The 72089-nt window shown below is 49.2% G+C and overlaps 1 protein-coding gene across 1 annotated transcript; it reads left to right on the top strand.

Moving 5' to 3' along the window:
- Positions 1 to 42978: 42978 nt before the first annotated feature.
- CCDC102A (coiled-coil domain containing 102A) lies at positions 42979 to 62977 on the top strand. The gene is made up of 9 exons (XM_082269588.1): positions 42979 to 43121; positions 54942 to 55819; positions 56503 to 56663; positions 58618 to 58726; positions 59250 to 59366; positions 59448 to 59657; positions 60789 to 60959; positions 61321 to 61424; positions 62301 to 62977. The coding sequence occupies exons 2-9, from the start codon at positions 55271 to 55273 to the stop codon at positions 62422 to 62424; spliced, it is 1545 nt and encodes a 514-aa protein (XP_082125714.1). The 5' UTR covers positions 42979 to 43121; positions 54942 to 55270; the 3' UTR covers positions 62425 to 62977.
- Positions 62978 to 72089: the final 9112 nt, after the last annotated feature.

The following is a 72089-nucleotide window of genomic DNA, read 5'->3' as shown; positions in this document are numbered from 1 at the left end:
CAGCGCTCTTAAAGGGCCAGTACATCTTTTTTGCACATTTGTTTTATAACGTGGGCAATGGAATCTCAGGACAGCAAATTCCCTCCAGCTCTGGTGGGGGACCCCAGTCCTGCTGTGGCCCCTGTTATAACTGATTTGGCCGCCATAGTGGCGTCTTTAGTGTCCAAGATGGAGGTGCTGATGGTTGAACGAGCTGCTAGGAAAAGGCCTAGACTGTCTTTCTCATCTGATTCAGATGGTGATGTGGCTGGCGTGCCCTTTTCAGGGTCTCGCTCATCTCTGGACCCACTGGGGTCTGAGGGGGAGGCGGAGGTGGAGGGGGTTGATGATTCTCCCCCGGGGTCGCGTGAAGAACGCGCGACTATGGATGAGTTGATTTCTTCTGTAAAAGAAACACTACACTTGGAGGATGAGCCCAGTCCTCCGGGCATTGTGTCCTCTTTTGGTACACACAGGACCCGCAAGTTGGCGCAGGTTTTTCCCTGCCCCGCTGAGTTTTATTACACTGTGAATGAACTGTGGCGCAATTTGAAACGTCCTTTCACGGTACCTAGTCGGTTTAAACTGCTTTATCCGTTTGCGCCGGCTGCGGAATCGCACTGATGTGTGCCTCCACAGGTGGATCACACTGTGGCCGTGCTAAACAAGGCTACCTTGATTCCTACTGAGGAGACCCCGGTGTTCCGGGATCCCACGGACAGGAGGTTGGAGTCCCTAGCCCACCATTCCTACACAGTGGCAGGTTCCTTGCTCAAACCTATTTTCGCGTCCATTCTGGTGGCTCAGGCGGTGGCTGACTGGACTAAGGTGCTTAGACGCAACCTCGCGTCTGATTCTGCCCCACCTGCCACGCTGGCTATGGTGGACCAAATTCACCAAGGAGTCATGTATTTGTGCGATGCGGCCTTAAATGAGGCCCCTTTGGTAGCACGCCTATCTAGTGTTGCTGTGCTTAACCGTCGACTGATCTGGCTGAAGAGCTGGTCGGCTGACCAGACATCACGGAAAACGGTTGCTGATTTTCCTTATGCAGGTTCTCGCCTTTTTGGCGAGGCGTTGGATACCTTGGTTAAAGGCGTCACGGGGGGCAAGAGCACGATGCTGCCCCAGAACCCAAAGAACAAGTCCTTTCGTAGCAAGCGGGGTTCCGCCTCTCGACCTAATCAAGGGTCCTTTCATGCCTTTTGGAATCAAACCAAGGGCAAGCCCTTCAAGGGCCAGGTTAGCCAGAAGAAGCCCTGGGCGGGCAAGCAGAAGTCCGGCAATGCCGGTGCGGCGGGTCAATACACCTCTGCCTGAAGGGGCGCCCTCACCCAATTCAGGGGTGGGGGGACGTTTGCCCGGTTTCCTCCAACCTTGGCTGCTCCGAATTCCAGACAGGTGGGTTTAGGAAATCATTCGATCAGGGTACAAGATCGAATTCCTTTCCCGGCCGGCGGACAGATTTTTTCCCTCAAATCTCCATTTGACCCCAGGGCTCCTGCAGGACCTGCGTCAAGAGGTGCAGGACCTCCTTGCCTAGGGGGTGATTGTCCTGGTGCCTCATCGGGACAGGTTTCGGGGGTTTTATTCCAATCTGTTCACTGTGCCCAGAAAGGAGGGCAAGGTGCGTTCTATTCTGGACCTGAAAGCGCTGAACCGCTTCGTGGGCGTTCGAAAGTTCCGTATGGAATCTCTCCGATTGGTGGTGACCTCCCTGAGTCCAGGGGAGTTCCTGGCCTCTATAGACCTGAAGGATGCGTACCTTCACATCCCCATTTTTGAGGGTCACCAGAGGTACCTTCGGTTTGCAATAGCGGAGGACCACTATCAGGCTCCAAGGGTCTTTACCAAAGTGCTGACGCCTGTTCTGGGCCTGCTGAGGGAACAGGGCGTCTTGGGATATCTGGACCATCTCCTCTTAAGATTGAGTGTCAGCCAGGACCTGCTGCGCGATCTGACCACCACGGTACAGACGCTCCAGGAGTTCGGATGGACCATAAACGTACAGAAGTCGACCTTGTCTCCTTCGGTTCGTCTTCCCTATCTGGGAATGGTTCTGGACTCTGCGCAAGCAAAGGTGTTCTTGCCGGAGGACAAGCTCCGGATCTTACAGGACGAGATCAGGTCCCTCAGGGACAAGCCATCCTCGTCAGTCAGGACCTGCATGCGGTCCCTAGGGTTAATGGTATCGGCATTCGAGGCGATACCCTTTGCTCAGTTTCACAAACGTTCTCTTCAAGCTGAGATTCTGGCCAGGTGGGACAGACTGCCTCAGTCCTTGGATCTGAGTGTCTCATTGAGTCGCCGGACCAGAATGGATCTTCTGTGGTGGCTCCAGTCCCCGGCTGTGTCAGAAGGAAAATCCTTCTGTCCATTATTGTGGATGGTGATCACCACGGATGCCAGCCTGTCGGGCTGGGGTGGCATCCTGGGCAACCTGTCTGCCCAGGGCACTTGGTCGGGGGAGGAATCCTCCCTCCCGATCAACATATTGGAATTAAGGGCGATCAAGCTCTGTCTCTTCCAGTGGTCGGATCGACTTCGGGGCCGTCCTGTTCGGGTACAGACGGACAATGCTACCGCGGTGGCTTACATCAACCACCAAGGGGGCACCAGGAGTGCCCGGGCGGCCCGAGAGGTGACCGACATTCTGTCTTGGGCCGAGACTCATGTCCCGGCAATTTCAGCAGTTCACATTCCGGGTGTGGAGAATTGGCAGGCCGACTATCTGAGCCGCCAGACCCTGGACCAGGGGGAATGGTCCCTACACCCGGAGGTCTTCCAAATGCTGTGCGCGAAGTGGGGATCCCCAGACGTGGATCTGTTCGCGTCTCGGCTAAATCACAAGGTGGAAAGGTTCGTGGTAAGAACGCGCGATCCGTGGGCGGACGCCTCGGATGCGTTGGTGGCCCCTTGGCATCAGTATCGTCTGATGTATGCCTTTCCTCCGAACCAGTTGTTGTCCAGGTTCCTTCGCAGGTTAGCCTCGGAACCGATCTTGGTGATTCTGGTGGCGCCGGACTGGCCACGCCGGTCCTGGTACGCCGACGTTGTTCACCTGGCAGTGGCGCCTCCTTAACGGCTGCCAATGAAGGAAGATCTGCTGTCTCAGGGACCGATCTTCCATCCTGCTTTACAGTCGCTGGCTTTAACGGCCTGGCTGTTGAAAGCCAGGTCCTGAGAGACAGGGGTCTCTCCCCTGAGGTCATTCCTACCCTGATCAAGGCTAGGAAAGCTTCATCTGGTAAAATCGGTTACCGTACCTGGAAAGCCTTTTTCGCCTGGTGTAAGTCCAGGGGGTTCTCCCCTCGCTTGTACTCGGTGTCGAGAGTGTTGGCTTTCCTCCAGACTGGTGTGGACCAGCGCCTGGCGCTGGCCACGATAAAGGGCCAGGGATCTGCACTGGCTGTTCTTTTTCAGCGCCCTGTGGCGTCTCATTCCTTGATTCGCACCTTCATTCAAGGTGTGCGACATTTGGCTCCTCCCCGGAGGGAGCCTTTGCCTCCATGTTGAACTTAGTTCTGTCCGTGTTACAGCGTTCTCCCTTTGAAAACATCCGGGAGATATCGTTACCTCTGCTGTCTAAAAAGGTTGCCTTTCTGGTGGCGATCACTTCGGCTCATAGGGTGTCAGAATTAGCGGCGTTGTCGTGCCGCTCTCCTTATTTTGTGGTTCACAAGGATAAGGTGGTCTTGCGACCTCATGCGTCTTTTCTCCCTAATGTGGTCTCTGATTTCCACCTTAATGAGGACATTGTTTTGCCTTCGCTCTGTGCGAAGCCTAAGCATCCGAAGGAGGTTGCATTGCATTCCTTGGATGTTGTCAGGGCGATCGGGGTTTACCTGTCGTCCACGGAATCATTTCGGAAAACGGATTCCCTCTTTGTCCTTCCTGAGGGACCTTGGATCAGACAGACCATTGAACAGGCCTATGCCTTGAAGGAACGGGTTCCACCCTTCCCTGTTAAGGTGCACTCTACTAGATCATTGAGTACGTCTTGGGCCTACCGGCATCAGGCCTCGGTGGCCCAGGTGTGCAAGGCTGCGACTTGGTCGTCCGTGCACACTTTTTCCAAATTCTACAAGGTAGATGTTCTGGCATCGGCTGATGCCTCCTTTGGCCGCAAAGTTCTCAGTGCGGCGGTGCCATAGGGGACTCTTGTTTTTTGTGGGTCCCTGGCTGTTGGGGTATTTTATCCCCTGGGTTATTTTTTTTCCTGGGTCGTTGCTCCTGTTGAGCCTTTTCTATTGCCCAGACGGTTCTCTTACTGTGCGTGTAAGGTTCCTTTCTCTGATGTGGGTACTGCGTTATCTTTTCTGTGGTTGCGTCTCCCACCCCTCATGTCTACACTGCTTTGGGACATCCCAATAGTGATGACTTAGAGGAGGCGGCGACTGTCGGAGGACGTAAGAGAAAACTGAATTTTTGTAAAATCTTACCGTAAAATTCCTTTCTCTGAGTCCTCCGACAGTCGCCGCCCCCGCCCCTCTTTTGGGGTTTTTTATTGTACACCTACTGCTATTCTACCAAACTGAGTTGGGAGGGATCACTGCAGGGGGGTATTGACCAGTGGGACAGCCCCCATGGGTGTGTCCATGCAAATGCTTTTGTTCTTTTGACTAAGTCTTATGCCTAGCTACTCCTGCGGAGCGGAAGTCAATACCCAATAGTGATGACTTAGAGGAGGCGGCGACTGTCGGAGGACTCAGAGAAAGGAATTTTACGGTAAGATTTTACAAAAATTCAGTTTTTTTTCTTTGCATTGCTAGCTGTTTATTTTGTCAGCGATAGTTAGTCGGATCTTCGGATGAAGACACGTTTGTGGAGCGGGGAATCGGACTGATCGTCCTGGTTCTCCAGGACAGAGGGTCAGATGGAATCCCAGCCTGCCATCGAGCGTTTAGCAGGCTATGTGTTCGCCCTGGCCTCACAAACGACCCATCCTTGTCCTCAGGGATGCAGCCTGTGAGGTGGCTACCTCACTGGACACATCCACGGTTTGTCCGTGCACTACTAGTGTCCTGCGTTTTTTGGCTGACGGCACTCCCCTGCCATCTGAGGGTGGGCGGTTTCCCGTTTGATATGAGGCACCCCACGCCATCGGGTACAGGTAAGTACATTCTGTGTGGGGCCTCTGTCTGGGGTCGGCAGTCCTGTGTGTCTGTGGTGTCCCCTATGTCTGTGCGTTTTGGGCTCCCTGGTCCCGGGTTTTTTCTCTCACAGCCAGCGCTGTGTGGGGTTTTGGGGGTCCCTCTTCTGTTGTCACTTTAGGGTGCTTGGAGGTACAGACAAGTGCGGCGAGCGCTGCGGGGTTAAAAACGGCCGGTCCGCCATTTTAGGTGTGGGCAGCATGTCTGGCTTCACTATGGGTGCTTATACAGCATGATATGTAGTGTATTTTGGCGCCTTGCGGCGCCATCTTGTCTGTGGCAAACGATTGTTCTGAGAACATGTCGGCGGCCATTTTACCGAAGCCTCCCATTACTTTCAATGGGCATCCATTTTTTCTTGGCCTGCAGCCTCAGTTCAGCCTCCGGCGGTGACATCACTTCCTTCTTTCTCTCAGGAGCGACCGAAGGAGATGGTAACACACTTGTGGGGCTCTGTTCTGCTGTCCTTCTTTTCCTCCCTTGTGCAATCTTCCTGGCTTCAGTTTGTCCCTGCGGGGGGTCTGTGGTTACAGTCATTGTAGCGGTGTGCTGCGGGGGTCCGCGGCGCTCTTAAAGGGCCAGTACCTTACATAAAAAAAAAAAAAAACTTTTTTGCAATGAAATCCCAGGACAGCAAATTCCCTCCAGCTTTGGTGGGGGATTCAGGTTCCTATGAATCCTCTACCCTGACTAATTTGGCTGCTGTAGTGGCGACTTTGGTGTCCAAAATGGATGTGCTGATGACTGAACATGCTGCTAGAAAAAGGCCTAGGATTTCTTTTTCTTCTGATTCTGAATGTGACATGGTTGCTGTAGGTAGCGTGCCCCTTTCAGGGTCTCGCTCTTCTCAGGACCCGCAAGAGTCTGAGGGGGAGGCGGAGGTTGCAGGGGTGGATGATTCCCCCCCTGGGACGCCAAAGGAACGCGCAGCTATGGATGCGTTGATTCTTGCCATCAAAGAAACACTACATTTAGAGGATGAGCCCAATCCTCCGGGCATTGTGTCCTCTTTTGGTACACACAGGACCCGCAAGACGGTGCAGGTTTTTCCTTGCCCCGCAGAGTTTCATCACACAGTGAATGAGCAATGGCGCAATTTGAAACACACCTTCGTGGTGCCTAAAAAGTTTCAACTTCTCTACCCTTTTGCGTCTACTACGGTTTCACGCTGGTGTGTGGCTCCTCAAGTGGATCACACTGTAGCCAGATTGAGCAAGGCTACTCTGGTTCCCACCGAAGATTCTCCGGTATTTAGGGATCCTATGGATAGGAGGCCTGGAATCTCTTGCCCGACATTCCTACATGGTGGCAGGTTCCATGCTAAAACCTATTTTTGCCTCTGTTATGGCGGCTCAGGCTGTGGTGGATTGGACCAAGGTGCTCAGACGCACACTCGTGGCTAATTCTGCCCCCCCCGCTACCGTGGAGATGGTGGACTAGATTTATCAAGGGGTCATGTATTTGTGCGATGCGGCCTTAAATGAGGCCCCTTTAGCTGCGCGCCTGTCCAGTGTCGCTGTGATTAACCGTCGTCTGATCTGGTTGAAAAGCTGGTCGGCTGACCAGAAATCCAGGAAGATGGTGGCTGATATTCCCTATGCGGGGTCTCGCCTTTTTGGAGACTCCCTGGGTGAATTGGTTAAAGGAGTCACTGGGGGCAAGAGCACTCTGCTGCCCCAGAATCCTAAGGGCAAGTTTTTCCACAGCAAGCGGGGCACCTCCTTTAAGCCTAATCAGGGGTCCTTTCGTGCCTTCAAGGCGCAGAACAAGGGAAAACCCTTCAAGGGCCAAGGTGGCCAGAAAAAGCCCTGGTTCGGCAAACAAAAATCTGGCCAAGCTGGGGCGGCGGCTCAGTCCGCCTCTGCCTGAAGGGGCGCCCTCACCCATTTCAGGGGTGGGGGGACGTTTGCGCGGTTTCCTCCAACCTTGGCTGCTCCGAATCTCGGACAGGTGGATTCAGGAAATCATTCGGTCAGGGTACAAGATCGAATTTCTTTCACGGCCGGCAGACAGATTCTTTCCCTTCAAATGCCTCATCGGGACAGGTTTCGGGGGTTTTATTCGAATCTGTTCACTGTGCCCAGAAAGGAGGGCAAAGTGCGTCCGATTCTAGACTTAAAAGCTCTGAACCGCTTTGTGCGCGTTCAAAAGTTCCGCACGGAATCGCTCCGCTCGGTGGTGGCCTCCCTGAATCCGGGAGAAATCCTAGCCTCTATCGACCTGAAGGATGCGTATCTACACATCCCCATTTTCGAGGGTCATCAGCGGTACCTCCGATTCGCTATTGCGGAGGATCACTACCAGTTTGTGGCGTTACCTTTCGGTCTAGCTTCGACTTCAAGGGTCTTTACCAAAGTGTTGGCGCCTGTTCTGGGCCTGTTACGGGCACAGGGCATTGCGATCTTGGGATATCTGGACGATCTCCTGCTAAGGTCGAGTGCCAGTCAGAGCCTGCTGCGCGATCTGTCCACTACGGTCCAGACGCTCCAGGAGTTCATGAAAATTTATAGGTGCGCTAAATGGTGTATATCGTAACAAATGTGAGAACAAATATAAATATACAAAATGATAATCTTACAATAGGGACCAATTATCAAATAAGTGATCTTTTCACAAACATGAATAAAACCACGTGATGAAGTGCACAAAGTGATGACAACAAAGTCCCAAATAAACAATTAAATCCAAATGGTGCTTTCAATGTAAAACTGTGAAGTCCATAAAAAAACTCAAAGTGCTGTGTTCTGTGCTCATTGACTGGAGATCCCGCCACCAAAGGGCTTGCCTCCTTACCAGAGATGCTTAATGAATAAACAAAACTCTCCACTAGCAAGGCAGCAAGAAGAAGATATCCTAAGAATAAATCACCCCCGTGGTAAGGTATGGTTGGCCTCTTACCAATATCTGGGATAAAATAGGCACAGACAATATCCACTGCTGGGGACTTCACACATGGATCAACTGTCAGATGTTGCAGACCAGCTCCTGCTATCGGTTCTTTAAATCCTTAGGCTTCCACAAAATGACATGTGTAGAGCAAAAAGAGGACCATAGCATATTACCCCAAATAACGGTTTATTGTAAAAGTAATGCACTTACATTCAACCAGGGGATGCGAGCGTTGTATGCAGTCTAGTTTACACAGATCCCGGCTGCAGACCGGGCTTGTGTGTGACGTCACGTGGCGGCGCGACACGCCTCCTCTCTAACGTCATTTCTTCGCAACGGGCTTCTTCTGAGATAGGAGGGAGGTGCGCGCCGCCACGTCCGTCCTTAAGAAGCGTCAGGCTGATTGCTAACTTCCGGTGTCCGCAGTGTATGCATAGACTGTGGATATGAATTATTCCCCAAATTATCTCAAAACAACTCCAGAATTATGCCATCCATGGGATTATACCTAATTAAGCTCGGCAACTCTTTTCAGTGTATTTTGCCAACGGTATATGTTGATAAAATTGGGGACTCCGGAAGTATTGCAATTTCCCAACTTCCTGTCCTGATATATCTCCAGGAGTTCGGTTGGACCATCAACGTTCAGAAGTCGACCTTGTCTCCTTCGGTTCGTCTCCCATATTTGGGGATGGTTCTGGGCTCTGCTCGAGCAAAGGTGTTCTTACCGGAGGACAAGCTCCGGACCCTACAGGACGAGGTCAGGTCCCTCAGGGACAACGAATCCTCGTCAATCAGGACCTGTATCCGGTCCCTGGGATTGATGTTGTCGGCCTTCGAGGCGATGCCATTTGCACAGTTTCACACACGATCTCTCCAAGCGGAGATCCTAGCCAGGTGGGACAGACTACCTCAGTCATTGGACCTGAGAGTGTCTCCGAGTCCCCAGACCAGAATGGATCTATTGTGGTGGCTTCAGTCCCCGGCGGTGTCGGAAGGAAAATCCTTCCGTCCAATTCTGTGGACGGTGATAACCACAGATGCCAGCCTGTCGGGCTGGGGTGGCGTCCTGGGCAACCTGTCTGCCCAGGGCACTTGGTCGGTGGAGGAATCCTCCCTTCCGATAAACATTTTGGAATTGAGAGCGATCAGGCTGTGCCTGCTCCACTGGTCGGATCGTCTTCAGGGCCGTCCTGTACGGGTGCAGACGAACAATGCTACTGCGGTGGCTTACATCAACCACCAAGGGGGCACCAGGAGTGCCCGGGTAGCCCAGGAAGTGACCAGTATTCTGTCTTGGGCTGAGACTCATGTCCCGGCGATATCGGCAGTTCATATTCCGGGTGTAGAGAATTGACAGGCCGATTATCTGAGCCGCCAGACCCTGGACCAGGGGGAATGGTCCCTGCACCCGGAGGTGTTTCAAATGTTGTGTGTGAAATGGGGATCCCCGGATGTGGATCTGTTCGCGTCTCGGCTGAACAACAAGGTGGAAAGGTTCGTGGCAATAACGCGCAATAACTGGCAGACGGCGCGGATGCGCTGGTGGGTTGCGCTGATATATGCCTTTCCTCCAATTCATCGTTCACCTGGCCGTTAAGCCTCCGTGGCGGCTGCCAATGCGAGAAGATCTACTGTCTCAAGGACCGATCTTCCATCCTGCTTTAAAGTCGCTGGCTTTAACGGCATGGCTGTTGAAAGCCAGGTCCTGAGAGACAGAGGTCTCTCCTCAGAGGTCATTCCTACTTTAATCAAGGCTAGAAAAGACTCGTCTGGTAAGATTTATTACCGTACATGGAAAGCTTATTTTGCCTGGTGTGAGTCCAGGGGCTTCTCTCCTCGTTCATACTCGGTGACGAGGGTGTTAGCTTTCCTCCAGTCTGGTGTGGACCAGCGCCTTGCATTGGCCACGATTAAGGGCCAGGTATCTGCTCTGGCTGTTCTTTTCCAGCGCCCTGTGGCATCTCATTCCTTGATTCGCACCTTTATTCAAGGTGTGCGTCACTTGGCCCCTCCTAGAAGGGAGCCCTTGCCTCCATGGGACTTGAACTTGGTTCTGTCCGTGTTACAACGTTCCCCGTTTGAAAACATCAGGGAAATTTTGTTACCTCTGCTGTCAAAAAAGGTTGCCTTTCTGGTGGCGATCACTTCTGCTCGCAGGGTGTCGGAGTTGGCGGCGTTGTCTTGTCGCTCCCCTTACCTGGTGGTTCATAGGGATAAGGTGGTCTTGCGACCTAAACCGTCCTTTCTTCCAAAGGTGGTTTCGGATTTTCACCCTAATGAGGACATTGTTTTACCTTCGCTCTGTGCGAATCCTAAGCATCCTAAGGAGGTTGCCCTGCATTCCTTGGATGTTGTCAGGGCGATCAGGGTTTACCTGTCGTCGACCAAATCCTTTTGGAAATCAGATTCTCTCTTTGTCCTTCCTGAGGGACCTCGGAAGGGTATGGCTACGTCTGTGGCGACCATTGCAAAATGGATCTGACAGACAATTGTACAGGCCTATTTGTTGAAGGAACGGGTACCACCCTTTCCTGTCAAGGCGCACTCTACCAGATCAGTGAGTGCGTCCTGGGCCTTCCAGCATCAGGCCTCGGTGGCCCAGGTGTGCAAGGCTGCGACTCCGTCGTCAGTGCACACCTTTTCCAAATTCTACAAAATTGATGTTCTGGCATCAGCTGATGCCTCCTTTGGCCGCAAAGTTCTCTGTGCGGCAGTACCATAGGGGACCCTGGTTGTGTGCGGGTCCCTGGCTGTTGGGGTTGTTTAACCCTTGGTTCTTTGCTTTCCTGGGTTGTTGCTCCTGTTGAGCTTTTTTGTTGCCCAGAAGGTTCCCTTGCTGTTATGGTAAGGTTCCTTTCTCTGATGTGGGTACTGCGTTGCTTTTCTGACCGTTGCGTTGCCCACCCCTCATGTCTACACTGCTTTGGGACATCCCCATTGGTGAAGACTGTATGAGTGGGCGGCGACTGTCGGAGGACGTAAGTGAAAACTGAATTTTTGTAAAATCTTACCATAAAATTCCTTTCTCTGAGTCCTTCGACAGTCGCCGCCCCGCCCCTCTTTTGGGGTTCTTATACACTTAACTGCTTGCTACCAAACTGAGTTGGGATGGCTATTGCAGGGGGGTATTGGACCAGTGGGACAGCCCCCATGGGTGTGACTATGTAGATGAATTGTTCTTAACAAGTCTTATGCCTAGATACTCTTGCGGAGAGGAAGTCAATACCCCATTGGTGAAGACTGTATGAGTGGGCGGCGACTGTCGGAGGACTCAGAGAAAGGAATTTTACGGTAAGATTTTACAAAAATTCAGTTTTTTGTATAATACATTTGATTTTATCATATTATGTGTGTCTACATATTTGTTAATTCTTTACAGCACCATTAAAGTCCTATTTAGTCCCCTGTCGTCCTCCATAGTGTGCTCCTGGGGTTCACCTCGACCTGGTCCTCTGACTTGTTGGACCTGGAGGGTGGAGTTGTCCTAGGAAGACACACTGTGGGGTGATGTTTTTTTTGTTTGTAGCATCAGCCATGGTGGACACCAACTAATTTTTCTTGGATTTGTTTTGGTTTATGTAGCACCTGCCATCTCTAAAAATGTGACGGCCAGTGGAGGAGGTAAGGCTTTCTCACCAGGTCACAAGTACCTTCAATGCGTTTGCCTACGTTGTGTCCCTTTTCAAAATTGCTGAATTCATTTTTTTTTGGGGGTTTGTAGTATCAGCCAATTGTTCCCCCGAGGAGAAGGGCAATGGTCAAGCCCTAAAGGAGGCAGCCTCCCCTCAGGCCCGTTGTAAGTACCTTCATTGGGATTCACACATGTAATGTGTGTTCTAGTGGGATGTGTATATGTGCAAATGTAAGTTTGGTGAAGATCCAGTGTATTTTAGCTAGAAAGTTGAAGTGTGGGACATTGAGGATTGGGAAGTTCAAGGACAGAGAATCTCCCGTCAGGGCAAATGTAAGGCTGTCCATCCAGGATATTTTTCATATCAGAGGCGCCTCCGATGATGTAATTTCCTATGACAACACGCGTAAGGCGACACCACTGATGGAACGGTCAGCACGCTTTTTACACCGTGGTTTATTTTATGATATGCTCTGATTCTTTCACAAGAATGTAAGTGCAACACTTTTATTCTAATAAACGCCTGTTTGTACAGTCTGCACTATTGTCTACCCTTACTTTTTGAGGTAATTTGGAGATGGTTACATAGTTACATAGTTAGTGAGGTTGAAAAAAGACATCAGTCCATCCAGTTCAACCTATGATGTGTGTGTGTGTTTGCTTTTAACCGTACATTGTATACCCCTGTATATTGTGGTCTCTAAGGTGCCCATCTAATAGTTTTTTGAAACTATCAATGCTCCCTGCTGTTACGACTGCTTGTGGAAGAGAATTCCACATCCTTACCACTCTTACAGTGAAGAACCCCTTACGCACTTTAAGGTTAAACCGCCTTTCCTCTAGTTTTAGTGAGTGGCCACGTGTCTTATTGTATTCCCTTTCCCTGAATAGTTTTTTCCTTATGCTAGGGTCGCCAGTACAGTATTTGTACATTGATATCATATCCCCCTCAATCGTCTCTTCTCCAGAGAGAATAGGTTCAGTGCTTGTAGTCTTTCCTCATAGCTGATGTCCTCCATTCCCCTAATTATTTTTGTTGCCCTTCTCTGGACTCTTTCCAGTTCCAGCACATCCTTCCTAAAGGACCGGTGCCCAGAACTGGACAGCATACTCCAGATGCGGCCGGACCAGAGTCTTGTAGAGAGGGAGAATAATCTCTTTATTTCTGGAGTGAATCCCCTTTTTTATACATCCCAGTATTCTGTTGGCTTTGCTTGCAGCGGCTTGGCATTGCATGCCACTGCCAAGCTTGTTGTCTACCAGTACCCCCAGGTCCTTTTCCATCCTAGACTCACCCAGAGGTTCCCCCCCTAGTGAGTAGCTTTCTTTCTGGTTTCTGGCCCCCCAAGTGCATTACTTTACATTTTTCAACATTAAACCTCATCTGCCATGTAGTTGCCCACCCCGTTATTTTGTTCAGGTCTGCTTGCAAGGTTTCCACATCCTGCATAGAAGATATTGGCAAGCCTAGTTTAGTATCATCTGCAAATACTGAGATTGTCCTCGATATCCCCTCCTCTAGATCATTTATGAATAAATTAAACAGGATTGGTCCCAGGACAGAACCCTGGGGGACCCCACTTTCCACACCCGCCCAATCCGAGTACTCCCCATTAATCATCACCCTCTGGACTCTCCCCTGGAGCCAGTTCTCTATCCAGATACTCACCTTATGGTCCATACCTACCTTCCTTAGTTTGTACAGTAAGCGTTTGTGGGGAACGGTGTCAAAGGCCTTTGCAAAGTCCAGATACACCACATCCACAGGCTTTCCTTTATCTAGGTGGCAGCTCACTTCATCGTAGAAGGTTAATAGATTGGTTTGGCAAGAACGATTTTTCATGAATCCATGCTGATTACTACTAATAATACCGTTTTCATTACTAAAGTCTTGTATGTGGTCCCTTAACATCCCCTCCAAAATCTTGCAGACTACAGATGTTAGGCTGACCGGCCTATAGTTACCCGGGATACATCTCGGCCCCTTTTTAAATATTGGTACCACGTTGGCTTTTTTCCAATCAGCTGGCACCATACCCGTCTGTAAACTATCCTTAAAGATCAAGAATAATGGCCTGGCAATCACCTGGCTGAGCTCTTTAAGAACCCTCGGGTGCAAGCCATCCGGTCCCGGGGATTTATTTATGTTAAGTTTCTCTAGTTTAGTTCTAAGTCTATCTTCTGTTAGCCATGGTGGCACTTCCTGAGGTGTGTTGATTAGTTCGGCCTTACAAGCTAGGTTCGTGTAGCCCCCCGATTCTTTTGTGAAGTCTGAAGAGAATAAATTATTTAACACTTCCGCCTTTTCTCTGTCCTCAGTGGCCATATTTCCTTTGTCATCTTTTATGGGGCCAATGTGTTCTGGCCTCACTTTCTTACTGTTTATATACTTAAGAACTTCTTGGGGTTCTTTTTACTCTCCTCCGCTATATGTCTCTCGTGTTTTATTTTAGCCGCCCTGATTTCATCTTTACATTTCTTATTACACTCTTTGTAATGCTTAAATGCTGCCAATGACCCCTCAGTCTTGTATTTTTTGAAGGCCTTTTCTTTATCACTAATATGCATTTTTAAGTTGGAGTTTAGCCACCCAGGGTTTAGTTTTGCTCTTTTAAATTTATTGCCCTTTGGAATGCACTGACCAATCCTCTTGTTAAGTATGCTCTTGAAGCACTCCAATTTTTCCTCCGTGTTCTTTGTTCCCAGGGTTCTATCCCATTTGATATTTTCAAGCAGCGAGCGCAGTTTAGGGAAATTGGCTCTTTTTGAAATTCAGTGTCCTTATATTACCCTTGTGTTTCCTATTACTGTAATTAATACGGAAACTTATTGATCTATGGTCACTGTTTCCTAAGTTGTCCCGTATCTCTATATCCGTGAGCAGGTCTGTATTGTTGGTAATCAGTAGGTCAAGTACCACATTGTTTCTTGTCGGTGCATTCACCATCTGACCCATGAAATTGTCCTGCAAAACATTTAGGAACTGCCTAGCCTTGGCTGAGTGCGCGGTTCCTTCTGCCCAGTCTATATCTGGATAATTAATGTCCCCCATTATAATGACGTTTCCCATCCTTGCTGCCAATCCTATCTGTAACATGAGGTCCGCCCTCTGGTTGGGGGGCCTATAGCATACGCCCAATATTACCTTCCCCACCGTGCCTTCCCTTTGAAGCTCTACCCATAGGGATTCTGCCTCATCCATAGCTCCATTATTAATATCGTCCCTCATATTTACCTGTATACTGTTCTTAATATACAGACATACCCCAAATGTTTTTGGGGAGTATCGTTTGGATAGTTCCAGCATCTTGTCCTTTGGCTTTCCCTGGCTGATTTATCTGTTGAGTTTTACACGCCTGGTTTGACCACCTTAGGGGGTCAATCATTTCTGGTAAGCAGTTTGTGTGAATACCACGATTGGGTGTACATCTATTCTGATTTCAATCACTGGTATCCGGGACTTTGCTCTGGTTCTCCCCTCTTCATTGCCTCTACATGGGACTATAACAATTTGGACTGTATCACAATATACTGGACGTTTATATTTAATATCTCCATTTTGGTGCTGCTTTTATCTCTTATATTTTTGTTATAAGTTTGTAATCTACTTATCTAGCTGGCTGCCTAATTCATTTATTATTTATGGTCTATATGTTTTTCTAAGCGCAGATATCACCATCCTTTTTTGTAAATATGCTACAGTGCCTAGTTTTTGATGTAGTGGTTTTGTGAATCCTTTGTTTCTGCTCAAGGTAATTAATCTTGTCTCTTTTTCTCCCCAGCGCCGACAGTCCCATGTCCTACAGAGGTGCGGCAGCTGTTGCGGTGGACCGTCCGACGGGTTCAATTTGTGGAGCAGCAACTTGGGGTTGGTCCTGCTGCTGACCAGCCTGTGCTGTTAAAATTTTTAGTAGATTGTTAGTTTAGTTTTTTTTCTTTATATGTTGTATAATGTATATTTGTTTTGATAAATGTTTTATTTTTTGTTATATCTTTAAAAACATTTTGCACAAAAAAGTTACTAGTTTGTGTGTTTTTGATAGTTATACAAGATTGCCTGGCCTTGTAAGCATTTGCAGGGCTGTGATAACTCGAGCTGCAGGGGCAAGCTTGCTTACATCATGTCATGTTTGCAATTCAGGTTTGGGCCACACATTTACAATTAATCGTTTGGTAACATTTAGCAGACAGGAGAAACATGTGTGTCAGATACAAAATGAGGCAGAAACTGTCAAGCCCCCCCCCCCCCCCAAGCTTAACAGCAAAGCCAGACCATTCACTAAGGCTACGTTCACATGTGGGCGTAGCGGATCATGGGCAGAATCACCGAATCACAGAATCGCGGGACGCATGACGCACAAAAGAAGCTCTTGTACCTTTTTTGGGCGTCATGCATCCTGCGATTCTGTTTGCGCGATGTTACTGCGTTTCGGCATATGGAAATCGCGGCAACATCGCACAGCGTTTGGGATGCCATTGCAAATCACAGGCATCGCACAGGCGTCCCGCGATTTGCAATGATTTCCGGATCGCGGGCAGAATCGCCGTGATTCTGCCCGTGATCCGCTACGCCCACATGTGAACGTAGCCTTAGTGGTGTAGGAATCTTAAGGAGAGTGTCATCCAAAAAATGGGCTCAGCCAAGGATAACACTGGATGCATGGACAGATGCATGCCCCAATAGTCAAAATTCACAGCTACAGTATTTGCAGCTGCTGACTTCGTTTTTTTTTTTTTATTTATTTATTTTTTTTAGGGGTGGGATTTTTTTGAGGTTAGAAACGCCAAGTAGGTGTAACAACATGCTTAAAAATTGGGGAAGCCTCATGTGGCCCAACTGTATTACTAGTTCTGCCATCATGTCAGGTCTATGTTGTTGAGCCAGAATCCAGAAGTCCAATGATTTGCAAGCTGCTGTGGAAGGACTAGCAGTTAGAGATAAGGCTAGTTTTGTACAAGGTCAAAACAAAGTGGAGATCCAATGTTGTGCTTAGTCTTGTCAGGGTCTTACCTTGCCTTCCTCTAGGCAGCCATCTTGGACATGTGCAGACTGCTGTCTCTTATAAACTCTCTTTGCATCATCACTTGCCTGCTGCCTGGGCGTCGCTCAGTGATGTTGCACACCTGACTATATAGATCACCTGATAGCTTGCAGTCCTTGCCCCTGTGTTTGTGCTCCAAGGTGCATCACTGCTAGCAGTCTTCTGTTCTCCGTGTTCCTCCGTGCATGACCTGGCTTGGCTGACGATTTTCCTGGCTCTCGACTCCACATCAGCAGACTACCCGCTTCAAGACTCGATTCTGGCTTGGATGACTACCTGCTTCTGGACTTGACCCCGGCTGTTCCTGATTTCGCTCTTTACTCTTGCTGTGCGTTTATGGTTGTTGCCCTAATAAACTGATTTATTTTACTTGCATATTCATGTGGTCTGATTTTCTGGCACCCTGACAGTACACATGGACCATAAATCCTGATGATGCAGGTGCTCTTACATTCCCCATGCTGGTTACCAGGCTCGATCAACAAGACAACCTTTTGGGTCACTTCGCTCAGATGTTGCAGACGTTGCTTGGACGCACAGCACACCTTGCTCCTGGTGCTACTAGGCTGGTGGTCCTTCCTGCTGCTGCTTCTGTTGCCGCTCCTTACCCACGGGACTGTTTCGGTTGACATAGTGATCGGGGCTGTGCACAGGGAGTCAACCTGTTTCCAGGTTATATCGTCCCCACACTCCTCTGTTGTTTTGGGGTACCCTTGGCTTCAGAAACACAATCCGACCTTTGATTGGCAGTCGGTCAAGATCCTCTCTTGGTCTCCACAGTGTGGCGCTGTTTGTATCCATGGGCCTGTTAAGGTACTTTATACCTCCTCGGATTTAGTGTTGCCTACTAAATATCATGAGTATCAAGATGTATTTGATAAGGTGCACGCTGGTACTCTTCGTCCGTACGATTGTGCCATCGACTTGCAACCTGGTGCCATTCCCCCTCGTGGCAGGGTTTATCCTATCTCGGTTGCAGAAAATAAGGCCATGGAGGAGTACGTGGAGGATGCGTTTGCCCAGTAGTCACATTCGCAAGTCCACTTCTCCAGCGGGTGCCGTTTCTTTCTTCATAAAGTAGAAGGGGGTTGAGTTGAGACCTTGCATTGATTATAGAGGCCTCAATCGCATCACGGTCAAGAATGCATACCCGATTCCGTTGATTACTGAATTGTTCGACCACCTCAAGGAAGCAACGGTCTTTACCAAACTTGACCTAAGGGCTGCATATAACCTCATAAGGATCAAGTAGGGTGATGAGAGGAAGACCGCGTTTAATACCAGAACCGGTCATTATGAATATCTAGTGATGCCCTTTTGCTTGTGCAATGCGCCCGCTGTCTTCCAGGAGTTCATCAATGATGTCTTTCCTGATATGTTACAGCAATGCGTGGTAGACTATTTGGGCGACATCTTGATTTACTCGGACTCCATTGAATCGCACTACCTGGCTGTCAGACTAATGCTGCAAGGATTTCATGAGAATGGGCTATTCTGTAAGATTGAGAAGTGTGAATTCCACCTGACTCAGGTTGCCTTCTTGGGCTACATCATTTCTGCTGAAGGGTTCTCCATAGACCCTCAGAAGGTTTTGGCGGTTCTACAATGGTCTCTGGTCCATTCAGCGTTTTCCTTGGGTTTGCCAACTACTATCGGGAATTTATCAGGAACTTTTCCTCTTTGGCAAACCTATCTCAGATCTGACTTGGAAGGGCAGTGGTCCCCACATTTGGACGCCTGCTGGCATCCAAGCTTTTGAGGCCCTCAAGTCTGCTTTCGCGTTGGTATTCTGTCTAATCCCAATCCCGGTTTTCCCTTTGTCCTAGAGGTGGATCCCACCTCTGAGCACTGTTCCTTGGTTCCACCTCCCACGCACAACAAAATACCTCACCCAGCAACAAAAGATCCACCCCAGCAACATTCGACCCCCTCCAGTAGCAACTACGGCTCTCCCAGCAACCAGTATCAATAGATAAGCCAACAATAGACCTCTACCTCAACAACATAAGACCCCCCAGCAACAATAGATCCACTGGCAGCAACAATAGACCCTCACACAATAACAGATCCTTACCAGAGACAATAGATCCCCAAGCAGCCAGCATCAAGAGACCATCCAACAAACCCCACACTCCTTGCTATTACATACATTCAGTGCTGGAGGTGCCGGAACTGCGTTCCCCCACGTTCCTGCTGAAAAAAGCCCTATATATATATATATATATATATATATATATATATATATATATATATATATATATATATATGTATATATAATATAAACTTCTCATATACAGGAATAACGTCCTCATAGAAAATAACAAAAAAGTGCTATGTTATTGCTCATTCTGCACCACCGTGGTCTAATAATATAAGAACATAGCACTATGATTACATTCCTGGTACACTGGCACCATATGACACGTCAGTGTGATCCGTTAACGTTTGTGCAGTGTGTTATTTAATCACATAGTAACGACAGCAGCCTTTACAGGGATGTAAATTAAATCAATTTCACTCTGTTTATAGCCCGAAATATGCTCCCTCTTACCTGAAATGACAAAGCATGACCTTCAGTCTGATAGGATAGCAACTGCTATTCTGTTCCCACCAAAAACAAAATGTCTTTTTGGTTCCCATTGCTATATTAGCAGTTTCCATTAAAATTTGCTCTCCGTCATTCAGGCTTTTAACTCTATGCTGCCATCTACTGGTGATTTAATAGCAATGCCATGAGTTTTACTTTCTCTATGAACAGAACTAAAATCCTGGACTGCTGGAGCTGGAAAGGTGATACTTTTTTTATTAGTTTTTTTTTTTTTTTTTTTACCTGATTTTGACATGCCTTACACGTTTATTATTGTTACCCTAATAAATTGCTTTATTTTACTTGCATCTTCATGTGGTCTGGCTTTCTGGCACCCTGACAAGTCTATCTGCTCAACACAGTACTTGTATGTCCATGCTCATCCACATGTTTTCTGGTCACAGGAGGTGAGGTGGGAGGGTCTAATGGGAGTGCTGGGACAAGCTAGTGTCCTCCTGTGGATGTTCATTCCATAGTGCATGCATACATACCTGCCCTGAATCGGGCAGAAAATGAATATATGCTCTAAAAACAAGACATGGGGTAACATGGTACATGTTGTCAAAAAATACCATTTGCCTTTAGCAAGTTAGTAACACAAAAAAAGAAAACTTACAAAACATTGCCAAATATCCAACATTCTCTGTCTTTAATGCATTTCATGCCAAGATGAACTTTTGTTATTACTACTTTGTTGAAAAGAAGGTGATCTGGCCATTTAGATACCTCCTTTTGTGTTGGCAAAATGAGGAAGCACAGGGGGCATATTTAGACAGCATTGTCATGTTAGGGGAGGAGAGTGTTAGATGCCCTACTCCTTTCAAATACAAGGAACAAACAAAAGGCAAAATCCAAGGCACACTACTAAACCTGTGTAGCCCTGCCCCCTTGGGGGTGGCTTGTTGCATGGGTGTCCTCTTCACTTCTTATGCCCTGAGCCTGCTCCAACCCATCTGACGCTATTAGTTTGGTCATTGTGAATAACTGAGACCACAAGTGTTGCAGTGAATAAACAATTTACTGCTTTTGACTTTTATATGTAAAACAGGAATATGCCAACAGAATGTAAAGAAAAAGGGGCTCGAATGAGCCCCCTTTTTCTAGATGGGATAGTGACAGGCTAGTTAAGCTGTAGCAATCCATCTTAGTTAGGGTTTCAGTGGAGGTAGTGGTTACTAGGCAGATTTAGGTAGGGAAGCCCATGTTTGGTCAGAATAAGCCCCAATCGTAGTGGGGCTTATTCTGTAGCTAGGGAGATTAGGTAGTTCAACTAGTTTGTGCTTGTTTTTCCCGCCTTCAGAGCCTGCCCGTGAGGTACTTAAGGGGGGCTCAGAACATGAAGACTCCACTCACCTCAAGAAGGACTTTGTGGCAAGATCACAGCTTTCGTTCCTGTTCCTGCCTTTATCTTCATGATGAGTCTTCTTCGCCGTTTGATCGAGCAGGCCGGTGAAGAGGGTTCCGAAGAGTGGATCAAGCGGTGCCTGGCCATGTCGTCCTCTTCGAGTCAAGCGGAGCCTCCGGAAGCGACTGTTCGTCCTTCAGCAGCGATGGCTTCGGCCGCCGGGTCAAGCGGAGGAGCGGATGTCGTCGCCAGGTCAAGCAGAAGAGCGGATGTCGTCGCCGGGTCAAGCAGCAGAGTGGGTGTCGTCAGCGCCGGAGGTCGAAGGGCGTCTTCATCGCTGGATCCGGTCGGAGAAGATCGTTCGTTGACAGTGCGCAGGCGCGGCACATCGAGACCTTCCGGGTCGGAGGCCATCCCGGCGAAGAGACGAAGAGCACCTCGCCGCCGCTACTCGCCGCCCGTCGCCCGAAGAGAGCCGAGACAGTCTCCACGCCCGTCGCCAAGAAGAGAAGGGAGAGGCGGGTCGGCCTCACGCTCCGCCGGCGGGCTGGTCGCAGCCCCGGCGCCCTCAGCACACCCGGTTCCGGATCGGCAGCCCAGTGATCGTCCGCCCCTTCTGGGGCAAGGTGAGGCTTCTAATCTTTCCTTCCCTCAGGTGGTTTCCCCACTGTCTCCTGTTTTGGCCCCCTCGGATGGCCGTGATCCGGCCATGGCGGGGCGCGCTGGCAAGGATGCAAGTTGTTCTGCACAATCAGCCTCAGAGGCTATGTCCAGTATTCTGCAGGGGTTTTTGAAGGAATTTAGGCAGGTGTTGCACACTGCTCCCCCTGTCATTGGTAGCGTCTCTATGCCTGCTGTCAGTGATAGTATGCCTGTGTCTACTACATCTGCTGTGGTTCCTGTCCAGGTTTCTTCTCCCTTGGACGTGTGGGCGCCATCTAGTGGCCTTTTAGGAATTAGCACAGTTATGCCTGCCTGTAATCCAGTCCCAAGTATTGTTTCTCCCCTGGCTCCTTCTGCCTCTGTCACCCTAGCAAAATCTCAGAATCTCCCCGAGGTGTGCCTCAGGGAGGCTTTGACTTGTGAGATGTCCCCTTTAGGTTTTCACCTATCGGATTCCGTGAAGGAAAAAATTTGGAGTGGACTTTATGTGGACATGCTCTCTTTGCTGCCTTCTGCAAGGGAGTTTGTCTCTAAAGGGGACAGAAAAGATGAGGAAGAGAGGAGACGCCCCGTAACAAAGAATTTTTACAACTGGTTACAGGCATTTTTTATATATGCTGCAGTAATGTGTGAAAAACACCCTTCAAAGTGTATCGGTCTTTTTCAGCATTTGGATATCATTTTGGAGGCGTATAAAAACTTTGGCGGGACGGCTTGGTTTTCTTATGACATTGCCTTCCGTCAGAAGTTAGCTGTACAGCATAATTTAAAGTGGGGAGTGAAGGATATCAGCCTTTGGCTGGATCTTTTGCTTCCGCAAAGGTCCATTTTTAATAGACAACCATCTGTGGGTACTCAACCTCAGACAAATTCTGCTCCTTCCTTTCGGAAAGGAGTATGCTTTAGCTACAATGATTCACAGTGCAAGTGGCCTGGGACCTGCAGATATAGGCACGAATGTGCCTTTTGTGCAGGTTCCCACCCAGTTGCCAAGTGTTTTAAGAGAATGCAGAGTTCTCAGCAGGCAGGGAGTTTTTCAAAAGGCCTCAACCCCGGTGAAAGTATGCGCAATGCTCCCGTGGCTTCGACAGTACCCCGACAGGGCGAAAGCCACGCTAGTAATTGAAGGTTTTACCGACTGTTTTTATTTACCCGCTTTTAGTGGCACGGGCTGTAAGTTGGTAAATAATCTTAAATCTGTTTCTTATCTTGAGGATGTAGTTGTGGACAAAATATGTAAAGAGTTACGGGCGGGTAGGTTTGCAGGCCCTTTTGTTTCTCCTCCATTTCCCAATTTTCGCATATCTCCTCTTGGCATAGTTCAGAAGAAAGAACCTAATACTTATCGTCTTATCCATCATTTAACGTTCCCTTTTGGGGAGTCTTTAAATGATGAGATCAGCGGGGATGACGCCTCTGTGCAATATTCTTCCTTTGAGGATGCTTTGATGATTTTGCGAAGGTTGGGCAAAGGAGCATTGCTGGCGAAGACAGACATTAAGTCTGCCTTTCGCCTGCTGCCGGTTCACCCTGATTCATTTAATTCCTTGGGTTTTTACTTTTTGAACCATTTTTTCTTTGATAGGTGCCTTCCCATGGGATGTTCCCTTTCCTGTTTTTATTTTGAATGTTTTTCCACTTTTTTAGAATGGGTTGTGTCCAGCAAGTCAGGATCTTCCTGCCTTGTCCACTATCTGGACGATTTTTTGTTCATGGGCAGAGCGGCATCCTCTGATTGTTTACATTTGCTTGAAACGTTCTTTGACATCTGTGAACAGTTCGGGATCCCCTTGGCACATGAAAAGACAGAATGGCCCTCTACTAATGTGCAGTTTTTGGGTATTTCTATTGATTCCGTTTTAATGGAATTCAGATTGCCCCAGGAGAAGGTTGACAGGTTGGAATCTTGTTTGTTATTAATGATACGCAGGAAGAAGGCAACTTTGAAAGAAATTAAGTCGCTGTTAGGGCTCCTAGCTTTTGCTTCTCGGATCATCCCTTTGGGTAAGTTATTTGCTAGGAAGCTGTATGCTGCCATCTCAGGTTTGAAATCACCTTCTGCGCACATCCGATTGTCTTCTGACATCAAGGAGGACATGCTGGTTTGGGTACAGTTTCTGATTTATTTTAATGGTAGAGCAGTGTGGCAGGAAGAGTTTGTCACTGATCAGGATTTCTGTCTCGCCACTGACTCAGCGGGCTCGGTGGGTTTCGCCGCCATCTGGCGTACCCATTGGTGTGCTGACTCCTGGCCTGACAGATGGAAACAATTGGGTTACACTCGCAACAGCGTATTGTTGGAGCTTTTCCCGATTGTGGTAGCCCTTGAGGTTTGGGGCTCCCATTTTCGGAACAAGCGCATTCTGTTTCGCACTGACAATAAAGGGGTACTGTTTGCCATTAATTGCCTTTCTTCTAGATCCCCTCCTGTTATTAAGCTTCTACGGTACCTTGTATCCAGATGTTTGAAATTAAACATCTGGATTAAGGCCGCTTTTGTGCCTGGTAAGGACAACGATTTGGCAGATTCTTTATCTCGTCTGCAGATGGAGCGATTTTTTTTCGGCTATTTCCAGACGCGGATCAAGTGGGTTGTCGTTATCCGGCTCAGCTATGGGGAATTGTATGAATCTGATTTCACATAATATTGCGGTTTCCCTGGCCCCGGCGACACTGGCCGGATATCAATCGGCCTGGGATCTTTGGTTGTCCCATCTGAGCTCTATTGGTGAATCTCACGATCTTTTTTCAGAACAGCTGGTTTTGTCTTTTTTAAATTTTTTATTTTCTAGAGAGTACTCCTGGTCCCACATTAACAAATTACTCGCGGGTGTTTCCTTCTTCGCTAAATTGCGGAATCACCCCCCCTGTTCCTCCTTTTTTGCTGTACGACAGGCTTTGAAAGGCTATCGGAAAGCGAACTGGCGCCCTGATCGCAGGGAAGCCGTGACTCCTCATATTTTGGAACAACTATGTCTGGCGACTGGGCATATCTGTTTTTCGCCATATGAGTCGGCCTTATTCAAGGCAGCTTTTTCGGTCATGTTTTTCGGGGCTTTGAGGATCTCGGAACTCATACATGATAGCGGGCGCAGCGACTCCGGTCTATTATTATCCGATATCAAACTTCGGGAAGACAATGTCGGTATTTTGCTGCGTTTTTCCAAAACGGATCAGTTGGGTATTGGTAAATGGATTCATTTACACCAATACCCCACTCCATGATATGCCCTGTTTTGTTATTGAGAAAGTTTTTAGCCGTACGGTCGTCCGCTGCCGGGTCTCTTTTCATTCACCAGTCTGGTAAGGCATTGACCAAGTTCCAATTTAATGCCGTCTTCCAAAAGTGTCTAAAGTTTTTGAACCTGGAGCACTACCAGCTATCCTCACACTCTTTTAGGATTGGAACAGCCACTGAGGTCGCTAGGTTAGGGGTCAATGCTCAGGTTTTGAAGAACATTGGTAGGTGGAAGTCGGATGCTTATGTCACGTATATTCGTCCTAACACTTGTCATTGATATTTTAGGATCCCAATGCCTCTCGGTCTGGATCGTTGGCCACTCCTTTGTTCATTGGGCCCGTGCGAGAGCCAGGAGGAGGATTTATTCTGAGAACATTGGTTTGAATCCACGTTTTTATCACGTCCACTGGTTCAGTAAACGGGGCATGTGTTGGTCTGAATTTTTACCAGAAATTGGCAGATTGTTACAGGTCCTTTCCCCCCCGGATGTAATGATCATTCATCTGGGGGGAAATGACATTGGGAAATTTAGGTCTCTTGATTTAGTCTTTAAAATTAGAGATGACCTCGTTTACCTTCAATCCGCATACCCAGGTATGAGGATTGTTTTTTCCGAGGTTATTCCTAGGCTTGTTTGGTTTAAGCACCCGCACCTGAAGCCATTGGAGAAGGTGCGGAGGCGGATCAACAAGGCTTTAGCCAGATGGTTAGGCAACGCAGGCATTTTGTCTTTTCGGCATTTTGAGCTGGAAGGTGGAATCGCCAGGCTTTACAGGTGTGATGATACTCACCTTTCGAAAATCGGGCTCGATATCTTCAACGCCAATCTGGGCACTTGTGCCGAACAGGCCGCGCAGTGGGGTGATGACAGGAGGGCTTAAGCCTCCTGTCTGGTGGATAATTTTGGTGGGTATATATATAACTTTTTTGGTAACCTGGATCGTAGTGATTGGGTTAAAGTTTATGTTTAACGAATGTTAATTTATTATACAAGTATTAAAACGGCCGCGGCCTTTATAATTCCAGATTGGTGTGCAGTCTCTTTATTTTAGGTTAAGTTATTAAGCATAGAATTATGTCCTGTCTGCTATCCCATGTAAAGAAAAAGGGGCTCGAATGAGCCCCCTTTTTCTAAATGGGATAGTGACAGGCTAGATAAGCTGTAGGAATCCATCTTAGTTAGGGTTTCAGTGGAGGTAGTGGTTACTAGGCAGATTTAGGTAGGGAAGCCCATGTTTGGTCAGAATAAGCCCCAATCGTAGTGGGGCTTATTCTGTAGCTAGGGAGATTAGGTAGTTCAACTAGTTTGTGCTTGTTTTTCCCGCCTTCAGAGCCTGCCCGTGAGGTACTTAAGGGGGGCTCAGGACATGAAGACTCCACTCACCTCAAGAAGGACTTTGTGGCAAGATCACAGCTTTCGTTCCCCCCCCCCCCTTTTTGGTTTGTCGCGGCCAGTTTATACTTATTGGGTCATCTTTGCGTGGTGCAAAGAGGGACGATGTTCTTGTTGTTTCACTTGCTGCATGTGATGAATATGTGTTGGATAATTTTGGTGGTTATATATATAACTTTTTTGGTAACCTGGATCGTAGTGATTGGGTTAAAGTTTATGTTTAAAGAATGTTAATTTATTATACAAGTATTAAAACGGCCGCGGCCTTTATAATTCCAGATTGGTGTGCAGTCTCTTTATTTTAGGTTAAGTTATTAAGCATAGAATTAAGTCCTGTCTGCTATCCCATCAGAAATAACACAGATGTTGCTAGAGGGATAGATCTTGAATTCCCAACCAAGGATTGAAGCCTTTTAGTTTAGCACTCAGGATCCAGAACGCAGGCCACACATACATATGCACAAACAAATGTGTATGTATGCTAGAGGATTGCGCTCAGCAACGATAAACAATACTTAAAATAAGCTGAAGTAATTAGAGAGTGACCACAGAGAAGAATGACTACACTTGGTAACTTGAATACAAGGTAAGCAATGTATGAATATTGGAACAACTATCAGAGTGCACTCTGTGCAATAACGGGGGCCCCCTTTATGATGAACTGCAATAGTCTCCTGAAAAGTGAGGCCTCACTTGTCTTCACCGGCAAGGAATTCCTAACAATCCAAGGAAAGTATTTGTAATCCAAAAAGGGTAGAGAGGATGAACTGTATTCCCCAAAGCAATCAATAGTTGTAATCCACAGAGAAGCAAACGTGACAATTCCTTATGCATCACAACAGGTTGACAGCCTAGGACTGGATTTAAGGCTTAAGGCCTAGCTCACCCACCTCGCACTATATTTGTATCTGCAATGTCCAGTGGTTCAACTAAATATTGATATGGCCTTTATAAAGTACACAGTCTATTTGCCCTTACTGGAATCAGTCTAAGTCTGTATTTAATAGAGATGGAAATACTTGATGTCTCTCACCCAAACCGGGAGATCCGCTTCCCTCTGCGACCATGTTCCGCTCTGCTCAGCTTCTCTGTCCGCCTTTCAGCCACCTTCCGCTCGGTCACGCTACCGAGACTCCTTCGCACACTCACACCGCCGGCTTCACTCCGGTGTCCACCACTAGGCCTCGGCCTAAGTTCCTGCGATCCGCAGCAGCTCTTCCCCTTCTGTTCAGTGTGCTGTCCTCGAGACAAGTGAGCAAAGTCCCGCCTCCCTTTATATAACCACTCCCAGCAAGCTCCGCGCGTCCTGTTGCTCCCTGGGAGAAAGGCCTTCCTGTCTCAGCAGTCTATGATCCTGGCTCCTCCCGGACTACATCTCCCATAATGCCCAAGTCACTATCTTGCAGAACTTTACTAACCGTAACAATACCAGCCGTGCGACCCGGCTATACCTGTATCAGCATTCAGCTTTTTGAAGAGAGAGGCTCAGCTCAAAAGTGTCTAAATTCCTTGATGACATTTGACTGCAAAATGTTGAGCAGATAATGCTCAACTGCTACATGCTACATTGGGCGGCACAGTGGTGTAGTGGTTAGCACTTTCATCTAGCAGCAAGAGGGTCGCTGGTTCGAATCCCAACCACGACACTACCTGCCTGGAGTTTGCATGTTCTCCCTGTGCCTGTGTGGGTTTCCTCCGGGTACTCCGGTTTCCTCCCACACTCCAAAGACATGCTGGTAGGTTAATTGGATCCTGTATAAAAATAAAAAAAAAATTGGCCCTACTGTGTATGTATGTGAGTTAGGGACCTTAGATTGTAAGCTCCTTGAGGGCAGGGACTGATGTGAATGTACAAGGTCTACGTAAAGAGCTGCTTAAATTGACGGCGCTATATAAGTACCTGAAATAATAATAAAATACATGTGATAGTGATCTTTGTTAAAAGTGTCCACAACAAAACTATTTTCAGGGCAGAGCATCAGTAGAAAACGGAAACCAAATCCAACAAAGAAGCAATTCCAGCCACCACCACTCTGAATCAGTTGTCTGCTCTATGAGAAATGACTTTTCTGGCAATTAGAAGGGTCACCTTTTATGATTTCATTATGTGAGGAATAGGATTAGCAAGTGTAAATGGAAACACTTGTTTGCAAACAGAAAAGCACCTGTGTAGAAATGCCTACATTACCAAGCCAGGGCCATTTCTTCCCCAGCATTTTTGAACAAGAAAAAAAAAACACGTTAAAAAAAAACAAGTTAATTTCCAAAAACTGTAATACAAACGTGAAAAGAATATACAAACAGTTAGGGAAAACACACACACCATCAATCAGGAGGTGGGGGCTGCTGCTGCTGAAGGTGTGAGGGAACAGAAGATTGGGTAGGGACCTGAGAGGGTTGTGTTGTGGGGACTGACAAGGTGGCGTGATGGACTGTGATGAGGGGCTGTGTTTGGAGGGCTTGTATTGGGAGGGCATGTTGAGGGGTTTGGAAGGATGGGTGGTGAGAGGGGGTCTGGGCAAGGTGGGTTTGTAAGGAGGGTGCCTTCGGCAAAATGGGTTTGGAAGAAGGGCTGGGCAAGGTGGGTTTGGAAGGAGGGCTGGGGAGGGGGGGTCTGGGCAAAGTAGGTTTGAAAGGAGGGCAGGGGGCTTGGCAAGGTTGTTTGGAAGGAGGTGTGGTGTGAGGAAGCTTGTGAAGGGTCCTGCTGGGGTGTACATGTGTGGGAAGGGGGGCCAGGGAGTGAATTTGGAGTTTGGTGGGGAGGGGAGCAGCGGGGGGGGAGATATTGGGGGTGTTTTGAAGGGGGAGGAAGGGCCAGATGTGTATGGGGTGTGAGGAGAAGGTGGGGAAAGAGTCTTCCTGGTTCGGGGGGGTCAACATTGGGAGGGGGCGGGAATAGGGTGACCACGTGTCGCGGATCGCCCAGGACAGTCCCGCATTTGGAGAGTCTGTCCCGGGTCCCGGTCACCCTCATTCCGGGACAATGCAGTGTCCCGGAATGTCCGCCGACCGTGAGAACACGTGCCGCTTACAATGTAAGCTGCCTTCTCCTTTCAATCAGTCTGAGGAAACTTCAATCACGTAAACCCACGTACTACAATTCCCGCGATGCTTAGCGCTAGGCATATCATTAACTGCGCCACTGCTTGCTCTTCTCTGCAACCTAACTTGACAGCTGATCCGGCCACTCTCTCCTATTGGCTCCGGCACCGATCGCTCTGCCGGAGCAGCGCCACTCATTGGTCCATAACTTCTTTCCTCTCCATTCGCGCGTTGCCAGGGAGCAGTAGTATGAGGTTAGTACGTCCAGCTGTATTCTACAACGTGCAGATGCGCACTATGCGTGGCGTAAACCGGTCATTAGATGATACGTTTACGGTAATTGCGTACTGGGAGAGTGCCCGTTCTGAGAGACAGCCAGGGAGGTAAACACGGGTAACTGGACTGTCAGGGGGCCTGGCCGTTGGGGAAGGTGGGGGAAAGCCAGCACTGCACACTGCCTATTATAGGCAGTGAGGCATTTCCTGGTCTGTGGAGCAGTATATGCCTCAACCTGTTTTTTAACTAATTGGCAAAAAAAATATAAAAAATCATCTTTTTTTTTGGGCGGGGGAGTTGTCGGGGGGGGTGTCCCTGAATGGCAGTTTGGAAAAGTGGTCACCCTAGGCGGGAAGTGTTGGGAGTGGCTAGGTGTTGATTCAGCACCTCCCGGCTGGCTGCCCAGTGTGTGGAAACATTGTCGGGGGCCTCAAACAACCACTACTCGCAGGTTGTGCGGGTTGTGAGGCTTGCAGCAGTGTTGCCATTTGATGTTCCAACAGTTGATGTATGGCCAGCATTTGACTCCCAATATACATCAGATCTGAATGCTGATATCTGGCCATGGTGTCCAGCGTTTGCTGCACGTCATGTTGAATATGTGTCAAGATTTCTTGGTTTTCCATCAACCTCTGCACAGATTGCTGTGTGAGCCCCAGTAACCTTACTAAATCACTCAGTTCAGAAGGCCTCCTTTGCTCAGTTAATCTCTCTATCTGGGCAACTAGCCTCTCAAGAAAGATTGAGAAGCAAGTTATGATTTGGAGGGAGAGGTGATGATCCAGCTGCATCCAATGCTGTCTAAAAGACAAAAAAAAAGAGAAAACGCAATTAGAAGGTACTCCAAAAATAGTTTCACATCAGAAACACCACATGCATACAGTAGGATAGGTGGATGGACTTCCAAGAAGCATTTGCTCATAGTCATGTAGGCAAGCTAGGAACACTTAAGATAATTACTTCCCATTATATCAGTGTTTCAAACATTACAATGGCTGAACAGTTTGGACATCAAGCCGTTCAAATCTTGCCCTAGACTGCTAGCTTCATTCTTGTGATTACAACAAAGTTACATAGGTAGTCAGGTTGAAAAAAGACACAAGTACATCTGGCCCAACCAATAATAAACAAAAAGCAGTAAAGAAAATCCAGCCATACAATCCCATATACACAATCCTATACCTACAGTTGATCCAGAGGAAGGCAAAAAACCCCAGCAAAGCATGATTCAATTTGCTACAGCAGGGGAAAAAAATCCTTCCTTATCCCTCAAGAGGCAATCGGATATTCCCTGGATCAACTTTACCTATAAATATTAGTACCCAGTTATATTATTTACACCTAGGAAAGAATCCAGCCTTTTTTTAAAGCAATCTAGTGAGCTGGCCACAACCACCTGTAGCACCCTACAGGTAGGTGCTAGGTAAAATATAGTGGGCCTTGGCTGCTTAACAGCGGTCATGTCTCCCAGGTGAGGTTACTGAGAGGGGAGTCTCCCCACTGGCTCTGTGAGAGGATTCTCATAGGGCAGTGGAGGAAACCCAATCAGTGGCTCAGTCAGGCTTGTATCTACCCCAGAAGGCAGATTCTGCAGCAGAGGATTCTGGGAGTGGGTATAAGTTTGAAGGGAACGCATGAGGCAGTGTCTTTGGTGGGAAGCAGAGTCCCAGGAGGGAGAGTACGGCTGTCTCTCCTCCTGTCAGAGGAAGCGGGTGTCCCGGGTGGCGGCCTGGGAATCCAAAAATGTAGCTCCAATGACCGTGGTTGCTGAGCTGCAGAGGGGATCCGGTGTGCCGAGAACCAGCGGAGAGAGAGAGAGGTCCAGTTTCAGGAAAGCCTACAAAGGTCGTGAGTACTGTGGACTGCCCCTGGGGGTCTGCCTAGAGTCAGAGGGGACCACTCCGGAGAAGGTTCTAGGGATCCAAGAGTGAGCTAGCTGTTAAAGGGGGTGCCTGGTCAGAGGACCCTGAAGTATTAGAGGGGGCGCCTGTGGTTTGGGCCCTGAAGAGTCAGTGTACAGTGGGAAGTTAAGGTTAAGAGTTGCAGCAGCACAAGTATCTACACAGAGCTACCTCAGCCAGTGCAGGGCTGGAGGGAGCTGTTCAGTGACTTTTGAGCTAAAGCAGTTGGAGGAGTCAAGTGAGTTAAAGTCGAGGGTCCAGCACAGTTTGAGTACTACAGTATCTTTAGGCGTCAGGAAGCGCTGGTCGGCATTCAATTGGCATCAAGACGGCGCCAACAGGCATTTTTCTTCCCAAAGTGTACCTAGTTGAGCCAGAGGAGTATCCCACTCATTCCCTTCTCCCATCCCCTAAATACAATAAAACAAAACAATCCAAAGATGCCGGAATGGTCATTGTTTTAGTTCTCACGCCTGGGTTCACAACTCAAAAGTGTTGGAGGTGTCACCGGTAACAATGGCAGACCCACATAAGACATAAGGCCTGGAAAAACTGCTACATTTGGGGGCTCATCTGGGATTTTGCCATTAGTTACTGGGCTGGTTGCCCCTGGCAACGGCAGAAGAAAAAGTCAGAAAAGTCAATTTGTTGGTCAGGTGTGAGACTGCATCTGCGGGAGACAGGGAGAGTGGGATGAAGCTAGAAGCCCATATGGAAGGTTGCTTGTGGCAACACAAATGTTCAAAGGAAACCTGTAACCTGATGAGGACTTTTCATATGGACTATGAGATGTACTCTGCGGTCAGAACATGGAGAGCAGAGGGGAAAAGTGTCCGAGTGCATGAGTGCTGCAACTGCTTAACAGAGAGAAGTCTCAGTGTGGGCAGTGAAGATGGCGTCAGGGGTCCCAGGGAGGACAGAGAAGAGGACGCCGGTGGTCCTAGTGAGGACAGTGAAGATGGAGGCCGGGGGCACGGGAAGAGAGGTGCCAGGGGCCTGGTGTATGTGCATGCTATGTGGACTGATGTTGACCGTGCATTTGACAGCGGGACATTTATTCTATATAGTTGTTGCACCGATACTGTGGGGATCGTAGTCGGCCATGCCGAGAGGGGCAGTGGGGCTAATCCCGGAGCCAGTATGGAAGATAAAACATTGTATGGCGAGGAAGAGGACTACCGACCGTGCGACCGACAGCGGGATATTACTCTTGCCGAGCAAGGAAGGACAGCTGGCTTCAGTGAAGGAAGGCGCAGTTGTGGCCCTAGTGCAATTGAGAAGTGTGGATGCATGTCTGACAAGTGACATGATGCGTTTAACAGCTACTTCCCTGAGGCTTACAGTAAAGAAGCATGGCAGGGGAAGAGTTACAGCACCGTGCGGGAAAGCGTGCCACAAACAGCTCTGCCTAGCAGGAGGAGTCATCGCCCGATATGGCGAAGAGGTGGAGACAGCAGGAACATCCGGCCAATCAGGGGTGACTAAGGGGACCCTATTAATATCCCCTCCTTCGGGTGTGGCCGTGCGGGAGACACGTGTAGGAGAGAGGAGCATGTAGTTTGTGAGAGAAACGGAGAGTGTGCCCGCTATCATTGCCACCATGAGTGAAGGCCCTGCAAGGCAGAACCGGGAGCAGATCCACCAGCCCGATCCCCCCCTAGTCTGGGATACCGGTATCCGGATGGTGCCGGATGGCGGACTCTCGCTGTGCACAGGAGGCGGCCGGGAGTTCCTAGGAGCGGTATGTCCTCAGTGTGCCACTGTCACTTTGCGAGTGCAAGCGTGGGTCCAATGTGGGCAATGTGGTTATCTGCTGCTCCGGGCAGAAAAGAGTGAGGGCCGTCCCAAGAAGCTCACTGTTATGTTTGAGTCAGGCCTTACTCAGGAAGTGACTGGGACTGAGTCTAAGTTCCTCTGCAGAGCCGGGAGGGGCATGTTTAGACTAATGATTCAGCTGGAGGCCCTGCCAGCAGTCGGTGGGCCTACACTTTGTGGAAAGGGGACTCGGTCGCAGAGTTCCGTTGGGAGGGGATTCATGATCGCACCTGCAATCGGAAGGTGTCAGGAGGGCATAGCTACCTCAGCGGTCATGGCAGGATCCGCCCCCATCAGCATTCAGCAGCCTGATAAACCTGCAGTGATTCAGGCCTCACCCTCCAGTGCTAGTAGTGAGGGAGAGAGGTGCCCTGTACGCATTGATTCCCCATCTTTCCAGAACAGATATGGGTCAGTCGAGGAAGGGATTGATGATTGGGGGTCCATAGATGAGACTGAGTGGGAATGGGGGTCAGAAGCTGAGAGCAGCTCTACGGGTCCCGAAGTGACTGTACCACTTGATCAAGAGGCTAAGGAAGCCATAGAGAGAGGGGATCTGGCCCAGAAATTGGGGTTCTTCGATGCCTACGTTGAAATGATCCCAGACCTCACCCCTCCAGGAAATATTGCTCGGGCCAGAGACCAAAATGCGGCCTATGAGCAAATGATACAAAGAGTATGCACCCCATTTTCTCCACGAGGGAGAGGTAACAGGAGGACTCTCCCCTGGTTAGCCAGGATGCAGAGGTGGATACGCTTGAATATGGGTATGACTACCCCTATGCCCCAAGAGAAGTGATGTTGATGGTGGAGAAGTTTCGGGACTTTTTGTGTGATGAGATGATTTGGGACTTCCTGTTTTGTCCCAAAGCCATACAGGGACTCCCCAGAGGAAAAGCTTAAGGAAAAATTCAACAGTGTAAAGGCTCAGTGGAACTTTGGGCGCTCCATCTACATAGACAGAGTGGAGGTCCGCCGCCCAGATGGATCAAGGCATGCCTGGTCCATCAGAGTCAAAAACGAGCAAGGAGAATATGTTCAGGTCCCTCACCCTGACTATTACATTTGAGGGCTGCAAATGTTCTGTCTCAAAGAGAAGATTTTCAAGAGAAGAAAAAAAAACTGTGTTGGCCGGCTGGCCATCACAACTGACCAAAAAAACAGATTTGGGGAGCTAGCGCTCTGGTGTGGGCTAGATAGAGCACTCGCTATGTACAAATGGTATTGTAGCAGGACTAGTTAAAAAATATTAAATATATGGAAAATGGGAAAAAACAAACTATGGACTATGACAGATAATGAATGGCAGAAAAGTCCACAATGAAAAAGTCCCAGATGACGTTAGGCAAATATATATTCACAGAAGGTCCGTGCCGGATATAGCTTGTAAAACTATGTACAATTAAAGATATATATATATATATATATATATATATATATATATATATAATATATCAATGCAAATATAATGATAATGATGGAGTTTAATAATGAAATGAGTGCAATAAATGCAATATCTAATAATATAAATTGAATAATAAAAAATTGTTAAATCAAAAATAAATCAGCAAGGGTACGTATATGAGGGACCCAACTGCATGATTACATACACATATCAACTATACATATGTATATGTCAGATTAACGTTCTCATAAATTAGAAAGAAAGGAAAAAAACATAGACTATATGATGACACACATACGTGCTGAAAACAACCGCACACTCAAACACACATATGCAAAAGGACCATGTATGCATATATGGGCGCACATCCGCAGAAGCATGTCCACGCGTCCATAATGTGTGAAAGAGACCCCTGATGGTAAACAACAAGAAGAAAAACCAATGATAGAAAAATAAGAAAAGGCTCATCACAAATCCACTGAAGGTCTCCGTGTCTGGGTAATAGAATCAATACCGCCTCATTACTCTGAAGCAGAACGTTTTTCCAGATTATGTCAACGTGAGACCTTCTGGATCTACACCCTCGACACTCTTAAGCCCTTTGGCTTAAACGAGGAGTTGGAGATCAGTACTATTTTGTAGAGCTCTATGTATTTTTTGGCAGCTCTTGCCATTTGGTCTTGATTTCCAGGTTTTTGCATCCTTTTTTCTTATTTTTCTATCATTGGTTTTTCTTCTTGCTGTTTACCATCAGGGGTCTCTTTCACACATTATGGACGCATGGACATGCTTCTGCGGATGTGCGCCCATATATGCATACATGGTCCTTTTGTATATGTGTGTTTGAGTGTGCGGTTGTTTTCAGCACGTATGTGTGTCATCATATAGTCTATGTTTTTTTCCTTTCTTTCTAATTTATGAGAATGTTAATCTGACATATACTGTACATATGTATAGTTGATATGTGTATGTAATCATGCAGTTGGGTCCCTCATATACATACCCCTGCTGATTTATTTTTGATTTAACAATTTATATTATTCAATTTATATTATTAGATATTGCATTTATTGCACTCATTTCATTATTAAACTCCATCATTATCATTATATTTGCATTGATATATATATATATATATATATATATATCTTTAATTGTACATAGTTTTACAAGCTATATCCGGCACGGATCAATGGTTGTTATGGCCGTTCATAGTCATTTCCAGGTTATCCTCCAGTCACCTCCCCCTTGTTGACCTTCTGTGAATATATATATATATATGGCTTGTTCCGGCTCTTTTCCCATCCAACACTTGAAAAAAGAGCGCGCACGCCCATCGAGAGCCGTGCGCGAGCTCTGAAACGCGTCGTGTGATCCCCCTTCCCGAGTGACGTCATGCAGCGTGCGCTGCGTTCCAGTGTGGTCCCAGGTGCCTTAGCCGCATCCGGAACCCGGAAGACGGAGGACTCCCGACACAGCGTCCACCCGTCCATCCGACCGGCACGGACCTTTCCACCTTCCAGGACCCCTGGGATAATTTTCCATCGTCTGACATGTCACCGGATGATACAAGCCTTCATGTTGCCTCCATCTAGTGAGTTGTATTACTAGTGCTTTTAATCTTTTTAATAAATTGCTGCACTTAGAGGCGCTCTGTTTCTTTCTTCTATCACAACTGACCAAGGAAGTTCAAATATAATGCTGAGTTCACAGTTTGCAAGTGTTTAAGTTTATTGTAGACCCCTTGGGCCATCGGGCCAGGGTCTTTTGGAAGAAATGTTGCTGTGCCAGACCTCTTAGGGCCATCGGGCCTGGGTCTTCTGGGAAATTGTTGTTGTGCTAGATCCCTTGGGCCATCAGGCCAGGATCTCTGTGGATTGCAAATAACTGTGTGGGACGTCATCCACAGTTCTGACAGATGAAGATGTTATGGCAAAGTTCAAGTGTATTCAAGAACTTTGGTGGGGGGTGCCCTACAGGACCCCTGTGTTACTTCCCTGACTCAGCAGGACTGCAGGTCATACAGAACTGTGACTTGCCCTGCTTCCTAAAAGGAGTGTTTGGAAAGACAGCTAGAGGGCGCTGTGTTTGGCTTCATCAAAAGGACTCTGCATAGGTAGCCAGTGATAGGGGACAGACTCTTACAGCCAAGGAGTGGACCCTGGCGAGTCAAGAGGTAATCAGGGAAGGGAGTGGAAAGGTCGCCCTTGGAACTAAAAGGAGGGTCTTTCCATTCAACTGTCAAGATCGTTAGGCTTGCATTTTCCTATGTGTATGCAGTTTACTAACTTTTGCACCCTTTATCTCTCTACAGGTGGGACCATCTTAGAGATAGTCAGTCAGGAAATTTGCATTGTATTTCTCTTCATTGTTCTTCACCAGACGAGTTTGTTTGGTGGGGGGTGGGGGGGTGCATCAGTTCTCATGCACCTTAAGCTGTTTGAAAACTTGTTCAGCAGAGTGTAAAGATCTGTTTTTTCACCATAACGTATTTGTACATTCGTTTTTCCCTTTTCCCCCTTTTCCAGGTTTGTGGGATACTCCTGATCTTTTGGCAGTATTTTTGATAGGAGGCAGTTGCCTCAGAGTCAGAGGGACCTGACTCATTTTAGTGTGGGGTGGATGTAGCACCCTACAGGTAGGTGCTAGGTAAAGTATTGTGGGCCTTTGCTGTTTAACAGCAGGGCCATGATTTCAGCTGGACTGTCATGTCTCCCAGGTGAGGTTACTGAGAGGGGAGTCTCCCCACTGGCTCTGTGAGAGGATTCTCATAGGGCAGTGGAGGAAACCCAATCAGTGGCTCAGTCAAGCTTTTATCTTTCCCAGAATCCTCTGCGGCAGAATCTGCCTTCTGGGGGAGGGTATAAGTTTGAAGGGAACGTATGACGCAGTGTCTTTGGCGGGAAGCAGAGTCCCAGGAGGGAGAGTACAGGTGTCTCTCCTCCTGTCAGAGGAAGCGGGTGTCCCATGTGGCGGCCTGTGAATCCAAAAAGTGTGAAGCTGAGCTGCAGAGGAGATCCGGTGTGCCGAGAACCAGCGGAGAGAGAGAGGGGTCCAGTTTTAGGAAAGCCTACAAAGGTCGTGAGTACTGTGGACTGCCCCTGGGAGTCTGCCTAGAGTCAGAGGGGACCATTCTGGGAGAAGGTTCTAGGGATCCAGGAGTAAGCTAGCTGTTAAAGGGGGTGCCTGGTCAGAGGACCCCGAAGTATTAGAGGGGGTAACTAGGTAGAGTAGAGAACCCTGTGTTTAAGGGGGCGCCTGTGGTTTGAGCCCTGAAGAGTCACTGTGCAGAGTGGGAAGTGTACAAGGTTAAGAGCTGCATATGCAGAATGAATTTACTGTTTTGGGTTTAGTAACACTTTAAGATAAAAAAAGATGTTATACTTACCTGCTCTGTGCAGACGGTTATTTACCTCTTTTGTAGGGGTTCCCTGCTGGCACTGTCTGCTCCTCCTTCCTCTGGGTGCCTTCTCATCAAGCTGTTTGCTGAAGGGGCACATGTGTAGGCCTGCTCCCAAGCCTGGCTGTGTGCGTCCATAGACGCGCACAGCTCAGCAATGCCCCCAGCTCCCTCATAACAGGATTTAACTTACAGCAGCAGAAGCTTATGTCCCCCACTACTCTCAGAGCCTCCTGTAAGATCAGGATTTGGGAGCAGTGGTGCTGAAGCAAGGACAGCACTGGATTGGTGAGTTGGGCTTTAACCGCTTGCCGATCGCCGCACGACTATTTACTGCGGCGGTCAGCCCCTCACAGGCAAAGCGACGTAGGGCTACGTCTGTAGCCTGTGAGGCTCTAGGGAGCGAGCACGCGCCGCCACAGACCCCCCCCCCCCCCGCGCGCGTGTGCCCAGCGAACCCGATGTCCGCCGGGCACTCGCGATCGTCCGTTACACCGGAAGAAAGGCAGGCGGCTAATGTAAACAAAGCCGCCTGTCATTCTTCCCTGTGTAAGAATGGAGATCACACGGTTCTATTATGTAGGACCGTTGATCTCTGTTCTTACACTAGTAGCCACAGCCAATCACAGTTAGAAACACGCCCCTAGGGACACACCTAACCCCTCCCTCTCCAATAAAGTTAACTCCTTCACTGCCAGTGTCATTTTTACAGTAACAGTGCATATGTATAGCACTGATTACTGTAGTAATGTCACTGGTAACCCCAAAAGAGTCAAAAATGTCAGTCAAGGGTCCGATCTGTCCGCCGCAATGTCTCAGTCCCGCAAAAAAAATTGCAGATCGCCGCCATTACGCGTTAAAAAAACATAGAAACATAGAATGTGTCGGCAGATAAGAACCATTTGGCCCATCTAGTCTGCCCAATATATCTGAATCCTATGAATAGTCCCTGGCCCTATCTTATATGAAGGATAGCCTTATGCCTATCCCATGCATGCTTAAACTCCTTCACTGTATTTGCAGCTACCACTTCTGCAGGAAGGTTATTCCATGCATCCACTACTCTCTCAGTAAAGTAATACTTCCTCATATTACTTTTAAACCTTTGCCCCTCTAATTTAAAACTGTGTCCTCTTGTGGTAGTTTTTCTTATTTTAAATATGCTCTCCTCCTTTACCGAGTTGATTCCCTTTATGTATTTAAACATTTCTATCATATCCCCTCTGTCTCTTCTTTCTTCCAAGCTATACATGTTAAGGTCCTTTAACCTTTCCTGGTAAGTTTTTTCCTGCAATCCATGTACTAGTTTAGTAGCTCTTCTCTGAACTCTCTCTAGAGTAACAACAAAAATGACAAAAATCTTTCCCTTTGTTAGTAAACGCAATAACTTTTGCGCAAACCAATCAAAATACGCTTTTTGCATTTTTTTTTTTTTTTTTTTTTTACCAAACATATGGTAAAAAAAAAAAGTTGGCCTAAAATGTTAAAAAATTTTGATTTTTACATTTTTTGGGGGGGGGAATTTCATATAAAAAATGTGAAAAAATTATTTTTGCAAAATTGACGCTCTTTTTTTGTTTATAGCGCATGATCAAAAAATCGCACAGGTGATCAAATACCACCAAAAGAAAGATCTGTTTGTGGGGGAAAAAAAGGACGTCAAATTCGTTTAGGTACAGCGTCGCACGACCGCGCAATTGTCCGTTATAGTCACGCAGTGCCGAATCGCAAAATAGGCCCTGGTCAGGAAGGGGGTAAAATCTTCCGGTGGCTTAAGTGGTTAAGATCTGTATGCAACACTCCCAGAATAAACATGACACATGATTTGACTCAAAGCTTGTGAAATGCTGGCTACATGTAAAGCTCTTGATGCTGGTGCAAACTAACTGTTACCTCCACTAACTGCTGCAGCAGCTGTCAGCGCTGTAGGAACTATATGCATTCTCACTCTCGCAACAAAATAGATTCAGGCTAAGTGGCGCTTGAGCATTCCTAGGCAGCTTTGTATTGTGACATGGGACTGGAGGAGAAGGAGGACATGGAATGAAGGAGGGCATGGGACTGGTGGAGAAGGAGGACATCAGATCAAGGAGGACATGGGACTGGAGGAGGATGGCCATGTCCCCCTACATCCCATGTCCTCCTCCAGTCCCATGTCCTCCTTCATCCCATGCCCTACTTCTCCTCCAGTCCCATGTCCTTCTCCTCCAGTCCCATGTCCTCCTTCATCTTATGTCCTCCTTCTCCTCCAGTCCCATGTCCTCCTTCATCCCATGTCCTCCTTCATCCCATGTCCTCCTTCTCCTCCAGTCCCATGTCCTTCTCCTCCAGTCCCATGTCCTCCTTCATCCCATGTCCTCCTTCTCCAGTCCCACATCCTCCTTCATCCCAGGTCCTCCTTCTGTCCAGGCGTGAAAACAGCAGGAGAACAGGGTGTGTGAGGGCTAGTGAGGGGCAGGACCCCCCACATAGTGCCAGTCTGCAAGGAAACAGTGGAGATTACAATTGAATAGTATTGCAAGGACAGGTGGCAACCCTACGCTCTTTTGGGCCCCTCAGGACACCTGGGCCCCCTACATGTGTATGGGCTGTACCCCCCTGATGGCGGCCCTGTACAGGGATATATGTGTGGAGGATGGTCATCATGTGAAGACTGATCGGTATATATGGGGGGTTTACAGGGATATATGTATGGAGGATTGTCATCATGTGATGGCTGATCTCTGTATATGGGGGGTATACAGGGATATATGTATGGAGGGTTGTCACCATATACACAGATCAGTCATCACATGATGACCACCCTCCATAGGAGTGCATAGTCGCCAACATTTAAAAAAAATTTCCAGGGACACTTTGCAGCACAGCTATTAATTACCACACCCACTTCCCTGAAGCTCCGCCCACTCTGCACAATTAATCTCGCCTATTTATCAGATTATAGAGTCTACTCAATATAGAGAGAATTACAGAAAATTAAAAAGGGAATTTCAAACTTAAGGCCACAATAGCAGAGTTGGAATAAGTCTCCCATTGAGCTGCACTACTTCTGCGTAACATTTATGGGCAGCCTGATTAACAGGCGCTTCCAGGGACAATATAAATTACCTGGGACAGGCTCCTATTTCCAGGGACTGTCCCAGGAAAAAAGGGACAGTTGGCAAGTATGGGAGTGAGCAGCCTATTGCATTAGGGTGTCTGTGCACCCTAAAGCTCGAACACTCATGCCTTTCTCTGCAGCCTCAGCTGCACGGTACAGTGAATGAATGGGAAGTGTTCTGTGCTGAGTGGCTTCCTGTTCATTCACAAACTGAAGCATAGGAAACAGTTTCCTATGCTTCCATTATGAATAAACAAAGTAAGTGAGTGTGTTCATTGTGTTTGTTTAGAAAAGGAAAATTACATTTTACTAGTCCCTTCTCCCGCTTTCCATCTGGAAAGATTCCCCGCAGCAGCCAGGGGAGAGGAGAGGAGGGAAGCCAGCAGCACTACAGGGCGGGGCCAACACAGGGGAAACCCGGGCGGTAGGTGGAATCGGCACCAAATGTGGTGATTTGAGTGTGCCCAGGCACACCTGGCACACCCCCTGCGCACGCCTATGCCACCCTCCACACATATATCCCTGTATATCCCCTATATACACAGATCAGCTATCATGAGAATCACCCTCCCCACATATATCCCTGTATACCCCCCCCCCCCGCCCCCATATGCACAGAGCAGCCATTTGGTGAAGGAAAGACAACATGGGTGACCCCTGAGATCACAGTGTGCACTGGTATTTTGGCATTTTACAGCTTTTGCTTTTTCATTTGGACTTTTTTTCACTTGATCAACCATCATATGATGACTACCCTCCATACACATATCCCTGTATTCCCCCCATATATACAGATCAGCTATCATATAATGACCACCCTCCACATATATATCCCTGTATACCCCCATATACACAGATCAGCCATCATATAATGACCACCCCGCACATATATATCCATGTATTCCCCCCATATATACATATCAGCCATCATATGAGGACCACCCTCTACACATATATCTCCCTGTATACCCCCCATATACAGAGATCAGTCATCACATGATGACGATCCTCCTTGCATATATCCCTGTATACCCCCCATATACAGAGATCAGTCATCATATGATGACCACCCTCCAAACATATATCCATGTATACCCCCCATATACACAGACCAGTTATCACATGATGACCACCCTCCACACATATATATAGGGGGGTATACAGCGATATATGTGTGGAGGGTGGTCCACATATGATAGCTGATCTGTGTATATGGGGGGTATACATGGATATATGTTTGGAGGGTGGTCATCATATGAAAGCTGGTCTGTGTATATATGGGGGGTATACAGGGATATATGTTTGGAGGGTGGTCATCATATGATGACTGATCTCTGTATATGGGGGGTATACAGGAATAAATGCGTGGAGGGTGATTATCATAAGATAGCTGATCTGTGTATATGGGGGTATACAGGGATATATGTATGGAGGGTGGTTATCATGTGATAGCTGATCTGTGTATATGGGGGGTAAACAGGGATTTATGTGTGGAGGGCAGTCCTCATGTGATGGCTGATCTGTGTATATGGGGGGTATACAGGGATATATGTATGGAGGGTGGTCCTCATATGATGGCTGATCTATATATATATGGGGGTATACAGGGATATATATATATATATATATGGAGGGTGGTCATCATGTAATGGCTCATCTGTGTACATTGGGGGCATACAGAAATAAATGTGTGGAGGGGGGTCATCGTGTGATAGCTGATCTGTGTATATGGGGGGTAAACAGGGATTTATCTGTGGAGGGTATCATCATATGATGGCTGACCTGTGTGTATATGGGGGTATACAGGGATATATGTGTGGCAGGTGACCCTCATATGGCTGATCTGTATACAGGAGGAAAGGTGTGTATACATATATATTACTACAGTGAGGGGCGGTTCTTAGTGGTCAGGGGGTGGAGTAGTGTAGAGTATCCTGTAAAAGGGGCGGGCTTTGCCAGCCTTCATACACAGCGGCAATGTATAGAGACGGGACGGGGCGTAGAATTTTGCTTTGGCCCCGCCTTCTTCTCCGTGTTAGGGGCGGGGTCTCGCACATTGGGCTGTGGGTGGGAAGTTTAGGAAGTGGGTGGAGCGTTAAGTTTCCGGATCCGGCGGGTCGTTGAGGTACCGGACGGAGGTGACCCGGATCGGGTAGGTGGATGTTATGACCAGCAGGGAGCGCTGTGACCACCCTCCACCTAAAAGGAACCGAACTCCAGAATAAAGGGGAACTCCAACTGTAGTACCGGGAGGAGGTGTGTGGTAGAGTGGGCGGTATGTAGTACAGGGAGGTGTGTATTAGGGGGTAATATAGTACAGGGAGGTGTATTAGGGGGTAATATAGTACAGGGAGGTGTATGAATAGTAATATGGTGAAGGGGTATAGTATGGGGGGAAAGTGTGTAGTTTATGGAGATGTATAGTATGGGGGGGGGGGGGGGATGTTTAATTAGCTGGTGGGTGTATATGACAGGGAGGAGTGTAGAGTCCATGGGCAAATGGAGGAGTATAGTATGGAGGAGTATAGTAGTACCTGGGGGGGGTTTAAATTCCCAGGGAGTGTATAGTAGTACAGGGGGATGGTTAAATTACCGGGGGGGGGGGTTGTATAGTAGTACAGGGGGAAGGTGTATAGTATGGGGGGGGGGTATAGTACAGGGGGAAGGTGTATAGTATGGGGGGGGGGGTATAGTACAGGGGGAAGGTGTATAGTATGGGGGATAAGTGTGTAGTACAGGGGGGAGGTGTATAGTATGGGGGGGGGGTATAGTACAGGGGGAAGGTGTATAGTATGGGGGGGGTATAGTACAGGGGGAAGGTGTATAGTATGGGGGGGTATAGTACAGGGGAAAGGTGTATAGTATGGGGGATAAGTGTGTAGTACAGGGGGGAGGTTTATAGTATGGGGGGGGTATAGTACAGGGGGAGGTGTATAGTATGGGGGGGGGGTATAGTACAGGGGGAGGTGTATAGTATGGGGGATAAGTGTGTAGTACAGGGGGAAGGTGTATAGTATGGGGGGGGGTATAGTACAGGGGGAAGGTGTATAGTATGGGGGGGGGTATAGTACAGGGGGAGGTGTATAGTATGGGGGATAAGTGTGTAGTACAGGGGGGAGGTGTATAGTATGGGGGGGGTATAGTACAGGGGAAAGGTGTGTAGTACAGGGGGGAGGTGTATAGTATGGGGGGGGGGTATAGTACAGGGGGAGGTGTATAGTATGGGGGATAAGTATGTAGTACAGGGGGAAGGTGTATAGTATGGGGGGGGGGGTATAGTACAGGGGGAAGGTGTATAGTATGGGGGGGGGGGTATAGTACAGGGGGAGGTGTATAGTATGGGGGATAAGTGTGTAGTACAGGGGGGAGGTGTATAGTACAGGGGGAGGTGTATAGTATGGGGGATAAGTGTGTAGTACAGGGGGGAGGTGTATAGTATGGGGGGGGGGTATAGTACAGGGGGAAGGTGTATAGTATGGGGGATAAGTGTGTAGTACAGGGGGAAGGTGTATAGTATGGGGGGGGGGGGTATAGTACAGGGGGAGGTGTATAGTATGGGGGATAAGTGTGTAGTACAGGGGGAAGGTGTATAGTATGGGGGGGGGGGGGTATAGTACAGGGGGAGGTGTATAGTATGGGGGATAAGTGTGTAGTACAGGGGGAAGGTGTATAGTATGGGGGGGGTGTAGTACAGGGGGAAGGTGTATAGTATGGGGGGGTATAGTACAGGGGGAAGGTGTATAGTATGGGGGATAAGTGTGTAGTACAGGGGGGAGGTGTATAGTATGGGGGGGGGGGTATAGTACAGGGGGAGGTGTATAGTATGGGGGATAAGTGTGTAGTACAGGGGGGAGGTGTATAGTATGGGGGGGGGTATAGTACAGGGGGAGGTGTATAGTATGGGGGATAAGTGTGTAGTACAGGGGGAAGGTGTATAGTATGGGGGGGGGGGGTATAGTACAGGGGGAAGGTGTATAGTATGGGGGGGGGTATAGTACAGGGGGAAGGTGTATAGTATGGGGGGGTATAGTACAGGGGAAAGGTGTATAGTATGGGGGATAAGTGTGTAGTACAGGGGGGAGGTTTATAGTATGGGGGGGGTATAGTACAGGGGGAGGTGTATAGTATGGGGGGGGGGGTATAGTACAGGGGGAGGTGTATAGTATGGGGGATAAGTGTGTAGTACAGGGGGAAGGTGTATAGTATGGGGGGGGGTATAGTACAGGGGGAAGGTGTATAGTATGGGGGGGGGGTATAGTACAGGGGGAGGTGTATAGTATGGGGGATAAGTGTGTAGTACAGGGGGGAGGTGTATAGTATGGGGGGGGGGTATAGTACAGGGGAAAGGTGTGTAGTACAGGGGGGAGGTGTATAGTATGGGGGGGGGGTATAGTACAGGGGGAGGTGTATAGTATGGGGGATAAGTATGTAGTACAGGGGGAAGGTGTATAGTATGGGGGGGGGGTATAGTACAGGGGGAAGGTGTATAGTATGGGGGGGGGGGGTATAGTACAGGGGGAGGTGTATAGTATGGGGGATAAGTGTGTAGTACAGGGGGGAGGTGTATAGTACAGGGGGAGGTGTATAGTATGGGGGATAAGTGTGTAGTACAGGGGGGAGGTGTATAGTATGGGGGGGGGGTATAGTACAGGGGGAAGGTGTATAGTATGGGGGATAAGTGTGTAGTACAGGGGGAAGGTGTATAGTATGGGGGGGGGGGGGTATAGTACAGGGGGAGGTGTATAGTATGGGGGATAAGTGTGTAGTACAGGGGGAAGGTGTATAGTATGGGGGGGGGGGTATAGTACAGGGGGAGGTGTATAGTATGGGGGATAAGTGTGTAGTACAGGGGGAAGGTGTATAGTATGGGGGGGGGGGTGTAGTACAGGGGGAAGGTGTATAGTATGGGGGGGGGGTATAGTACAGGGGGAAGGTGTATAGTATGGGGGGGTATAGTACAGGGGAAAGGTGTATAGTATGGGGGATAAGTGTGTAGTACAGGGGGGAGGTTTATAGTATGGGGGGGGGGTATAGTACAGGGGGAGGTGTATAGTATGGGGGGGTATAGTACAGGGGGAGGTGTATAGTATGGGGGATAAGTGTGTAGTACAGGGGGGAGGTGTATAGTATGGGGGGGTATAGTACAGGGGGAGGTGTATAGTATGGGGGATAAGTGTGTAGTACAGGGGGGAGGTGTATAGTATGTGGGGGGGGGGGTATAGTACAGGGGGAGGTGTATAGTATGGGGGATAAGTGTGTAGTACAGGGGGAGGTGTATAGTATGGGGGGGGTATAGTACAGGGGGAAGGTGTGTAGTACAGGGGGAAGGTGTATAGTATGGGGGGGGGGTATAGTACAGGGGGAGGTGTATAGTATGGGGGATAAGTGTGTAGTACAGGGGGGAGGTGTATAGTATGGGGGGGGGGTATAGTACAGGGGGAAGGTGTGTAGTACAGGGGGAAGGTGTATAGTATGGGGGGGGGTATAGTACAGGGGGAGGTGTATAGTATGGGGGATAAGTGTGTAGTACAGGGGGAAGGTGTATAGTATGGGGGGGGGTATAGTACAGGGGGAAGGTGTATAGTATGGGGGGGGTATAGTACAGGGGGAAGGTGTATAGTATGGGGGGGGGTATAGTACAGGGGGAAGGTGTATAGTATGGGGGGGGGGGGTATAGTACAGGGGGAAGGTGTATAGTATGGGGGGGGGGTATAGTACAGGGGGAAGGTGTATAGTATGGGGGATATGTGTGTAGTACAGGGGGAAGGTGTATAGTATGGGGGGGGTATAGTACAGGGGGGGGGGGTGTAGTACAGGGGGAAGGTGTATAGTATGGGGGGGGGTGTAGTACAGGGGGAAGGTGTATAGTATGGGGGGGGGGTATAGTTCAGGGGGAGGTGTATAGTATGGGGGATAAGTGTGTAGTACAGGGGGAAGGTGTGTAGTATGGGGGGGGGTGTAGTACAGGGGGAAGGTGTATAGTATGGGGGGGGTATAGTACAGGGGGATGGTGTATAGTATGGGGGGGGTATAGTACAGGGGGAGGTGTATAGTATGGGGGGGGGTATAGTACAGGGGGAGGTGTATAGTATGGGGGATAAGTGTGTAGTACAGGGGGGAGGTGTATAGTATGGGGGGGGTATAGTACAGGGGAAGGTGTATAGTATGGGGGGGGGTATAGTACAGGGGGAGGTGTATAGTATGGGGGATAAGTGTGTAGTACAGGGGGAAGGTGTATAGTATGGGGGATAAGTGTGTAGTACAGGGGGGAGGTGTATAGTATGGGGGGGGGGTATAGTACAAGGGGAAGGTGTATAGTACAGGGGGATAAGTGTGTAGTACAGGGGGGAGGTGTATAGTATGGGGGGGGTATAGTACAGGGGGAAGGTGTATAGTACAGGGGGATAAGTGTGTAGTACAGGGGGGAGGTGTATAGTATGGGGGGGGGTGTAGTACAAGGGGAAGGTGTATAGTATGGGGGGGTATAGTACAGGGGGATGGTGTATAGTATGGGGGGTGGTATAGTACAGGGGGAGGTGTATAGTATGGGGGATAAGTGTGTAGTACAGGGGGGAGGTGTATAGTATGGGGGGGGGGGGGTATAGTACAGGGGGAAGGTGTATAGTATGGGGGGGGTATAGTACAGGGGGAGGTGTATAGTATGGGGGATAAGTGTGTAGTACAGGGGGGGGGTATAGTACAGGGGGAAGGTGTATAGTATGGGGGGGGTATAGTACAGGGGGAGGTGTATAGTATGGGGGATAAGTGTGTAGTACAGGGGGGAGGTGTATAGTACAGGGGGAGGTGTATAGTATGGGGGATAAGTGTGTAGTACAGGGGGAAGGTGTATAGTATGGGGGGGGTATAGTACAGGGGGAAGGTGTATATAGTATGGGGGGGGGTATAGTACAGGGGGAGGTGTATAGTATGGGGGATAAGTGAGTAGTACAGGGGGAAGGTGTATAGTATGGGGGGGGGTGTAGTACAGGGGGAAGGTGTATAGTATGGGGGGGGTGTAGTACAGGGGGAAGGTGTATAGTATGGGGGGGTGTAGTACAGGGGGAAGGTGTATAGTATGGGGGGGGGTATAGTACAGGGGGATGGTGTATAGTATGGGGGGGGGGTATAGTACAGGGGGAAGGTGTATATAGTATGGGGGGGGGTATAGTACAGGGGGAGGTGTATAGTATGGGGGATAAGTGTGTAGTACAGGGGGGAGGTGTATAGTATGGGGGGGTATAGTACAGGGGGAAGGTGTATAGTACAGGGGGATAAGTGTGTAGTACAGGGGGGAGGTGTATAGTATGGGGGGGTGTAGTACAAGGGGAAGGTGTATAGTATGGGGGGGGTATAGTACAGGGGGATGGTGTATAGTATGGGGGGTGGTATAGTACAGGGGGAGGTGTATAGTATGGGGGATAAGTGTGTAGTACAGGGGGGAGGTGTATAGTATGGGGGGGGGGTATAGTACAGGGGGAAGGTGTATAGTATGGGGGGGGTATAGTACAGGGGGAGGTGTATAGTATGGGGGGGGGTATAGTACAGGGGGAGGTGTATAGTATGGGGGATAAGTGTGTAGTACAGGGGGGAGGTGTATAGTATGGGGGGGGGGTATAGTACAGGGGGAAGGTGTATAGTATGGGGGGGGGGTATAGTACAGGGGGAGGTGTATAGTATGGGGGATAAGTGTGTAGTACAGGGGGGAGGTGTATAGTATGGGGGGGGGGGTATAGTACAGGGGGAGGTGTATAGTATGGGGGGGGGGGGTATAGTACAGGGGGAAGGTGTATATAGTATGGGGGGGGTATAGTACAGGGGGAGGTGTATAGTATGGGGGATAAGTGAGTAGTACAGGGGGAAGGTGTATAGTATGGGGGGGGGGGTGTAGTACAGGGGGAAGGTGTATAGTATGGGGGGGGGTGTAGTACAGGGGGAAGGTGTATAGTATGGGGGGGGGTGTAGTACAGGGGGAAGGTGTATAGTATGGGGGGGGGGTATAGTACAGGGGGATGGTGTATAGTATGGGGGGGTGTAGTACAGGGGGAAGGTGTATAGTATGGGGGGGGTATAGTACAGGGGGAAGGTGTATATTATGGGGGATAAGTGTGTAGTACAGGGGGAAGGTATATAGTATTGGGGGGTGTATAGTACAGGGAGGTGTATAGTAGTACAGGGGGGTTATAGTACAGGGGGAAGGTATATAGTATTGGGGGGGTGTATAGTACAGGGAGGTGTATAGTAGTACAGGGGGGTTATAGTACAGGGGGAAGGTGTATAGTATGGGGGGGGTATAGTACAGGGGGAAGGTGTATAGTATGGGGGGTAAGTGTGTAGTACAGGGGGAAGGTGTATAGTATGGGGGGGGGGTGTATAGTATGGGGGGGGGGGTATAGTACAGGGGGAAGGTGTATAGTATGGGGGATAAGTGTGTAGTACAGGGGGAAGGTGTATAGTATGGGGGGGGGTATGGTATGGGGGGGTATAGTACAGGGGGAGGTGTATAGTATGGGGGGGGGGGTGTAGTACAGGGGGAAGGTGTATAGTATGGGGGGGGTGTAGTACAGGGGGAAGGTGTATAGTATGGGGGGGTATAGTACGGGGGGAAGGTGTATAGTATGGGGGGGGGGGGTATAGTACGGGGGGAAGGTGTATAGTATGGGGGGGGTATAGTTCAGGGGGAAGGTGTATAGTATGGGGATAAGTGTGTAGTACATGCAGGTATAAAGGGGGGTATATACAGGCTGTAGTATTAGAAAGAAGTGTGTAATTCAGGGGAATTATAGTACGGGAAGAAGGTGTGTGGTACATGCAGGTGTAAAGGAGGGGGTGTTTATAATATAGGGAGGAGGTGTGTAGTTCGGGGTGGGGGGTTGTAGTACATGGGTACATACAGGTGTAAAGGAGGGGGGGGTATATAATATAGGTACAGGGAGATGTATAGTTGTACGGGGGTGGGGGGATAGAAAATGGTAAATTGGAGGTGTATATTTTATGGGGGGGGGGGTGGGATGGGTGTAAAGTACATGAAGGAGGTTATAGTACCTGCGGGGGAGGGGGGAGGTGTATAGTACAGGAGAGAGTGGGTGTGTTACATTCTTTGACACTCCCAGAAGTGTCAAATGCTGAAGAGGATTCCAATGCGGCACTGCTGGAGGGGGAGGGGAGTACATGCCAATTTTTTCTGGCCTCTGTAATTCTACCATTGGACGTGTTGATCCTGCCAGAAATCCTGCCAGCTAATAACTTCCTGCTCTCTCTGCTGGAGCTGCTCCTGAAACAATCCAAGTGAAGAAATCTCGCCTGCACACTAAGGATTCCTCAGAAAGAGTCCAAAGCTTTATTCTGGTGGTCACATGGTACTCCTAAGGCAACGTTTCGGAGCCCAGCTTGCCTTATGTGCACCATGTGACCACCAAAATAAAGCTTTGAACCCGATCTGAGGACTCCTTGGAGTTCTGGTGACATTTCTTCACTTGGATTGTCCCACAGTTCCCAGCCTGTGGTCACTCCAGCTTCCAGTATTATCGAATAGGAACATGTGCGTGGATAATATTGCATTTGCACCTGAAACAAAGTCCAATCAGATTAGAGCACCGATATACACGGTCACTGGGACAGGTCTACTGATGGTGATTATCCCATGTCAGGTGACTTCTAAAAACCAATCCGATGAATCCCATTGGACTTTCTTTGGGGAAAGCGACTGATTGGCTGTCATGGACAACAGCTCCACATAATCTCCCCGGGGTGCGGATGCGGGTGTATTCAGCTGTTATCCTGACATCTCCGATGCACGTGTTGGATACGGCTCCTTGCACTGCGCAGTGTATACTGACGTCATATTGCTCGCTAAGAGGCAGGAAGAACGCCAAACCACATGAAGGGAGGAATGACGGAACATCTGGGAGCCCCAAGCGTTGCTGCAAGGCATTGTGGGAACGTTTCCTGCAGATGGTCCTCATTATTCCTAAAAGAGGATTTGCAGCAGTGCAATTTTTATCCTGCGGGTAAGAATAAAGCGACCCCCCCCCCCCCCCCCCCCCCACAGCATGGAATCTATAGCTGATAGGTGCCCAGCACAGCGCCTGTAGGGGCCCAACCCCCCAGAATGGAACCTATAGGAGCCCAGAAGAGCTTCTATAGAAGCCCCCCCCCCCCCCCCAGCCCGACACCTATAGGAGCCCCAGCCCCCTCAGCACAGGATCTGTAGGGCCGGCACAGTGTCTGTAGGGGCTCTTTTATACACCGTGTGAATTCTTCCTGACTGCTGACAGCAAAATCAACTTTTCTCAGATTTCCAGATTGCCCTGAGGAGATGTGACTTCATCTGGAGAGGGGGATGATGGAGATTGTCAGGTGACGGTATACACCTGGAGAGGGGGATGATGGAGATTGTTAGGTGACGGTACACAACTGAAGAGGGGGACGATGGGAGATTGTCAGGTGACGGTATACACCTGGAGAGGGGGATGATGGAGATTGTCAGGTGACGGTATACACCTGGAGAGGGGGATGATGGAGATTGTCAGGTGACGGTATACACCTGGAGAGGGGGATGATGGAGATTGTGAGGTGACGGTACACACCTGGGTATGGGAACGATGAGAGATTGTCAGGTGACGGTACACAACTGAAGAGGGGGACGATGGGAGATTGTCAGGTGACGGTACACACCTGGGTAGGGGAACAATTGTAGATTGTCAGGTGACGGTACACACCTAGAGAGGGGGACACTGGGAGATTGTCAGGTGACGGTACACACCTGGACAGGGGAACAATGGGAGATTGTCAGGTGACGGTACACATCTGGGTAGGGGGACAATGGGAGATTGTCAGGTGACGGTACACACCTGGGTAAGGGGACAATGGGAGATTGTCAGGTGACGGTACACAACTGAAGAGGGGGACGATGGGAGATTGTCAGGTGACGGTATACACCTGGAGAGGGGAACAATGGGAGATTGTCAGGTGACGGTACACATCTGGGTAGGGGGACAATGGGAGATTGTCAGGTGACGGTACACAACTGGGTAGGGGAACGATGGGAGACTGTCAGGTGACGGTACACATCTGGAGAGGGGGACTGGGGGGGGGGGGATGTCAGGTGATGCTACACATCTGGAGAGAGCAACAATGGTAGACTTGTCAGGTGACGGTACACACCTGGGATGGGGAACGATGGGAGATTGTCAGGTAATGGTACACACCTGGAGAGGGGGACGAGGGGAGATTGTCAGGTGACGGTACACACCTGGGTAGGGGAACAATTGTAGATTGTCAGGTGACGGTACACATCTGAAGAGGGGAACGATGGGAGATTGTCAGGTGATGGTACACACCTGGAGAGGGGGATGATGGAGATTGTCAGGTGATGGTACACACCTGGAGAGGGGGATGATGGAGATTGTCAGGTGACGGTACACACCTGGAGAGGGGGATGATTGAGATTGTCAGGTGACGGTATACACCTGGAGAGGGGGATGATTGAGATTGTCAGGTGACGGTATACACCTGGAGAGGGGAACAATGGGAGATTGTCAGGTGACGGTACACATCTGGGTAAGGGGACAATGGGAGATTGTCAGGTGACGATACACATCTGGGTAGGGGGACAATGGGAGATTGTCAGGTGACGGTACACAACTGGGTAGGGGAACGATGGGAGACTGTCAGGTGACGGTACACATCTGGAGAGGGGGACTGGGGGGGGGGGATGTCAGGTGATGCTACACATCTGGAGAGAGCAACAATGGTAGATTTGTCAGGTGACGGTACACACCTGGGATGGGGAACGATGGGAGATTGTCAGGTAATGGTACACACCTGGAGAGGGGGACGAGGGGAGATTGTCAGGTGACGGTACACACCTGGGTAGGGGAACAATTGTAGATTGTCAGGTGACGGTACACATCTGAAGAGGGGAACGATGGGAGATTGTCAGGTGATGGTACACACCTGGAGAGGGGAACAATGGGAGATTGTCAGGTGATGGTACACACCTGGAGAGGGGATGATGGAGATTGTCAGGTGATGGTACACACCTGGAGAGGGGGATGATGGAGATTGTCAGGTGACGGTACACACCTGGAGAGGGGGATGATTGAGATTGTCAGGTGACGGTATACACCTGGAGAGGGGGATGATTGAGATTGTCAGGTGACGGTATACACCTGGAGAGGGGAACAATGGGAGATTGTCAGGTGACGGTACACATCTGGGTAAGGGGACAATGGGAGATTGTCAGGTGACGATACACATCTGGGTAGGGGGACAATGGGAGATTGTCAGGTGACGGTACACAACTGGAGAGGGGAACAATGGGAGATTGTCAGGTGACGGTACACATCTGGGTAAGGGGACAATGGGAGATTGTCAGGTAATGGTACACACCTGGGTAGGGGAACAATTGTAGATTGTCAGGTGACGGTACACATCTGAAGAGGGGAACGATGGGAGATTGTCAGGTGATGGTACACACCTGGAGAGGGGAACAATGGGAGATTGTCAGGTGACGGTACACATCTGGGTAAGGGGACAATGGGAGATTGTCAGGTGACGATACACATCTGGGTAGGGGGACAATGGGAGATTGTCAGGTGACGGTACACATCTGGGTAGGGGGACAATGGGAGATTGTCAGGTGACGGTACACACCTGGGTAGGGGAACAATTGTAGATTGTCAGGTGACGGTACACATCTGAAGAGGGGAACGATGGGAGATTGTCAGGTGACGGTACACATCTGGGTAGGGGGACAATGGGAGATTGTCAGGTGACGGTACACATCTGGGTAGGGGAACAATTGTAGATTGTCAGGTGACGGTACACATCTGGGTAAGGGGACAATGGGAGATTGTCAGGTGACGATACACATCTGGGTAGGGGGACAATGGGAGATTGTCAGGTGACGGTACACATCTGGGTAGGGGGACAATGGGAGATTGTCAGGTGATGGTACACACCTGGAGAGGGGGATGATGGAGATTGTCAGGTGATGGTACACACCTGGAGAGGGGGATGATAGAGATTGTCAGGTGACGGTACACACCTGGAGAGGGGGATGATTGAGATTGTCAGGTGACGGTACACACCTGGAGAGGGGGATGATTGAGATTGTCAGGTGACGGTATACACCTGGAGAGGGGAACAATGGGAGATTGTCAGGTGACGGTACACATCTGGGTAAGGGGACAATGGGAGATTGTCAGGTGACGATACACATCTGGGTAGGGGGACAATGGGAGATTGTCAGGTGACGGTACACAACTGGAGAGGGGAACAATGGGAGATTGTCAGGTGACGGTACACACCTGGGTAGGGGAACAATTGTAGATTGTCAGGTGACGGTACACATCTGAAGAGGGGAACGATGGGAGATTGTCAGGTGACGGTACACATCTGGGTAGGGGGACAATGGGAGATTGTCAGGTGACGGTACACATCTGGGTAGGGGAACAATTGTAGATTGTCAGGTGACGGTACACATCTGAAGAGGGGAACAATGGGAGATTGTCAGGTGACGGTACACATCTGGGTAGGGGGACAATGGGAGATTGTCAGGTGACGGTACACATCTGGGTAGGGGGACAATGGGAGATTGTCAGGTTATGGTATGCACCTGGGTAGGGGGACAATGGGAGATTGTCAGGTGACGGTACACACCTGGAGAAGGGGATGATGGGAAGTTGTCAGCTGAGGGTACACACTTGGTGGCTCCTGTTGGGAAGTAGGAGGAGAGGAGATTGTATGTAGCTCACCTTTCCCTTACATATCCATATCCTCTTTGGGGAGTGGAGATGCTTATATGTAGTCCACCTCACCCCTACACAATATATCTGAATGGTGGTGTCTGCTCTGGGGAAGCAGGAGGGGTAATGATGACATTTAGCTCGCCATTTCTATTTGCATTAGATCGGATTGGTGCCATCTGCTCTGGGGAAGCTGGAAAATAACTGGTTATATATGCAGTCTATCCTGCCCATACACATTAAATCTGATTGGTGATGACAGTGAGATTGTTGAACGGACTTACCTCTGTGTCCTTTTTTTAATTGGTCTTTGTGTTTTGTCTTCAAGGTGTGAAAATCATCTGTGGTGTTGATGGCGTGTCATGTGCATTCCAGGAGGGCATCGCACAGCTGACATTGGATACAAAAGGCCGCCACCAGATGTGGCTCAGGATTGGTTACTGGGACTCTTCTGCAGTCTGAGGGGGTGCAGCGTCTCCGGGGCCCGGGAGCCTGTCCCCCTCAGACATCTCTTATTTATTGCCGCCCAGCAAATAATTCTCTGTAGCAACGTCCCCTTATCTACCGCCACCAATTCACACATTGTTCATTAGCGGCACAAATACAACCCCCAACAGATCATTCTTCATAGAGGAATTCCACCCATCATTGGCCAGGATGAGTCAGAGTAGTGGTCCAAGCCCCAGGCTCCTTGACTCTCCACTGCTGCTACAAAGCACAGAGCTTCTCTGCAGCTTGGGGAATGCCCAGCCCGAGCGTATGCGTCACCCTGACTCCCTTACACCCTCACCAAAGAGCCTTACACCATCTCCCATCCCCCAGACTCCGATCCCTATGCCGCCTGGGGACTGGGAGAGCCGCGAGGAGCTTAGACTGCGAGAGTTGGATGAGGCCAGAGCGCGGGCGGCTCAGATGGAGAAGACCATGCGCTGGTGGTCGGACTGTACAGCCAACTGGAGGGAAAAGTGGAGCAAAGTAAGAGCCGAACGCAACAAAGCCAGAGAGGAGGGTGTCCAGCTCCGTGGTCGGCTTGATGTTCTCAGCAAAGAGTTGAGTGCTTTGAAGAGGGAGCGCCAAGAGGCCACTGCTGAGACGGAGCAGCTCCGCAGGGAACTAGAAAGACTTCAAGGAAAAAAAGGGGCCAGTGATCAGGATACTGAGGAACCTGTGCGAGACGTGGATGCTGAGAAACCGCACAAATCCAAGGTGAGCCAATTCTGATGTACAGATGATAATTCTTGGATACTGGGGGTACATTGGGCTATGCTGGTGAGCCGGGTTTTTTTCCTAAGGCAAAGTGCAGGTGTCCAAATCAACCAGAAACTATCTTTCCATTATCTGAAGTCAAAGAATGCGAATGCGGTTGCTGTAGGTTACAACACTCTCTGCTTTAGAGAACAGTTCACACAGTGACCCAGGGGGTGCAGAGAGGCAGCTGTCCTTGAGCTCCAAAAAAAACATACATTATATCTCATATGGTAATAAAGAGATTTTGGGAAGCATTGAGGATCTGGTGATGAAAGTAGCTGGTGCAATTTAATTTTTTATATTTGGTGCTCAGCAATCTCCAGCCTCTTCTGTAGTTTGTTAGGGGACTGTGACCTAACTGTAACCTAACCTTTTACTGTGTATAAAACACACCACCAGCCAAAACCTTTGCTGTAAATGGGATGAGAAAGGAACCTCTAATGGGTGCCCTGCCATTGGAGAGATTTGACTCCCTGTCCCAGTGACCTGGACACCCCCTTTTCACTTGTCTTGCTGTCATAGGGGACCGGAAGTTAGACTGTTCCCCCACAGTAGTTCTAACCATTTCTCACACCATTTAGGTTAAAGAAAAGTTTGTTATGAGCTGGGTTGCCACGTGACCTTCTGTTATTACCTTTTAGGAGGCGGAGAACGGAGTGTTCCCAGAGAGTGGAGGCCAATCCCGTAGCCCAAGGGCCAGGCCCTGGGATGATGTGGGGCCCAGTGATGAAGATGTGTCTAAGATCACTGCACTGAAGCTGAGGCTGGATGAAGGTCAGAAGGTTTTACTGAAGGAGAGAGAGTGAGTATAATCAAGGAGAAGGGAGTGACCATCATTCAGGAGAGGGGGGTTATAATCAAGGAGAGGGGAGTGAGCATCATTCGGCACGGGAGGGTGAGCAACATCCAGGAGATAGGGTAGGTGAACGCCATGATGGAGATGGGGGAGGTGAGCGCCATGATAGGGATGGGGGGGGGGTGAGCGCCATGATGGGGATGGGGGGGGGTGAGCGCCATGATGGGGATGGGGGAGGTGAGCGCCATGATGGGGATGGGGGAGGTGAGCTCCATGATGGGGATGGGGGAGGTGAGCTCCATGATGGGGATGGGGGAGGTGAGCGCCATGCTGGGGATGGGGGAGGTGAGCGCCATGCTGGGGATGGGGGAGGTGAGCGCCATGCTGGGGATGGGGGAGGTGAGCGCCATGCTGGGGATGGGGGAGGTGAGCGCCATGCTGGGGATGGGGGAGGTGAGCGCCATGCTGGCGATGGGGGAGGTGAGCGCCATGCTGGAGATGGGGGAGGAGAGTGCCATGCTGGAGATGGGGAGTGTGTACACCATGCTGGAGATGGGGAGTGTGTACACCATGCTGGAGATGGGGGGTGTGAAAGCCACGCTGGAGATGGGGGGTGTGAAAGCCACGCTGGAGATGGGGGGTGTGAAAGCCACTCTGGAGATGGGGGAGGTGGACACCACGCTGGAGATGGGGGAGGTGAGCGCTACGCTGGAGATGGGGGAAGTGAGCGCCACGCTGGAGATGGAGATGGGGGGGGGGGGGGTGAGTGACATGCTGGAGATGGGGGGGTGTGTCTACGCCATGCTGGAGATTGGGGGGTGTATTTGTATGCCATGCTGGAGATTGGGGGGGTGTGTACGCCATGCTGGAGATGGGGGGTGTGTACGCCATGCTGGAGATGGGGGGTGTGTGAACGCCATGCTGGAGATGGGGGTGTGTGAACGCCATGCTGGAGAAGGGGGGTGTGTGAACTCCATGCCGGAGATAGGGGGGGGGGGGGGGTGAATGCCATCTGGGAGATTAGGGAGGTGTGCATCATGGGGCTGTAGTAAATATTTGTCATAATCATCCCTTAAAGTGATAGGGCGCTAGTATCTCTGTGTTATATTATCATTATTTTTTCTAAAATCCTGTTTTCACCTTTTTTCCCCCCTTTTGTTCCATCTCTATGCTGTTGATCTTCTGCAACCTCCATGCAGTCACTTTCTGTTTACATGCATAGCAATAGCTGAATAGCATTTCTAAGGTCAGGTTTCCTGATTGTGACAACAGTGACCCATGCCTATGTAATGTGTGTTGGTACACCAACTTGTAGTCTCCATTGGAAGCCCAGGTGACAGGCTGATAGCGCAGAAGAACAGCTGCACACACAGGAACAGAGTGTTGTCCATATGTAGCAGGAAGTGCATGGAAAAGGACTTCCATGGCAGGATCACCAGGAATTATTACAATTTGAATATGATATAAAGTTCAACATCTTATTGTCATTGCAAAAGTCATTTTTAAAAGACTTACATCCACCTTAATGGAACTGTGATGGTATACCTGACAATAGGCGGGTTGACTCTCCTCCCACAGTATGTAACATTGTCCGTCTGTCCAGTCAGATCGCCATGTGATAGGAAGATTGTCCACTAACCACGCCTTCTCTTCTTCCTCTCTTCATCTGCCTACTGACCGGCTCCTCCTTCTGCTGCTCCGCCCTCTCAGCTCTGTGTCTGCAGGTACCTGTGTGTCTGTGCTGTGCCGCGTCTGTGTTTGTGGGGTATGATGCATGGATGGCATTACTCTGCATTTGCCCCTTGATGTGACTGCAGAGAGTACTGTTAATGTGCGCCATGATTGATCATGTCTCCCTGTAATGGCACGATTGGCGACAGACATGCTAAGGAAGACTTGTTTCAAATCCGGAAGATGAAATCTGATTGGTTGCTTCTAATGAATGGTTTCTCTTCATTAGAGACAAGATGCTTCTCAGTAAGACCATAGAGAAGATGGAGGGAGAGATCAGCCACTGGAAGATGAAATGTGAGGAGCTGAATAAGTCTCGCCAGGATGTGATGACACAGGTGAGACTCGGGTCAAAGTTATTGTAACTTTCATCTTTCCTTTAACATTTTCACAGTTGGAGGTTCTCCCCCTAGTAGTAGAATGTCAGCGCAGTCAGTATCCTTGCTGAACAACCACCATCTCTAAGTTAAAATGGGGTGATATATGATCAGATCATGGTCCATTGGCTTATCCTAAGATAAGAGCAGTAGTCACTGAGCAGGAGGAAGAGGCTGTATATGTAATGTGTGGTATGGCCTCCTTCATCTAAACCAAGGCGGAATGTGTTAAAGTTGAAGAGAGCTAGTTATGCCTTATACAAGTATATGAATATGGCAAACTGGAATTGCTTTTTTTTTCAAGGTTTTGCAGACTGAGCTGACCTGCATAAAGCCCGACTGTGCCGCCAAAGCCCATTGCTGGATCCTGGCTGTGCCCCCAATCCACAGGGAGGGAGCTCAGCTGTGCCAATGATCCCCTTCTGTATTGAGGGGAACAATTGACAAAGTCAGTTAAGATCTAATATCCAGTATCTCTCCACAGCTCTCGCTCCTTCAGGAGCGCCACCAGGATGAGCTCGGTCGGATCTCAGAGGACCTGCAGGATGAATTGGGTGTTCGCTCTAACATGGATAAGAAGCTGGCGGAGCTCCGAGCTGAGGTAAGTGTCTGGAGTGGTTATGGTGATAGATGGGCCGGGTGGCATTGTCCTGGATCTATATCTTTGTGTCTTCTTACCCAGATGGAGGGTCTCCAGGCAGAGAATGCAGAGGAGTGGGGCCGCCGGGAGAGGCTGGAAACAGAGAAACTCAATCTAGAACGGGAAAACAAGAAGCTGAGGCTTCAGATCCAGGACCTGGAGGAGGTACTTACCCGCAAGAGGAGGCAGACCGCCAGCGCTCTGGACACCGACCTAAAGTCCATCCAGTCTGAGCTCTTCGAGAAGAACAAGGTAAGATATCTTCACTGCCAGGAGTAGGGGGGATTAATAAGGTGAGATCTAGCCACTGCCAGACCAGGGGGGGAATGAACACGGTCAGATCTGGCCACTGCCAGACCAGGAGGGAATGAACACGGTGAGATCTGGCCACTGCCAGACCAAGGGGGAATGAACAAGGTGAGATTTGGCCACTGCCATACCAGGGGGGGGGGGGTGAGATCCAGTCACTGCGTGATGTGTTGGGGAGGGGAAATGAACAAGGTGAGATCCAATCCCCTTTGGGACCACAGAATGAACAAGGTTAGATCTGGTCACTGCCAGGACCACAGAAGGAACAAGGTTAGATCTGGTCACTGCCAAGAATGGGGGAATGAACAAGATGAGATCTGGTCATTGCCAGGACTAGGAAAATTGCCAAGGTGAGATCTGGTAACTGAGGAAATGAACAAGATGAGATCCGGTCACTGGTGGAACTGGGACAATGAAAAAGGTGAGATCTGGTCACTGCCAGGAATTTGGAAATGAACAAGGGGGATCCGGTCACTGCTGGGAATTGGAGAATGACCAAGGTGACATCCGGTCAATGCCGGGACTTGGGGAATGAACAAGGTGAGATCCAGTCACTGGAGGACTGTGGGAATGAACAAGATGAGATCAGGTCACTGCTGGAACTGGCAAAATGAAACTCCTCTTCTGTCCAATTGACAATATTCTCCCTTCTCCCATGCAGACAGACCCGTGAAATCATTTCCTCTCCTATGAGTAGAAACATTCCAGAGACCGATCAATAACAAAGCGCCTTCTAAAGAGTTCCTGAAAAGTGCCCTACACTAAATGCATGCCGTTATATCATTACTCATCATACCAGACACAGAGGGCGCCTGAGCACCTCAAATCCCTCCCTCTTAACATTCATCTATTTCATTGTATAATTCACCCTTGACAGCAGACACATTGGGCCTTTAAATTTACCATCTGTTTGTATGTATATCCTGAAGCCCTGAGTATCTACCCAGCTTATACTGGCAATGTCTGTTTGGCACATTGTGTCCTCTGGACACACCCAGCAGTGTAAACCCCTATACTGAGTGTGTACAGAAAGTGATGGGAATGGTTTATAACCAGATTTTCTGTGTGTGGTAGGAACTGTCTGATCTGCGGCACGGCCATGCAAAACTGAAGAAACAACACCACGAGAAGACCGCAGAGCTCACCCATGCCAACCGCAGGGTGGAGCAACTTGAGGTGGAAGTGAAGAAACTGCGCCTCAGGGTGGAGGAACTGAAGAAGGAACTGGGCCAGGCAGAGGACCAGGTAGGTACAAGGAAGTTTGGAGTAGCTGTAACCATGTCCTGTTAAATGCTGTCATTAGTGACTTCTTCTGAAGCTACTATGTACCTGACCGTCCTGCTGATCCGAGGCGGCAGTGACCTGGAACAAGGATACAGATAACTTCTTTTCTGATCGGCATGCTTGTTCTGGGTTAGTGGGGATCAGTACGAGGATCAGGTAACCAGCATTTTCAGCAGATGTAAACATTGGAGCCCCATGTCATTCTCATGCCAAATAATCATCTATCATACTGCAATGAACCACGTGATTGGGGGATGGGGGGGCGAGGGGAAATGGTGGGGGCATGTCCTCCCAGTAACAGCCAATGGTGTTATTTTTGCAGCTAGATGAGTCACAGAACCAAACACGTAAGCTGCAGAGATCCCTGGATGAGCAGACCGAGCTGAACGAGAACCTGCAAGTTCAACTTGAGCATTTACAGTCAAGGTAAGTAGTGTATTGGGGTCAGGGTGCACCTACTTCTCTGTACATGGACTGGTATTAGACACAGACTCTGGTGGTCAGGGGGCACCTACTTAACTACTTAACTGTACGCATATTGGGAGTCGAGGAAGACACCTACCTCTCTGTATGTGTACTGGTGTTGGACACATTGGGGGAGACTTACTAAAACTGGAGCATGCAAAATCCGGTGCAGCTCTGCACAGAAACCAATCGGCTTTCAGATTTTCTTGCCAAAGCCTAATTGAACATGCTAAAGTTAGAAGCTGATAAGCTAACATGCACAGCTGCATCAGATTCTGAGTGCTCCAGTTTTAGTAAATCTCCCCCAGTGTATGGGGGGCGACCTCTGTGTATGTGTATTGAGGGTCGGGGGACCTACCTCTCTATATGTGGACTGGTGCTGGGCACAGTCTGTGGGGTTGGGGGCACTTAACTCTCTGTACATGTATTGATGGTCATGGAGCACCTACTTCTACAGAGGTACTTGGACTGGTGATGGGCACGGACAGTGGGGGTCACAGGGCACCTACCTCTCTGTACATGTATTAGGGGTTAGGGGGCACCCACCTCTTTTTGTGTGTATTGGGGGTTAGTGGGGCACCTACTGCTCTGTACATGTATTGATGGTCATGGAGCACCTACCGCTCTGTACTTTGACTGGTGCTGGGCACAAATTGTGGGGGTCAGGGGCACCCACCTACCTTTTACGTGTATTGGGGATCAGGGGGACACTTACTCCAGTACACACATATATATATATATATATATAGACTGAGGGAACTCTTTGTTCCATATATGGAGGTCTCTCCTTACATATATAGTTTTATATTTATTGTCTAATTATCTGTCTGTCTGTAGGCTGCGCCGCCAGCAGAACCCACCACTGTTTGGGAAGCTCCATACGGCTCGATTCAGTAGCGATGACACCGGAGACATGGGAAGTGATCCTGATGAGGATGAGCTGCAGATTCAAGTCCCGTAGTCAGAGGTGTCTGTGGATGCTGCAGGGCTGTATTAACCAATCGTGGACTTGTACCATACGGAAGGAGCATACTGCTGGAGCCCCAACCAGGCTGTTCCTTCCTGTGTGCCTTACACTAAATATCATGTGATGTTATGATATATGTTATATCATTTATTATATACTTTACATATTTATAGTTAGCCAGCCACACTACCTCTGCCGGGAGTATTGACACTACCCTGGGGTGGCATAATAACTCTTCTGAGAGCCCAAACTGTGTTCTCCGGGCAGAGTACACCCAGCCGTGGCTTCGCCTGTGTTTAAACAGGAGACGTTCCGTCTGATAGTGTGACTTCGAACATTACTCTCAGTAGATCTCATATAGGATGATATTGCATGTATTTCACACTCCCTGACATATATTATTTCCCTTTTATAATTTATCAAACTAGACATGGTCCTGGTGTATGTCCCAATGAGAAATTCATTGATATCCCATAAATTACAGCCTGTGGATTGAGGCAATGAGTATAGTACTCCAGCCTGTATCCTGGGACAAGGAGTATAAAACTCCAGTTCACTCACTGTGCAGAGCAGAGACAGACAGTCCTGCTCTCCCCTATGGGGAAATCAGGACAGTACAGGAGGTCCATTTTCACACGATCTTATCTGATCCAATTCTCCAGACGGATTGGAAATTAGGGTCACCATCCGTGTGGATTTCGCTAACAGGAGTGGATAGCCACAGGTGTCAGCAGACATGTCACCACTGACATCTGCCGCTCCATAGGGCTGAAAAACTGTCAGGTGAACCTGATCGGACTGCCTGTTTGAAAGGACCCTAAGTCTGTATCCTGAAACACTGAGTATATAACTCCAGCCTTTATTCTGGGACAATGAGTATAGAATACTAGCCTTTGCCCTGAAGCAATAAGTATATAATCATAGCCTGTATCCTGGGACAATGGGTATAGGACTCCTGCCATTATCCTAAAGCAATGGGTGTAGAATTCCAGCCTGTATCCTGAGTCAACCGGTATAGATTGGCAGCCGGTATCCTTAGTCAACCAGTATAGAATGCCAGCCGGTCTCCTGAGTCAACCGGTATAGAATGCCAGCCTGTGTCCTGAGTCAACAGGTATAGAATGCCTGCCGGTCTCCTGAGTCAACCAGTATAGAATGCCAGCCTGTATCTTGAGTTAACCGGTATTGAATACTAGCTTGTATCCTGAGGCAATGAGTATAAAATCCTTGCCTGTATCCTGAGGCAGTGAGTATAGAAGCCTAGACTGTATTCTGAGGCAATAGGTTTAGCACTCCAATCTGTTTCCTGAGGCAATGAATATAGAAGCCCAGATCATATCTTATCGATGGCGGGTATAGTACTCTAGCCTGCATCCATGGACAGTGGGCATAGTGCTCTTGCCTGTATCATGGGACAGTGGGTACTATATTACTCCAACCTGTATCTCGAGTTAATGAGTATAGAAGCCTAGACTGTATCCTGGGACAATGAGTATAGTACTCAAGCCTGTATTTTGGGACAATGAGTATAGTACTCAAGCCTGTATCCTGGGACAATGGCTATTGCACTCCAGCCTGTGTCCTGAGGCAATGGCTATAGTGCTCCAGCCTGTGTCCTGAGGCAATGGCTATAGTGCTCCAGCCTGTGTCCTGAGGCAAAGGCTATAGTGCTCCAGCCTGTGTCCTGAGGCAATGGCTATAGTGCTCCAGCCTGTGTCCTGAGGCAATGGCTATAGTACTCAAGCCTGTGTCCTGAGGCAAAGGCTATAGTGCTCCAGCTTGTGTCCTGAGGCAACGAGTATAGACCCCCTAGACTGTATCCTGTGGAAATGGGTAATTATTTTATGCTTTCCTCTCCACACATTATGTCAAATTTCTCCCATTCATACATACAGTGCCTTGAAAAAGTATTCATACTCCTTGAAATTTTCCACATTTTGTCATGGTATAACCAAAAACATAAATATATTTTATTTGGATTTTATGTTATAGACCAACACAAAGTGGAAGGAAAATTATAAATGGTTCTCAAGATTTTTTCAAATAAATATCTGTGGCGTGCCTTTTGTTTCAGCCCCCTTTATACTGATACCCCTAACTAAGATCTAGTGGAACCAATTGCCTTCAGAAGTCATCTAATTAGTAAAATTAGTCTGCCTGTGTCTAATTTAATCTGAGTGTAAATACAGCTGTTCTGTGAAGCCCTCAGAGGTTTGTTAGAGAACCTTGGTAAACAAACAGCTTTATGAAGGCTAAGGAACACACCAGACCGGTCATGGATAAAGGTGTAGAGAAATTTAAAGCAGGGTTAGGTTATAAAAAATTATCCCAAGCTTTAAACATCTCACTGATCGCTGTTCAATCCATCATCTGAAAATGGAAAGAGTATGACACAACTGCAAACCTACCAGGACATGGCTGTCTACCTAAACTGACAGACCAGGTAAGGAGAGCATTAATCAGAGAAGCAGCTAAAAGGCCCATGGTACCTCTGGAGGAGCTGCAGACATCCACAGCTCAGGTGGGAGAATCTGTGCACAGGACAACTATAAGTCGTGTACTACACAAATCTGGCCTTCATGGCAGAGTGGCAAGAAGAAAGTCCCGCACAGTTTGAGAGAAGCCAAATGTGGGGGGGACAGCAAATATGTGGAAGAAGGTGCTCTGATCAGATGAGGCAAAAATTGAACTTTTTGGCCTAAAAGCAAAACGCTTTGTGTGGGGGAAAACTAACACTGCACGTCACCCTGAACACACCATCCACACTGTGAAACATGGTGGTGGCAGCATCATGTTGTCTTCAGCAGGGACAGGGAAGATGGATGGAGTCAAATACAGGGTAATCCTATAAGAAAACCTGGGACGGAGGTTCACCTTCCAGCAGCACAATGACCCTAAACATACAGCCAGAGCTACAATGGAATGCTTTAGATCAAAGCATATTCATGTGTTAGAATGGCCCAGTCAAAGTCCAGACCTAAATCCAATTGAGAATCTTTGGCCAGACTTGAAAATTGCTTTTTGAAGATGCTCTCATTCAATCTAGCAGAGCTTGAGCTATTTTCCAAAGAAGAATGGGCAAACAATTTCACTCTCTAGATGTGCAAATTTGGTAGAGACATCCCCATAAAGACTTGCAGCACACAACACTTTTCAGATACTTGTAAAAAAAAATTGAAAACCATTTATCGTTTTTCTACCAATTCACAATTATGTGCTACTTTGTGTTGGTCTATCACATAAGATCCTAATAAAATACATTTCTCTTACGTCCTCCGACAGTCGCCGCCTCTTCATATTCGTCACATATGGGGTATTAGACTTTGCTCCGAAGGAGTAGCTAGGCAACAGAATATGTTAACAATAAAGCTTTTAACATATCCCACCCTCAAGGGGTGGTCCCCTCAGTCAATACCCTCCTACTTCCTGCAACCATATCTCAGTTTTAATGTCTAGCTTGTCAGGAGTGGCTGGCTCTCTCTGTGCTGGGACTTTCTGTCCCAGACTCTTTCTTCTTTTTAAAATTTTGTTTGAGTTTTTCTCTCTACCTTTACTTAGCTGTTATTTTGTCAGCGTTAGTTAGTTCTTCGGATGAAGAGGATCATGCGGACTGGGTCTCGGGCTGATCCCCCTGGTCGCAGGTCGTGGGTCAGTGGCTTCCCAGTCTGCCATCGAGCGTTCAGCCAGGTAACGCTCCTGGCACAGTGAACGACCCATCCCTGTTCGGTGCAGGGATGATTGGTGAGGTGGCTACCTCACTGGACGCTGTGCGGTTTCTTAACCCCCCTTGTGTGCGTCTTGAATGCGACTCTCCCTGCCTCATGTGCAGCGGCTTGTTCGCCTGTGCGGGTCCCCCACGCCATGTGAGGTAAGTGTATCTATGTGGGGACCTGTCTGTCTGGGGGGGTGTCAGTCTGGGACTGTGTAACCTGCCTCTATTCACACTGCTTGTCTCCCTATCTCTCGGCTGCATGCTGTGGGCTGCAAGGGGGGGGGGGGAGCTGTATGACACTGTGTGTGTCAGTCTGGTCAGTGTGAGAAGCTGTGTGCTGTGGGGCATGTTTTTTTTGGCATGTTTGGGCATATACAGCGATCGCTGCGGCGATCTGACATGTATTCTGATATTGGAATGTAATGTGTGTTTTAATGCACTGTGGAGCGGCGATTTCGGCGCCAAACGACGCCATTTTGCCTACACTCGCTCCGGCCGCATGGTTTACATGCATGGCGGCCATTTTCTTGTAGCCTCCATAGGCTTACATAGAGCGCCCTGGCAGCATCACTTCCTCTTTCCAGGAACACCGATCGAGGCAGCAGCAGCGGCGAGGGTCTCCTCAGGTTTTATCCTTCTGTTCTTGCTATCCATTGCCTGTGTTCAGTTTGCATATTCCCTGTGGGGGTCTCATTGTGCTTGAGTGTGGTGCGGTGGGCTGCGCTTGCCGCGCTTGCTTAAAAGGGGCAGTTAACCCTTGGTTGTCTGGCATTACTGGGGCAATGGATTCTCAGGAGGGCAAATTTCCTACAGTATTGGTGGAAAGCCAGGGGACCGCTGTTTCCCCCCCAGGGGGGGATTTAGCCACTATTGTGGCTGGCCTTGCTGCTCAGGTGCAAATGCTGGTGGCTGCTCAATCTACTAAAAGGCCCAGAGTTGCTCTTTCCTCTGATTCTGAGGGTGAAGGCGATGGGGCTGTTATGGCGGGGGCCTCCTTATCGGGGTCCCGCTCCTCTCTTGATCTAGTGGGGTCTGAGGTGGAGGCTGAAGTTGAGGGGGTTGATAATTCTCCCCCTGGCTCGCCTGAAGAGCTTGCAATCATGGATGAGTTGATTGCTTCCATTAAGCAAACGCTGCGTTTGCAGGACGAAGTGTGTCCCCCCGCTGCCTTGGCGGCTTATGGGACGCAGAGGAAACGCAGGACGCCGCAGGTTTTTCCCTGCAATGCTGATTTTCAGCGCGCTGTTAAGGATCAATGGCGCGATCTGCGCAAACCTTTTGCGGTACCAAGTAAATTCAAGCTGCGTTATCCTTTTTCGCCTGCCACTGATGAAAGGTGGTGTGTGCCTCCACCAGTGGATCATGCAATTGCGGTTTTGAACAAAGCCACTGCGATTCCTGCAGAGGGTTCCCCTGTTTTCCGTGATGCCACGGATAGGAGACTGGAGTCTCTTGCCCGTCATACTTATTCTGTTACGGGTTCTATGCTTAAGGCTCTGTTTGCTTCTCTCATGGCGGCCCAGGCGATCGCAAGTTGGACGCAGATGCTTAGGCGCGTCCTAGTGGCCGATTCGGCCTCGCCGGCGACCCTGGATATGGTGGATCAGATCCACCAGGGTGTCATGTATCTGTGTGATGCGGACCTGGACCTGATTCCGTTGGCTGCACGTGTGCACAGCGTGGCGGTGTTGTCTCGTCGCCTGGTTTGGTTAAAATGTTGGTCGGTGGACCAATCTTCACGTAAGACCTTAGCCAATCTGCCTTATGATGGGTCTCGCCTTTTTGGGGAGTCCCTGGATGTGTTGATTAAGGGGATCACCGGGGGTAAGAGCACTCTCTTGCCCCATTTCCCCAAGGCTAAGGGGGCTTCTGGGAAGAAGCATGCTAATTTTCGGCCCCCTCAGGGGTCCTTTCGTGCCTTTCGGCCGCACTACAGGGGCAAACCGTTCAAAGGTCAAGGCTCTCAGAAGAAGCCCTGGTCTGGTAAACAGAAGTCCGGCCAATCCGGACCTGCAGCCCATAACAGTTCGGCCTGAAGGGGCGCCCTCACCCAGTTTTGGGGTGGGGGGACGCTTGCTCGGTTTTCTTCAGCCCTGGTTGGCCCGTGTGCGGGACAGATGGGTTCTGGAAATCGTTCGATCTGGTTACAAGATCGAGTTTCTCTCTCGGCCGGAGAGCAGATTTTTTCCCTCAAATCTTCAGCTGTCTCCAGAGCGCTTGCGGGACCTGCACCTGGCGGTGCGGGACCTGAGGGCTCAGGGAGTGGTGGTTCCGGTGCCTCATCGGGACAGGTTTCGGGGGTTTTATTCCAATCTGTTCACCGTGCCCAGAAAGGAGGGCAAGGTTCGTCCGATTCTGGACTTGAAGGCTCTGAACCGCTCTGTGCGGGTTCGCAAGTTCCGCATGGAATCCCTGCGGTCGGTGGTGGCTGCCCTGGTTCCGGGGGAATTCATGGCCTCCATCGATTTGAAGGATGCGTACCTTCACATCCCCATATTCGAGGGTCATCAGAGGTACCTTCGATTTGCCATTGCGGGGGATCACTACCAGTTCGTGGCGTTGCCTTTTGGTCTCGCCTCGGCTCCGCGGGTCTTCACCAAGGTGCTTGCACCGGTTCTGGCATTATTGAGGGCCCAGGGCGTTTCTGTCCTGGGGTATCTGGACGACATTCTGGTTCGGTCTGCGACCAGCCAGGGTCTGGAGGAGGACCTGTCTGTCACGATGCAAACTCTGCAGGAGTTTGGTTGGACGATAAATTTTCCAAAGTCGACACTGAGTCCGTCGGTTCGTCTTCCCTATCTGGGAATGATACTGGACTCGGTGCAGGCGAAGGTCTTCCTGCCGGAAGACAAACTCAGGACTCTCCGGGAGGAAGTCAGGTCCCTCAGGGACGTTCCGAACTCGTCTCTGCGGACGTGTATGAGATGTCTGGGATTGATGGTCTCGGCCTTCGAGGCGATTCCTTTCGCCCAGTTTCACACGCGGGGTCTCCAAGCAGAGATCCTGTCCAGGTGGGACGGGCGACCTCAATCTCTGGATCTTCAAATCTCGTTGAGTCTTCGCACCAGGGAAAACCTTCTGTGGTGGCTCCAGTCCCCGTTGGTGTCCGGGGGCAAGTCATTTCGTCCGATCTCGTGGACGGTGATCACCACGGATGCCAGCCTGTCGGGCTGGGGTGGTGTTCTGGGCGTTCTGTCCGCTCAGGGGACTTGGTCGGAGGGGGAGTCTTCCCTTCCGATCAACGTTCTGGAATTGCGTGCGATAAGTCTCTGTCTTCATCGCTGGACGGACCGGCTGCAGGGTTGCCCGGTTCGGGTGCAGACGGACAATGCCACGGCGGTGGCCTACATCAACCACCAAGGGGGCACCAGGAGTGCCCGAGCGGCTCGAGAAGTGGCCGACATTCTGTCTTGGGCCGAGACTCATGTCCCGGCGATAACGGCGGTTCACATTCCGGGTGTGGAGAACTGGCAGGCGGACTATCTGAGTCGCCAGACCCTGGATCAGGGGGAATGGTCTCTCCATCCGGCTGTCTTCCAGATGTTGTGCGCGAAGTGGGGTCTTCCAGATGTGGACCTGTTCGCGTCTCGTCTCAACAACAAGGTGATGAGGTTCGTGGCAAGGACGCGCGACCCTCGGGCAGACGCGTCGGACGCGTTAGTGGCCCCGTGGCATCAGTACAGGCTGATGTACGCGTTTCCACCGATTCAGTTGCTGTCCAGGTTCCTTCGCAGGTTACATTCGGAACGCAACACGGTGATTCTTGTGGCACCGGACTGGCCTCGCCGGTCCTGGTACGCAGACCTCGTGAATCTGGCGGTCGACGCCCCGTGGCGTCTGCCTCTTCGAGACGATCTACTGTCTCAAGGACCGATATACCATCCTGCTTTACAGTCGCTGGCTTTGACGGCCTGGCTGTTGAGACCGAGGTCCTGAAGGAGAGGGGTCTCTCTCCGGAGGTCGTTCATACTTTAATCAACGCGAGGAAGTCTTCCTCGGGGAAGGTTTATTACCGTACTTGGAAGGCCTATTTTGCCTGGTGTGAGTCCAGGGGGTTTTCACCCCGCACGTACTCGGTGTCCCGTGTGCTGTCTTTCCTTCAAACGGGTGTTGATCAGCGTTTGGCGCTGGCTACGATCAAGGGTCAGGTGTCTGCTCTGGCCGTTCTGTTTCAACGTCCCGTGGCTTCCAACCCATTGGTTGGCACCTTTGTTCAGGGTGTGCGGCATCTGGTTCCCCCGAGGCGGGATCCTCTGCCCCCTTGGGACTTGAATCTCGTTCTATCTGTGTTACAACGTGCTCCTTTTGAACAGATCAGGGAGATCTCGTTGTCTATGTTGTCCAAAAAGGTCGCCTTTTTGGTGGCGATCACTTCGGCTCGCAGAGTGTCGGAGCTGGCGGCTTTGTCCTGCAAGTCTCCGTACCTGGTTATTCATTTGGATAAGGTGGTCTTGCGACCTAATCCTTCTTTTCTTCCGAAACGAGTTTCGGAATTCCGTCTTAATGAGGATATTGTCTTGCCTTCGTTGTGCACGAAGCCTAAACATCCAAAGGAGGTGAGATTGCACTCTCTGGATGTTGTTCGGGCGATTAGGGTTTACCTTAAATCGACTGAGTCTTTTCGAAAGACGGACTCCTTGTTTGTTCTTCCAGAGGGTCCTCGGAAGGGCATGGCGGCTTCGGCCTCTACCATCGCCAAATGGATCAGGCAGACCATTGAACAGGCCTATGCTTTGCAGGGGAAGGTTCCCCCTGTGCCTGTGAAGGCGCACTCTACTAGATCTCTGAGTACGTCTTGGGCCTGTCGTCATGGGGCTTCTGTAGCCCAGGTGTGTAAGGCGGCGACTTGGTCGACCGTGCACACTTTCACAAAATTCTACAAAGTAGATGTTCAGGCATCGGCGGATGCTTCCTTTGGCCGCAAGGTTCCCTAGGGTCCCTTGTTGGGGACTCCTGGCTGTTGGGATAAGTTTTGTATCCCCTGGTTTTTTGTCTTTTCCTGGGTTGTTGCTCCTGTTGAGCACTTGTTTTTTGCTGTTGCCCAGCTGGTTTCCTACCTTTGGTAAGGTTCCTTCTTTGATGCGGAGACTGCGTTGCCTTTCGGCGCGGATGCGTTTCCCACCCCTCATGTTTGCACTGCTTTGGGACGTCCCCATATGTGACGAATATGAAGAGGCGGCGACTGTCGGAGGACGTAAGAGAAAACGGAATTTTTGTAAAATCTTACCTGTAAAATTCCTTTCTCTGAGTCCTCCGACAGTCGCCGCCCCCGCCCCTCTTTTGGGGTTTGATTGTATACTCTACTGCTATTCCACTAAAACTGAGATATGGTTGCAGGAAGTAGGAGGGTATTGACTGAGGGGACCACCCCTTGAGGGTGGGATATGTTAAAAGCTTTATTGTTAACATATTCTGTTGCCTAGCTACTCCTTCGGAGCAAAGTCTAATACCCCATATGTGACGAATATGAAGAGGCGGCGACTGTCGGAGGACTCAGAGAAAGGAATTTTACAGGTAAGATTTTACAAAAATTCCGTTTTACGTTTTTGTTGTAACGACAAAATGTAGAAAATTTCAAGGGGTATGAATACTTTTTCAAGGCACTGTACCTAGCACTCCCTGTGTATACATATTATCCACACCTGGAACTCCAGAAATTCCCCATAGAAGCCCTGTGTATAGAACTGGTCACATCCAACATGGAATTACAGTGTTTTAGCCTATTGAGTAATGACAGCACCTGGTGTGTGTGTCATGTTATATCATGAAGCCTCTAAAGTGTATTTCTTTCTCATCCATTGAAGGACACAGGAAGTATTTTACCTTTTGGGTTATACTGCTGCCTACAGAATGAATGGAAGCTTTAAAAAGAAAAAAAAACTGCAGGCCAACCCACGTTAACCCTTCCTACTCCCAGCATGCCCAGTGTCCTAGGAGGATGGATATC

Source organism: Pelophylax lessonae, assembly GCF_965119305.1.
Source record: "Pelophylax lessonae genome assembly, chromosome: 10".
NCBI lineage: Eukaryota > Metazoa > Chordata > Amphibia > Anura > Ranidae > Pelophylax > Pelophylax lessonae.
The sequence above is the reverse complement of the archived record's forward strand: the minus strand, read 5'-3'. Positions and strand labels throughout refer to the sequence as shown.

Coding starts and splice junctions, on each gene's coding strand:
- CCDC102A (XM_082269588.1), top strand. CDS start 55,271: ATGAGTCAGAGTAGTGGTCCAAGCCCCAGGCTCCTTGACTCTCCACTG. Junction 59,658..60,788: donor AGCTCTTCGAGAAGAACAAG/GTAAGATATCTT, acceptor TGTGTGTGGTAG/GAACTGTCTGATCTGCGGCA. Junction 60,960..61,320: donor TGGGCCAGGCAGAGGACCAG/GTAGGTACAAGG, acceptor TTATTTTTGCAG/CTAGATGAGTCACAGAACCA.